Raw genomic sequence first — 72,089 nt, 5'->3', positions numbered from 1 at the left:
GTCTTTTAACCGTTCATTTTTAACCGTTCATTTTTTTAAAATCTTTGTTTTGTTAACCCGTTCATTTTTAGCCGTTTGTTTTTTAAATTGTTCGTTTTTAAAAACATTCATTTTAAAACTTTTTTCAAAATGTTCATTTTTCTAAAATTACATAAAATAATCTAAAAATAAATATATTGTTGATTACTTCCACTGAGAATACTAATATGAATCGTGCTCGTCTTCGAATGGGTCATGGTAATCGCATTCATACCGGTCATTGTGTACGTACTTGTCTTTGAATAGCCATTAGAAATATTAAGGGTGTTCACAATCCGGTTTTGACGGTTTTATGTCAAACTGTGAGTCAAACCGTTTGCAACGATTTGTTATTACAGAAAATCGAAACCTAACCGTTGAAATTTTAAACCGAACCATTAATAACAACTTGGTTCGGGTTTGGTATCAGGGTTTGGATGCTACTAAACACGTAAAGCATAAAAACAAGATAAATATTACATGCAACTTTTGGGATGGTAGTTTAGTAGTTGATATGATATTTTGCTGTAATTTGTCCCCAATCTAATAATGTCATTTTTGAACCCTAGCTAGAATGTTGACCACTTGAAAGCAAATAAGTAGTAATATAATTTTAGAACTAATACTCATATAAAATAGTTGAAAACAAAAACTAATAACAGTTAATAAGAAATGCTATAACAAAAACGAATGATTTTTTAAAATTGAAGGAATTTAAAAACGAACGATTTTAAACAAATGAATGGTTTAAAAAATGAACATTTAAAAGAAGAAGTTTAGTAAAAACAATAGGTTTAAAAAAAGAAGTTTAAAAATGGTCGAATGAACGAATTTTGAACAAACAAACGGTTTTAAACAAACGAACGCTTTAAATATATGATATGTTAAAAAAGATAGAACGGTTTAAGAAGTTTGAAAAACGAACAATATATAAAAGATGTTTATAAAAAAAAAAAAAAACACTTTTAGAAAAGTTGTGTTTATTTATATATTTAAAACGAGTTTTATTAAATAATAATCGTAAAAATAACAAAATAATAAAAACTAAATAACAATAAAAAAGTTTTAAAAAAGATAAAAACATTTTTTTAATATATAAATAAAAAAACTCACTTTACAAAAAAGGAAGAATGAGATTGTGGTTTTGGTTTTGTTAATTTGAGTTATTACATAAATAGCTCTTTAAATATTTCATAGTTTACATAAACAGCCCCTAAGATGTAATAATACTATAATACCCTTACACTTAACTAGAAAAAAAATAACATAAAGTTAGCGGCCCAAAACGTTACAAAATGTAACCTCAGTCCTCAGGGTCTTATAGGTTAAGACTTTTTAGGCGGAAATGGTTAAATTGACTAAACCTCAAGAGCCAAAATAGTAATTTACTCTAAAATTTATATAAATCGTCAAGATCGATTATTGAAGTTTGGAACAAACTCGTTTATTAAATGAACTCTGTTAGAGGGTTGAGCTTGTGTAAGCTCAGCTTGATTCAAGCTTCTAACAAGTCGATCTTGAGTGCTTACTAGCGGGTCAACTCATTTACACCCTTACTCTGAAAAATTGTTAGGCAGCCAGATTGACATCATATACACTCAAAATGAGAACAAAGTAAAAAACTGCAACTGTCAACAGTTAGCCTTGAGAAATCAAAGCTGAATGTTACATGATTAACCTGTGGGAAATCACATACAAAGATACAGCACAAACAAACCGGTTACTACTCATCGAGCCCATAATCCGCCCCAAAATACTTGTCGACTAGCTGATTAGCCATATTCCTAAGATCTTCGTTTTCGTGAAACTGAAACCGTTCCATGGCATCAATCCCGTCCTCTTTCTCAACCAACTTTGGTCCCTCGCCGTTAGGCAACCCTCTTAACACCTGCCGGTTAACAAAACCAAAAGTATGTTTTATTTAAACTTACTCAAAACAGTTTTTTTTTTTTTGTCATTTTTCACAATTTTATAAAAAAGAGTGAAATACACGGATGGTCCTTGTGGTTTACCAATATTTTGGATTTGGTCCCTAGCTTTCTAAAAGTACACAGATGGTCCTTGTGGTTTGCACTTTGTAACACACTTAGTCCCTAACTTGGACATGTTTATAGAAAACGATCGAACCAATGTCTATATGGTGGCCACCCGTCTATTAGACTTTTTTTCACTTGAAACTATTTTATAGGTCACTTGAAACTATTTTAACTAAAATGTATTTAAACACATAAAAATCTCTCTCTAAATTGAGTTCAAATTATTTTTGTAATAATATGGTCATTTTAACGGTTTTGCCCCAATAGTTTAAAAATAGTCATTTTCCTCCCTGATTTTTCTAACTTATCGTCGTTTTGCTCCCCGTCTCTAACTCCATCCAAAAAATCCATTAACTAGAAGGGTATTTTTGTAATTTTATAGATAAAAGCAAGGGTATGTAAGTCTTTTCACCTAAATAAACCTATAACTTGTTTATTTACATGTATATAAGTTATTCTTTTCTGATCCCCCATGTTTCCAACCACTCTTTATACCGGCCACCACCATCCACCACCACCTGCAACTACCACAGTACCACCTGCCGACCACGACTACCGCGACTTTTAACTAAACGTTTTAATTGAGTTAGAGCCGGGGAGTAAACTACCGAAATACCCCTACTTTTAATTGAATGTTTTAACTGAGTTAAGAGCCTGGGAGCAAACTGGCGACAAACTCGAAAGATCAGGGAGGAAAATGGCTATTTTTAAACTATTGGAGCAAAACCGTTAAAATGACCAAACCATAGGGAGCAAAACGAAAGTTAACTCAAAAAAAAAAATTATAAAATAAATACTAAAACTTACCAGCTCCATGAATTGAAGTCCAAGTCGTGCGGCTTCAATATCAGCAGATCTAACCAAATCAACAAAACCACGAAGGCATCCGCTTCTAACAAATGAAACCAAGTGATCAAATATTAAACTCGATCTTCCGGAACCTTCTGCTGGAGCAACACATAGGTTACCAACAACATAAGCCACTTCTTTTTTAATGTCAAATGGTGCTGTCATCAGAAGCTGTATTAATAACGGCATGGCTTCACTTTTGTATATTAATTGCTTGTGGCCAACAGAACCAGCGGCTATATTTGAAAGCACCCATGCAGCTTCCTACAAAACCGAAGTTTAATAAAAACAATAGGTAAAAGGCTCGTCCTTGAGATTTGATCAGTTTCGCGACTTTCGTCCAAAGGGTTGTTTTTTTATTTTGTATATGGATCCAAAAGATTTGAAATCTTGCCATTTTCATCTGGCTTGCTAACTCCATCCATTTTTCTACGTTAAGTCAGGGGTATTTTCGTCATTTTTGTTAACTTACAGGGAAATTCGGTATTTTGAATAGTTGTACATTATGCTAAATGTTTGTACATAAAGTGAAAAGACCGAATTGCCCTTTAAGTTAGCAAAAAAGACGGAAATATCACTGACTTGACTGAGAAAAATGGATGGAGTTAACGAGGCGGATGAAAATGGCAAGATTTCAAACCTTTTGGATCCAGATGCGAAAAAACAAATCTTTGGACGAAAGTCGCAAAACTAGCCAAACCTCGGGGGACGAAAATGACATTATACTCAAAAAGAAAAGTATGATTAAGGTGAATGTGAGTGTGAATGTGAGAGGGAGTACCTTCTTCAAGACACGATGCTCGCTTTTTAGACACTTAGTTAACGCCAGTATAATATTATCTGCGAATTTTACAAAATGTTGAACGCTTTAGTGCAAAATTCCACTACACCGGTAAATTGAAGAAAACCAAAAATATAGTAAGCTAGTAACTAACCTGTTATTTCATGTCCAGGAACAAGAACCGCGTTAGTTGTGTAGGTATCACCTGCTATAAGATTACCTAAACTCCGTAGCACCTGCACGTAAATATGTGCGTGTATTATTAAGAAATTATAACACTAAGTATGCATGAAGCATGTATTAAGAAATTATAACACTAAGTATGCATGAAAATGAAAAGATGGCTTCGTCAATTATAGTTATTTGAAGTTCAAATTAACCGCGCTTTTAATGTAATATAAAGAGTGATAATATTTACAGGAGGGGTGTGAATTTCTGACACGAACCTAACACGAAATTCGCATATTTAGGTTTAGTCTAAATGGGTTCGGGTCAGTTTCAAGTTGAGCCCGCTAACCCGTTTAGCTATACGGGTCGGGTTGGCGGGTTGACACGTTTAACCCATTTATATTATATTGTAGAGTAAACTTCCGTTTTACTCCCTGTGGTTTGGTCGTATTAACGGTTTTGCCCCAATCCTTTAAAAATAGCCATTTTACTCTTTGATCTATTTAACTTATCTCCATTTCACTCCCAGTCCCTAACTCTGTCTAAACTGTTTGTTAAAGAGAAGGGTATTATGGTAATTCTATAAAGAGTTAATTGCTCGGATGGTCCCTGTGGTTTCACGTTTTTTCACATTTAGTCCCCACCTTTTGAAAATAGCATGTATGCTCCCTATAGTTTGTTATTTTGTTACTCGGATAGTCCCCCAACATTTACTCTGGGGACTATCCGAGTAACAAAATGACAAACCATAGGGAACATACATGTTATTTCCAAACTTACTGACATCTACTCAGGGACTATCCGAGTAACAAAATGACACACCATAGGGAGTATACCTGCTATTTTCAAAAGGTGGGGACTAAACATGAAAAAACTTGAAACCACAGGGACCATCCGAGCAAATAACTCTTCTATAAATATGTATTTAAATTGATTTTTAAAATCCATTTGTTTTGTCTTTTTATTGATATAAAAATAAAAAATATAAACATGTATAACAAAATCAATCAGATCCCTTTTTTCCTCACTTCATCACCCACTTTCTCTCTCTATATCTCCTTCTCTCTCTACCTTCTGTAACACAACTAGACACCGCCACCACCAGCCCCCGCCATCACCACCCCCTCACCACCACCACCCAAAAGCTCCCACCACCGCCGCTGCCGCCATTACCACCCCCCTCACACCACCAACAACCTCACCGGCCACCTCCTGCCGACACCAACCACCCACCACCACCGGCGACTCTCTTGCTCACTGCCTCTCTCTCATTGTCCCTCTCCCTACCGTAAAATGACTAACAGTAACAGTAACACAGCCACCACCCAACAACCATCGTCTCCGTCGGCGGCGGACACCCCCATCATTACCCAGCTAGTTCCAGGTAAATAGTTCTGAAACTACTTATTCTGTTGCTCCTATTACTATGATTGAACCTCCTAGATTTTCTGTTGATGTTTCTTACCCAACCCAACCCGACCCGATTAAGTTCCTGCATTTTCAGACCATAACCCAACCTTCAGACCATAACCCCCAAACAAACAACCTGTTTATCCCCAAACTTTTACACACGCATGTGAGTTCAATTGCAAACCCTAACAATCGGAAATCGGAGCCCTAATCTCACTATCTCAGACCATTGCAAACCTAGATGTTGTGGAACGACGACCCTAAATCTAAGCCCTACACACCCATACGGTGGCCGGATCGGGTTGAGATGGTTGGTGAGACTGTAAATCGAAGCAATAGAGGCTAGGGGGAGTGGTGGTGGTGATGTCGGGTGAGGAGGTGGTGAATGGTGGTGGTGATGTCGGGCGCCCCGGTGGTGATGTCGGGCGGTGGCGCCGGGGTGGTGTCAGGTGGTAGGTGGTGGTGTAGAAGAGAGAGAGGGAGATCTTGCAGAGAGAGTAAATATTGTATTTGTTATTTGTGTGGTATATATATTAATACTTTACATTTGAATATAATTACCAAAGTACCCTTATTTTATACTTGAAGTTACCAAAATACCCTTTCAGTTAACATACAAAATGGATGGAGTTAAGGCCGTGGAGCAAACCGGCGACAAAACCAAAAGATCAGGGAGTAAAATGGCTATTTTTAAAGGATTGGGGCAAAACCGTTAAAACGACCAAACCACAGGGAGCAAAACGGAAGTTTACTCTATATTGTATTTTCGTATTATGTTTTATGTCATAAATTAAATTATTTGTGTATTTTATGCCATAATTATAACTTAAAAAGAGAACTTAACATAATATTTTATAATTTAAATGTAATTGTATTATATACATTTGTGTTTTTTTTGTAATAAATTTTAATTTTAATACATTAATTTGCGAAAAAAAATAAAAAATAAAAAAATTCGGGATGAACAGGTCGTTTTCGGGTCAACCCGCGAATATTCAGGTCGTGTTGTATGACACAATTTTCGGGTTCGGGTCTTGTTTAGGTTCGTCTAAAATTTTCGGATACGGGTCGGGTTGAACCTGCCAACCTATGAAGACGACCCATTTAGCACCCCTAATTTACAGGTGTCAAAATGGACAGGTGAGTCAGTGTGGGTGATGGGTAAGAAATGGTCATTTTTGAGTGCGGGTGGTTGACCCGCAAACACCACTTTTGTTATGGTGTACAGATCACCTACCTTTTTTCTAGAAGACCGAATACATACTCATTCCATAACTGTAGACTTAAAAAAAACATGTGTAAAATTGCCCAAAAAATGTATATTTTTGTTACCGGGATGAGTAATTGCAGACTATTTGAGGTGGTCAATCGTTCAACTAGTAATTGAAGAAGATCGGTCTTCACAAGCACACTAGTAGCCACCGATGAAAGAGCTGAGAGATACACGACAACCCATGCTATTTCAGTCGCTATTTCCTCGTCCCTATTCATAAATAACACACAAACGCCACAAATCAGAAGAAAACAAGTGTTTTCATAAACGTGTTAATAAATTACAAAAGACTAAAAAATTATTCTATCATTATGATGTATCAACAACTTACGATTTCCTCAAATGTCGTAGTATAGCCTCTACTACACCATCGATTTTTATGAGTTCTGTTGCAGCCTTCGGGTCCGGGCCCTACATCCACAAAACACCATTAAACATTACAGGTTGACAGCATTTCTGCAGGCTTGTAGAACATAAAACTGAGTTTGATGTGGCAAGTTCAACCGTTTACTTATGAAGGGGTCGATTTGGGTTATATTAGGTCAGATGGGTAAAATATAGAAACAGAATAAAAGGAAAGTGTTCAAATGGGTCGAATTAGTTGAAAGCCGCCCTATGCAATCTCCAACATCATTTTATTTGAGAAGATACATTATTATAGAAAAGTATAATTCTTGTAATCATGTTTGACGCTAACTTCTCATAAAAAAAGATGAGTAAAATGCCATTTTCGTCCCTGAGGTTTGGCCAGTTTTGCGACTATTGTCCAAAGGTTTGTTTTTTCGCATCTTTATCCAAGAAGTTTGAAATCTTGTCATTTTCATCCGGCTCGTTAACTTCATCCATTTTTCTCCGTCAAGTCAGGACTATTTTCGTCTTTTTTGTAAACTTGGTCTTTTGAATACTTGTGCATTATGCTAAATATTTGTACATAAAATGAAAAAGACCGAATTTCCCTTTAAGTTAACAAAAAGACGAAAAATACCCTTGACTTAACAGAGAAAAATGAATGGAGTTAACGAGCTGGATGAAAATGGCAAGATTTCAAACCTTTTGGATCTTGATGCGAAAAAACAAACCTTTGGACAAAAGTCGCAAAATTGACCAAACCTCGAGGACAAAAATGGCATTTTACTCTAAAAAAAAATATTTTTTTTTTTTTGCAATTTTGGACATAAAGTAGGTCGGGTCAACATAACCCGCACAAAAACTTTATTAATTTCGACCTGTTACCCGACCAGCCTATCTAGCCACTTTCAAATTGAGTTGATGAAAAATCCAAGTAAATGAGTGACGAAAAACCTTAATCAGGTTTGACAAAGCCCAGCCAGCGGTTCGAACTGTTGAACCCTTGTTTGGAAACATCATTTTTGCAAGAGGAAGTAAGGCTCCTTGAGAAATAAGAATATGTCTCAAATCTTCGCCTTCACCAGCTACATTTCCTAATGCCCACGCACACTGCTCAGCAACCATCATCGAACTCTTCTCTAGAGATTAATTGCATAAAAAATGTTAAATATTGAAGTAACGTCATACAAAAACAATAAACAAATGTCTTATTCGAAGAAATACATTCACGTGGGACAGCATAGCATCTTCATGTTAGTTATTATCCTACTCATCGTCATATTTGATACACTGATTGTTTACTGTTAGTACATAATGTGTCTTTTGTTTTGAAAGTGTCAATGTCTTGTAAGTAGGGCTGCAAACAAACCGAACGAACACGAACAAGACCTTGTTCGTGTTCGTTTGTTAAGAAATATACGTGTTCGCGAACCGTTCACGAACACTTATCGAACGAGATTTTACGTTCGTGTTCGTTTGTTAAGGAAATGAACTTGTTCGTGTTCATTTGTGTTTGTTTGTTAATTTTAGGCAACGAACGTTGACGAACACAAATGAGCACAAACTAATGTTCATGAACACAAATGGAAACAAACGAACACAAACAATCGTTCATGAACAGAATATATAATACACTGACACTTGTTAGATATTTAATTTGTCGGAATTTCGAAGTATTTAAATAACTATAAAAACTAAAAACACTAATGAACTATCGAACACAAACGAACACATTACTGAATGTTCACGAACATAAACGAACGAACATGACCTCTGTTCATGTTTGTTCGTTTAACTAAACGAACGGAATTTCTTGTTTGTGTTCGTTTGTTTAATAAACGAACGAACATAAACGAACTTCCCGCCGAACGGTTCACGAACTGTTCGCCAAACGTTTGGTTTGTTTGCAGCCCTACAGCCCTACTTGTAAGTTAGGACAGAATTTCTGAATATTTGTTTTTGTTAAGTGATTTGTAACCACGCATGAGTCATGCGTGGAGGTGCTTAACGTATGAGTCATACGTCCGCATGCCTCGTGCTTATGTCTGTGTTAGAACAGATGGGTCATACATTGTGTGTGTTAAACGTATGAGACATACCCTATAAATAGCAAATAGGTATGTCACACGTGAGTTGTGGAGTTCATCATTGTTATCTGATCCAGAGCGTATGTCTCTGTGCATGTAAAAACATTAGGAAACCCTGTCCGTTTTGATTCTTGAATAGAAATCAATGTTTCTTTACATCTGTTTTGCATAATCACAAGCTGTAACAATGGGTTCCGCACTCTGTTATAGTTAAGAGTAAAAGTTCGGTGTTTTACAAGTTTAACAACTTAAAACAAGATCGTAACAGGGATTTCATTTACAAAAAGTTTTCAACTTTTGACAAAAAGTGTTTCGGTTAATCGGCTTTCAGGTCAACCCAACTAGATACCATTTTGACGCGTTACCGAACCAGACTAACCTCCGATATGAGCAATGAGTAAGGGTAATGCTGGCAACAATGCTCTTGTTTCTTCGGGTTTTCCAGCAGCTATGTTTGTAAGACACCAAGCCGCCTCAAGCAACTGCATTGTGAACCAAAAACGAAAACAAAAGTCACACCTTTTTATAATGTAAACAAACACCACTTAGATGTACCTCATTGCTCCTTTTTAACCTACTAGAAGGGTGCCCGCGTGATGCGGGCGGGAAACACAAATATTGTCAGGGTGTGTATTGTTCGGTTGATTCGGTTATTATCCTCAACCGAAACCGAAACTGAAGTCATCGTTAGTCTATTTTATTAACCAATCGGTTTTCGGTTTATTCAGTTAGATTGACGGTTTTTCGTCCGTTTTCGGTTCGGTTAACGATTCAGTTATTACTCACCCTTAGACACTATTAATCATGTAACCTATCAAATTTTAATTAAAAACATATAGCAATACTATACTCACACTATGTAGTTAATGCGGGAAAATATCGGATATCGGTCAAGGACCGATATTTGAAATATAGGTTATCTCGGTGAGATATTGGTAATTTTAATATAATGCAGAATTTATATATATAGCAATTTAACACCAATAATTCAGTGATATATCGGTTATATCGGTCAAATATCGGTGATATATCGGTTATATCGGTCAATATCGCCGATAATATAGGTACCGATATTTGACACCGGTATTTTACTAAGGGACCGATATGACCGATATAACCGATATATCACCGATATTAACTGCATAGTACTCACATTAAAGAGAATAAAATACTTGTTTTATAGTGTAATTTTAAAAAAACAAATATTAACGTACAAAAAATTATAACCGTTTAAAAATCGTGGGAGAGTTAGTTTTTTATAAGGGGTAACTACTAACTAATTATAAATTATCTATACTTTTGTTAAAGATGAGGGAATTAAAGTGTAATTAAGATGAGGGGATCAAAGTGCAATTAGTGTTTGAAAGACTAGTTTACCCTCATTTTAGGTTGTACCTTATGCATTAAAGCAAAAAAACCGTTCTTAACTTTTCAGTATCTTAAAATGCCCTCGTTTATAAATTATATATAGTATAGATATAGATATATCATATCTAAGCTAAATAAAAAGGTACGATTTGACAGATAATAAGGTCACATTTACCTGTTCATCTTGTGAGCCAAACGACAGACACTGTGCAAGTAAAGGTATTGCTCCAGATGCAATGGCGATTTCAATAGGAGGAAACTCGGATCTCGACAATAAACGCCTGAGTTCGCGAAGAGCATTCACCTTCTTTTGGACCGCACCTTTCCCCCTAAATATAATTAAAATACGGAGTATACACATTAATCGACTAAACCTAAGATAAAAATTTTTAATGAATGAACATACTGAAAGGTGATTGCCGTCTTCAGTTCTTCAACAGCAGAGGATGTTTGAGCCTCTAAAATGGATGGTTCTTCTTCAATCATCATGTCACTATCAACCGGAACATCCACATCACTACTAACTCCCACTCTACACAATCGTTTAGTTCGAAACAAAGCTTCTCTTCTTTCTTTACCCACCGAAACCGCATTCTGCCTTCTCCTTTGCGCAGCAGCATTCCCAACTACAATGTCAAATACCGAAATTAACATGGTTGTACAAATCGCCAGCCACTAGTCGAGCGGTGGGGTATCAGGATTAATATAGATTAATCGGATTGGAATTTTAAGTCATTTTTCATTTTTCAAACTTATTAATCTGATTGGATTAATAAGTATAAATTTTCAAATGCTTCAAAGATTTTGACTGATTCTGACCGATTTTAGGTCTGACTATGTGAATTTTAATCTGTATACTATTACCTATTAATCTGGAATTTTACAACACTGCAAATTAACAATTTCAACATAAAAAACACACTGAGGCATTTCATCAAACACCTTATCTGCATCTCCAATCACAGTTCACATTCTCTAACTCATCTATCAACTAGCCCTTAATCAAAATTACCAAATAGTTCACAAACATTTAGCTTAACTTGTAAACAAAAAAAAAGTTCCAAATTATCCCCTAATTGATTTCTAATTTCTTCACCCAAAACCCATGTAAAATCTTTAAACTTGAATACAGAATACAAGTTAATTGAGGTGATATAAGGGTTTAAATGCAAAAGAACAGCGTGTAATTGTTTCATCTTACGGAAAAAGAGAGTTGTGAAGGTGTAATTTACTTAATTTGTTCAAGAAACACACTGAGGCATTTCATCAAACATCTTATGTGCATCTCCAATCACAGTCAATCGAGGCGATACAAGGGTTTAAACGCAAAAGAAGAGCGTGTAATTGTTTCGTCTTACGGAAAAAGAGAGTTGTGAAGGTGTAATTTTGTTCGAGAAACATACTTTATAGGATAAAGTTAATACGAAAATTGATAAAAGAGAGGTGAAATCAGCATGTGAAGAAGATGAAGGATACCTGGATTCTTGATGGGGTCTCTTCTTGGTGTTGGTGTTGCTGTGGTTTCATCTGCCATTTTGTTTTCACTTCAGATTCTTGAAACAACGTCCTCTCCAACAAAACCCCTGCTCCGTAGTGTTTTTTTTCCTTTCTAGTTTTCAAATAGACGATTCAGAGAGGTTTTCATGGGCGATAACACTTTCAACTTTCAACTTTCAATTTATTGGCTGATAATATTCCTTAACTAACTTAACCCTAACCCAGTTAGTAGTTAGTTTTTGCTGATATGGCCATTTTTGTTGACGTGGCATATGACATGGCAGTTGATGGGGCTTTTTTGATGACGTGACAACTAATGTGGCGCCTGATATGGCAATTTTGATGTCGTGGCAGCTGACATCAACTAACTGTGTTAGGGTTCGGTTAGTTAGGGAGTGTTATCAGCCGATAAGTTGAAAGTTGGGAGTGCTGGTGTACAAATCGAAAGTTGGGAGTGTTATCGGCCAATTGGTGAAATTTTGAGTTATTTAAATCCAATATCTCTTCTTTTAACTTAACTTGTACAATTAGAGGGGTTTTTTTTTAACTTGGCTTATAGCCCATGTCATTATAGGCTATTAGGATTTTAGGGTTGGGATAAGGTTTTGGAAAGATTTTGGATTTGATTCTCACAATGGGGTTTTTCTCGGATTTATTGGGTTTGCTCTGAATTGGAGTAAATGCATTAGTGTGGAGTGAAGCATCCCTTAAAGCCCTTATCTAGACGGAGGGTTCTGTAACACCTCGTAAAATCATGTCCAATAATGTATTGACACGTGTCCCTATTCCTAATTATGCTTAATGTTGGCTAGGATGGACTATTTTTGCCAAAAGTGAAAAGTATGAATGTGGAGGGACTAAAAGTGTCAACATGCTGAAACTAGGCCTCTGAATGACCTTATACGGTGTCTGTATTCTTAAACGAGCCACTTATTGGACGAAAGGATCCGTTTGTGAAATTGTTTGAAAGTTTGTAAGCTGGAGGGTTAAAAACGTCAACATGTTAATTTATACCTCTTAGTGACCTTTTAACAAACCGGGAGCTTTATGATGTTCGGTCATACTCTCGGGTGTGCCTAATATTGGCCATAACGGGCTTTTTACACTAAAATTAACATTACATGCAAGTATGGAAGTTATGCGGCCAAAAGTGTCAATGTGTGAAAGTGATGATTGCTGACCAGATTCCACCGTAAGCTACACCCTGTACTGTAGCTTACGGTAGGACCTACGCCCAGCTCCTTTATTTGCATGTTCCCCACACAAACAGCCAAACGCATTCCATTCAAAACCATGGGCTCCCAAACTACTATGCCACGTTGGGGGACATATGTAAGCTCCTTGTAACTCCCTCTAACACCTGTAGCCACCTCCAATATCCTTCCTCAACTATAAATAGGTGCTTAATCATTCATACCAACTTGCACTTAATGGAGCCTCCTCTTGAGTTCATTTTCGTGCTAGGACCACTTGTAAGTGCTCCTACCTCCTGCATTTTCATTTTTGTAGGCTTTTAAAGCTAAAAGTCAAGCATTTTTTATAAATGTTTTGACTTTTGGTTTAGACCGTAATGGTCCAGCCATTGTTCGAGGCGAACATGGCTACGTGATCGCAATTAGGTAGGTGTTAATCCCTCAAAAGGGCACCTCCTAAGAATCACGTTTGCTTGGTCAATTGACGGGTCAACATATTATTGTTTTAAAAAGTCAACTGGGCAGATTTTATAAATATTGTAATCTGAATTTATATGTGTTCTAAAATAGGTTTTAATACTTAAATAACTTGGTAATAATTATTAGAACATGTGTAGCCATGTTCGGCTCGTCAATTCCAGTCTTAGGGTCGGTTCACAACCGAAAGTCGCAAAGTTTGACTTCTGCTTTGAATTTCATTAGAAATGTTGAAACTTAATAACCTATATGGTTTAATGATACCATGGTTTGTTAAGTCATCAAATTCGATGATTAACTATCATATTGCAACTAAGCAATTGATTATTTTGGTTTTTAGTACCAAAGCTTTTGAAATGGCAAATTCAGATGAAGCGAACAGTCGTCGCAACAATAATACCGATGATGCTGCAAATATTAATATAAATGCCGATGGAGATGATCTCCAAGCTCGAATTGATGCAACAATCGGCAAAGCCATGGATACTATCATGGAAAAATTTAGAGAGTCGAGTGCTACTCGCTCAAAGTCCCATTCAAAGCCACATTCATCAGCTCACAAAAAGAGTTATGTTCACTCCTCGACTGCAAAAAGTGAACCAAAGAAGCTTGTGCTTCAAGATAAGTCTCGTTCTTCTACGAACGATTGTACGTATAAATACATCGTCTCTTGCAAGCCCAGAGACTTTAATGTTGAAAAAGGGGCGATCGATGCCATGAGATGGCTCGATGAGATGGAGACAGTGGTTGATATCAGTGGCTGTGCTGATAAAGATACTGTGAAGTTTGGGTCACAGTCATTCAAGGGCGAGGCCCTTATGTGGTGGAAAGCAATGATACAATCCACGGGGAAGATTCCCCTCTACAACCGAATGATGTAAGAGATTAGCCAAACATGGCCTTTGATTGACAATAACTCTTACGATCAGTCTTGGATCCCGAGACTACTACACATACTCTAAAGATGGACAATGTGGTGGATGATGGTGCTGGAGTGGTGGTGAAGTGAGAGGGAGGCTGCCAAGGGATGGGTTGGAAGTGAACCAAGCCCCTATATTTATAGCTGAAATCAGTCTCTTCACATGGCCCCATGCCCAGGAGGCACATCCCCGTGTCCTTTTTTCTCTATCTTCATTTAATGCCCAGTTTCAGATCGTATACGTACACAGTCCCGTGTGACAGTAGGTACATACCCGTGGTTAGCTTTGTGGGGTCCATTGGGAAATTCTGCATATATGGGAGTTGACCACGGGCCCGTGTCCGTGGGACACGACCATGTCTTTGGTCTGCTTTGTTTTGTCTTGTCTTGATCTACATGGCCTTGAACACATTCTGTAGTGGGGCACGGCCCCGTGTCTGGATGGCACGACCCCGTGCTTGTCTTCTAGATTGTTGTTTTGGTCTTGGGGTGTAGCTTGGAGGGTAGGCATAATGCGTCAATTCCTCTTTCTTGTATTTGTGTTGGTTTTTGCCGTTAATTCGTTCCTTTTGTACGTTTAACCTCATTTAGTCCTGAAAATCAAAAGCATACAAAGAAACACACTTTTTCCAACATTAGTACATAAAAGAGTTGATTTCATGCCTTATTTGATATAATTTATATGTTGCATTTTGTGCATACCAGACACATATGCATGTAAATGGTTATATGAAAGTGTATACACGTGTTGTAGTTGAATGAATCTATACAAATGATACGTGTTTATATGAAGATGTGGGTTTTCAATATGTTGAGATTTTGTGTTGCTAATCGTGTTCTATTGAGAATGAAATGGAATACAGGTATGAGAACGTTGGGCTATTGGGGAATTGATGTCGGATTGGAGCAAATGAATTTGAGAGGATAAATGAATGAAATATAATTATGTAGTTAGAATGCCATATGGTCTTTAAATATATGTATTAAATTATGTATAATGTTACTAATTACTAATGGGTTGGTTGTATATGGTGGTCGCAGGATTGCACAGATTCTCTATCACCATTAAGGACAAGCGGGTGTAGATCGAGCCAAAGAGCAAAGATTGTACGAAAAGGGTGATTACGTAGTTTGTATTTACATATTATATTTGACACGTTAATTAAGAATTAATGTTGTAATTCTTTTAGAGAAAACATTTGTCATTTTATAAATGGACTTTCAAGTATGTCAAAACATTTATAAAGAAATAAAGTTTATGGCTCGTATTTTTTCACTGCGACTTTTCGGATAAAATGCGTTTGCGTCTTACAACACGGTTTGGTTCGGTTATTAACATTAACCGTAACCGAAGTCATCGGTTAATCGGTTTGGTTAATTTGTCGGTTTTTGGTTTGGTACGGTTAATTTTGATTAATAACCAAATCAAACATATATTTACTCAAGGCTCGAAGTCGTCAAAAGAGCTACGCTGACAAAGGACGCAAACCTATGGAATTCAACGTTGGTGACCATGTCCTTCTCAAGGTGTCTCCTTGGAAAGGAGTGGTTCGTTTTGGTAAAAAGGGAAAACTTGCCCCTCGCTATGTTGGTCCTTTCAAGATACTCGAAAGGATTGGTAAAGTGGCTTATCGACTCGATTTACCTCAAGAGCTCAAAAACGTTCATCCAACGTTCCACGTCTCTAACCTAAAGAAATGTCTCGCTGATGAAGGACTTCAAGTTCCTCTCGAAGATCTTCAAATCAACGATACTATGCATTTCGTGGAGAAACCTGTAGAAATCGTGGATCAGCAGGTCAAGTTACTAAGGCGCAGTAAGATTCCCATCGTCAAGGTTAGATGGGAAGGAAAACGTGGCGCCGAGTTTACTTGGGAACTCAAAAAGGATATGAAGTCAAAGTATCCTCATCTTTTCCCTGCGTCTTCCTAAATTTCGGGACGAAATTTCCTAAAGGAGGGGAGCCTGTAATGCCCGGCTCTTTTGTACTTTCCATTTATAGAAGGTTTTGATCGTATTTCTATTTTTGGAAACTTTGTATTCTTGTAATCGTTCCCTTCTTTGTAATCATTGTCAAACCGAGACTTGGATCATTAATGAAGCTTGTATTTTGTTACATTTATGTTATACGCATTCTATATATGCTCGTATGTTCGACTTCGTGAATCAATCACTGTTTAAACGTGATTCTTGGAAACTATGTGTGAAACTTGCAATTAATCTAAACTTATGCATTGAACGTATTTTGAACGAGAACGACACTTGATTTGATACTTATACGATTGATTATACTTAGTTTATACTCCTCATACTAAATCATAACCTAATCCATGCTTTTGTGACAAGAATGGCCCTTAAAACACCTTAAAAGCATCAATTACACAACTTCAGGGGCCAAATTGTAAAAAATGAAACTTACCCAGAACCACAAATGGCTCACGGCCCGCGTGAACTTAGCCTGAAACCTCAGGCGGGCCGCGTGGGGATGCCAGATCGGGAAAAAAACACAACAGCTGATTATCTACGCGAATTAGCACGAAATCATAAGTTCTAACACTCCCCAATCACCATTAAGCCACCTCTAAACACCTCCAATCATACTCAAACTCTTCCACTATAAATATACACCTTCTCCAAGCATTTATACACTTTCAACACTCACAAATCACTCCAAATTCACTCTCAATTCAGCTGTAAATCTGCATTTTCGGACAGATTCATACTCTTGCACAAAAGTGAGTATAACTTGCTCATTTCTTAACGAAATCACTCGATTCTTCTTCCTACTTGCTTGGATAATCATGGGGTTTGATTCCTTGACTTCTCCTTGGAGAAATCAGACCTGGAATTGCTCCGAAATTGTCTACAAACTTTCTGTTTTGTTTCAAGTTCTTCAAAAGTTTGTTTAAACTCATCCAACTTGTGTCTAACACATCTCAAGCCTATGTCCTAATGCTTACAACCTCTCTTATGGTTGGTAAATCTTAAAAACAAGGTTGAGACACTATAAATCAGAGGTTAAAACCTCAAATACTTTCTGTTTTATTAGGGTATTTCACCCACAAGTCATGTTCAAGCTTGGTTCTTGATGAGAAGTGATTATGGAACAACTTGGGTTGTTCCAACATAAAATCCTCACATGATTTGATGATTTCTCTTTAGTTAGATTGTTTGTATTATTGTACTAAACCTAGTTCGTGACCCTCCTTGGTTGTCTTTACATCAAGTGAAGTGGTGAACATTCAAGGGGTCCCTAAATGGGAGCATGTTCTTCCTACCCCATACATGACATTCATGAATGACTCGAGGTACCTAAACGAAGATCCTAATCTTCTACCTCCTACTTGAAATATTGAACTTAATAATATGTAATACTTAAATATATATACACACACATTCGAACCTTTAATATTAGACTTGTGTTTATATGTTAAAGTAGTAGAATGACATCTAAGACTTAACACTCCAAGTATGATTCTAATGGGCTTACTACCCATGAAATACAATATAACCCTAGTGGTTACGTAGTGTCATATAAGAGTATAAGTCAAGGATGATTATTTTGATATCCTACCTTATGCTATGTTAAACTCCAAATTATAATCTTCCGTATATGCCAAACTCACACACCTACGTTTCCTCGTGTAGAAGGACAAGGTGCTCCAAACTAATTCATCCACCAAACTTGCTCTCGGAACTTCAAGTCAAGACTTGTAAACCGTGAGTATACTCGAACCCATTTTACTTTTAAACACTTTGGGTGCAACATGTATTCTATATTAAACGCACGTAACACTTGAAACTTATTTGAAACATGCTCTATCCTTTTAAACATGAAACATGAAACTTGTGATACTTGAGACTATTTTGTGCTATGTGAACGTTTAATCCTTGTGTGTAGTTCCGCCTTAACAATGGTAGCGCTATAGGGGTAATGCACCTCCCCGTTAGTCTTTGGGGCATTGTTAGGAGGAGACATATTAACCTCCCGTGAAACTTTGGGTTAGGTACTTTAACGCATTGGAAACTTGGGCTATCACTTGGACTGCGTAAACTAGCATGGCTGAAACTATTTAATTATGTTCATGTTGGATATGAGTTTTTATTCTATTATGCTATGTAAACAAACTTGTATACTCGCTCTTTGCTCTTGCATTGAAACTCTATTTTAATACATGTTGCAGGTTGATTATTGAAGTATGGATGATTGATGAAACAAGTTTAGGATGGACTAGATACACACCTAAATTTATCTATCTTTTTTTTTTGTTATGTTGTTATTTCCTTTGAATTTGTATGACATTTAGTTTTGAAATGAAAATTGAATTTAATTAAATATTGTCACATAGTGTTATGACGTCTCTAGCAATCTTTACACACTTCGTCTCATCCCGATGTTTCCGCCATCGGTTGGGGTGTGACAATGATACAATCCACGGGGAAGATTCCCCTTTACAACCGAATGATGTAAGAGATTAGCTAAACATGGCCTTTGATTAACAATAACTCTTACGATCAGTCTTGGATCCCGAGACTACTACACACACTCTAAAGATGGACAATGTGGTGGATGATGGTGCTGGAGTGGTGGTGAAGTGAGAGGGAGGCTGCCAAAGGATGGGTTGGAAATGAACCAAGCCCCTATATTTATAGCTGAAATCAGTCTCTTCACACGGCCCCATGCCCAGGAGGCACATCCCCGTGTCCTTTTTTCTCTATCTTCATTTAATGCCCAGTTTCAGATCGTATACGTACACGGTCCCGTGTGACAGTAGGTACATACCCGTGGTCAGCTTTGTGGGGTCCATTGGGAGATTCTGCATATATGAGAGTTGACCACGGGCCCGTGTCCGTGGGACACGGCCATGTCTTTGGTCTGCTTTGTTTTGTCTTGTCTTGATCTGCATGGCCTTGAACACATTCTGTAGTGGGGCACGGCCCCGTGTCTGGATGGCACGACCCCGTGCTTGTCTTCTAGATTGTTGTTTTGGTCTTGGGGTGTAGCTTGGAGGGTAAGCATAGTGCGTCAATTCCTCTTTCTTGTATTTGTGTTGGTTTTTGTCGTTAATTCGTTCCTTTTGTATGTTTAACCTCATTTAGTCCTGAAAATCAAAAGTATACAAAGAAAAACACTTTTTCCAACATTAGTACCTAAAAGAGTTGATTTCATGCCTTGTTTGATATAATTTATATGTTGCATTTTGTGCATATCAGACACATATGCATGTAAATGGTTATATGAAAGTGTATACACGTGTTGTAGTTGAATGAATCTATACAGATGATACGTGTTTATGTGAAGATGTGGGTTTTCAATATGTTGAGATTTCGTGTTGCTAATCGTGTTCTATTGAGAATGAAATGGAATGCAGGTATGAGAACGTTGGGCTATTTGGGAATTGATGTCGGATTGGAGCAAATGAATTTGAGAGGATAAATGAATGAAATATAATTATGTAGTTAGAATGCCATATGGTCTTTAAATATATGTATTAAATTATGTATAATGTTACCAATTACTAATGGGTTGGTTGTATATGGTGGCCGCAGGATTGCACAGATTCTCTTATCACCATTAAGGACAAGCGGGTGTAGATCGAGCCAAAGAGCAAAGATTGTACGAAAAGGGTGATTACGTAGTTTGTATTTACATATTATATTTGACACATTAATTAAGAATTAATGTTGTAAGTCTTTTAGAGAAAACATTTGTCATTTTATAAATGGACGTTCAAGTATGTCAAAACATTTATAAAGAAATAAATTTTATGGCTCGTATTTTTCCACTACGACTTTTCGGATAAAATGTGTTTGCGCCTTACAACACGGTTTGGTTCGGTTATTAACATTAACCGTAACCGAAGTCATCGGTTAATCGGTTTGGTTAATTTGTCGGTTTTTTGTTCGGTACGGTTAATTTCGATTAATAACCAAATCAAACAAGGGCTATACAAATGATACGTGTTTATGTGAAGATGTGGGTTTTCAATATGTTGAGATTTCGTGTTGCTAATCGTGTTCTATTGAGAATGAAATGGAATGCAGGTATGAGAACGTTGGGCTATTGGGGAATTGATGTCGGATTGGAGCAAATGAATTTGAGAGGATAAATGAATGAAATATAATTATGTAGTTAGAATGCCATATGGTCTTTAAATATATGTATTAAATTATGTATAATGTTACCAATTACTAATGGGTTGGTTGTATATGGTGGCCACAGGATTGCACAAATTCTCTTATCACCATTAAGGATAAGCGGGTGTAGATCGAGCCAAAGAGCAAAGATTGTACGAAAAAGGGTGATTACGTAGTTTGTATTTACATATTATATTTGACACGTTAATTAAGAATTAATGTTGTAATTCTTTTAGTGAAAACATTTGTCATTTTATAAATGGACGTTCAAGTATGTCAAAACATTTATAAAGAAATAAATTTTATGGCTCGTATTTTTCCACTACGACTTTTCGGATAAAATGTGTTTGCGTCTTACAACACGGTTTGGTTCGGTTATTAACATTAACCGTAACCGAAGTCATCGGTTAATCGGTTTGGTTAATTTGTCGGTTTTTTGTTCGGTACGGTTAATTTCGATTAATAACCAAATCAAACAAGGGCTATTCAAATGATACGTGTTTATGTGAATATGTGGGTTTTCAATATGTTGAGATTTCGTGTTGCTAATCGTGTTCTATTGAGAATGAAGTGGAATGCAGGTATGAGAACGTTGGGCTATTGGGGAATTGATGTCGGATTGGAGCAAATGAATTTGAGAGGATAAATGAATGAAATATAATTATGTAGTTAGAATGCCATATGGTCTTTAAATATATGTATTAAATTATGTATAATGTTACCAATTACTAATGGGTTGGTTGTATATGGTGGCCGCAGGATTGCACAGATTCTCTTATCACCATTAAGGACAAGCGGGTGTAGATCGAGCCAAAGAGCAAAGATTGTACGAAAAGGGTGATTACGTAGTTTGTATTTACATATTATATTTGACACGTTAATTAAGAATTAATGTTGTAATTCTTTTAGAGAAAACATTTGTCATTTTATAAATGGACGTTCGAGTATGTCAAAACATTTATAAAGAAATAAATTTTATGGCTCGTATTTTTCCACTGCGACTTTTCGGATAAAATGTGTTTGCGTCTTACAACACGGTTTGGTTCGGTTATTAACATTAACCGTAACCGAAGTCATCGGTTAATCGGTTTGGTTAATTTGTCGGTTTTTTGTTCGGTACGGTTAATTTCGATTAATAACCAAATCAAACAAGGGCTATAATTTTCTGCTTAGAAATACATGCAGTGGAGGTATAAAACTATAAATACATGAAACAGATATGTAAATAAATGAAATGGAGGCATAAATACATGAAATAGATGTATAAATAAATGAAATAGAGGTATCCATACATGAAATAGATGTATAAATACATGAAATAAAAGTTATAAAATCTAAAAATATATGAAAATATAAATGGTTCGGTTCGGTTAACTAATGATACAAAACGAGTTGATGCCAACCCGTACGTTGCAGCGGGATGTTGATTACGATGTCTTTTACATGAGATACAAAATTTCTTAACTTTATACAAAATATTCTTTCTACAACACCACCAGACTAAAGCATTTTATAAAAGTTGCCGCCGTTATAAAAAACTAAATTTTGTGAGATACGCATGTTCCAATCTAGTTTTTAGTTATTATTCACAACCTATTTCGAAGAAATTTTATATTGAGATAGATAAAAATAAGACAAGTCATATCATCACACTCACATTTTGTTAAAAAAATAAAGAAGTTAAAACAAATAACAGAATAGATCACCAAGGTTTGAACAAAATCAAGACACTTGAGAGCTGAGATGCTTCTCCCCTCCAACCTTTTGTGCGTCTTATAATCAAGCAAAATCAACAAAATTCTAAAAAAAAACATAAAAATCAAAATTTCATTTCATTCATAAACAAAGGTGATTTCTAAATTTCTACTGCAATTTACTATTTTACAATATCATGATCCTCAGTAAAATAGGAAAAAAGCGTATTAAAGTACATTTGTCATTGATATATTGTAAGTTCATACATAAATAACAACATTGTAATTGCATGTTGAAAGTATTTGGGCTTTCATTCATTTGGGTTGCTTATCTTGTGATATTGGGCTTACTGATAGGCCCAGTTGTTACTAATAGATTCGCTGGTTGTTAGTTTGTTATTCAGGTTGTTGGGCTGGATATTTTGGAGGTGGTTATGTGTAATTTCAGGGACTGATATTGTAAAAGCTGTTGATCTAATGGTGCAAGATGGAACTTAGTTTTGAGCTGCATATAAAAGGAGTTTCTCTCTCCTTGATCGTTCACTTTCACTCAGTTTCACTTTTTCACTTTGTTAGATCTAGGGTTTGTTCATAAACGATCTTGGTTGTATCTTCTGTATTCTCTCATCTGTTTGAGAGATTCTGTACTGCTGCTGTAGATGATCATCAGTGGATGATCATCAGTACTGGTTGTATCGTTCCTCTTTGTATTGATCTTACGATTGTAAGATCTAGGGTTTGGGGGGTACTTTTTTGGTTTGGGTTAAATAAGATTTTGTCGCCTTGTTTTGTCGCTATTTTGCGTTGTTCTTGTTGTTTCTGTTGTTGTATCATCATAATACCACTGTTTTAACATGGTATCAGAGCTTAAAAGCTCCTGTTGATGATCTGTTTTGTTTATCCGCTGTGGCTTGATCTTGTGTTTCTGATTGTTTCTTTGTTGTTTTTTGTTTAGGGTTTCTGTGCTCGGAAACTTTTGCTGATATCAGATCTAGTTAGATCTGGTTATTCTTGGTGTTGTTGATCGAAACCCTAGCTTAGGGTTGGTGGTTGTTAACAGATCTGTATAGATCTGTTCACTCTCTGGTGGTTTTTTGTATCTTCTTCTGTCAAGACTTCTGTGTTGGTCTCTAGATCCTTAGAAGATCTAGGGCAAACTGACCAGAAGGGTTATCTTGTGGTTTTCTTGCATCAGATCCAGTAGTTCTTGAAAACTACAGATCTGGTGTTCTTTGAAGGTTTTATTGCACCCACTGTAAGATTGTTCTATCTCTCTCTTTTATTTCTGTTGATTGGTTTAGTTGAAGTCGGGGTAGTGAGGACCGGCACATATACTTGTTCTTTGATTGTTATTGGTTGTCTAGGGTATAGAGGCTCCTGAGTAAAGGCTTGTCCAGGCACCTTTGAGTGATGAACCTGGAATCTGGTCCCTGACTCAGTTTCGCCTTTGTGTGTTTGATTGTTGGTTCTTTGTGTTTATCTGCTGTTGTTTGTTTGAGTGATTGTTGGTTCTTTGTGTGGTTCTTGTTGTTTACCTTCTATTGTTTGTTTGATTTTTTGGTGTTTTGTTGATTAATTGTCATTATGCCTCCTGAATCTGCTCCTAGTACTTCTCAGACATTGATTGGTAAACTGGATATAGGAGATCCTTTGTACTTGCATCCTAGTGATTCCAGTAGTTTAACCATTGTTAGTATTAAACTCAAAGGTACTGAGAATTATGCTGTATGGTCTAGTGCTATGAAATTAGCTTTAGAAGCTAAAAATAAGTATGGGTTTATAGATGGTAAGGTGGAAAAGTCTAAGGATGATGAAATATTAGCAGCTCAGTGGGATAGATGTAATTCTGTTGTGCTTACTTGGTTATTGAATTCTGTTTCAGAAGAACTGTTTCTTGGTCAAGTTTTTTCTAAATTAGCTTCTGAAGTTTGGACTGATTTAAAAGAGTCTTTTGATAAAATTGATGGTTCTGTTGTCTATGATCTGTATAAAAAGATAAATTGTATAGCACAAAATGGTAGTACTGTTGCTGAATATTATAATAAGTTGACAACAATGTGGAAGCAGTTTGATGCAATGCTTCAACTGCCTTCATGTTCTTGTCAAGCTGCTAAGGATTACAATGATTTTTCTGCTCTTATAAAATTAATGCAGTTTCTCATGGGGCTTGATGATGTATATCAGCCTGTGAGAACTAATATTTTGACAAGAGAGTCATTTCCATCAGTTAAAGTTGCTTTCTCTATTGTTTCTAGAGAGGAGTCACATAGACTCTCAAGTAGTGGATCTAAAAGTCAAAGTGTCTCTTATGTGGCTAGGTCTAATCAAACAAATCAAAATACATCTAGAAAGAATTTTAGAGGATCTAATTCAAACTTAAAGTGTACTCATTGTAACATGATAGGTCATACAATTGATAGGAGTTTTGAAATAATTGGTTATCCTCCTAATATGAAAAGAAGAGGTAATGTGTCTTTTGGTAAAAATAATGGTAATAATACTAGTAAGTCTAGTATGTCTTCTGGTCCTTCTAGTTCTACTGTGTCTGCTTTGCCTTTTACTCCAGAACAGATTGCAAAGCTAATGAGTTTAGTTGGTGAAAAGCCTGATGGGGTTCAGGAGAAGTCCAATATGGGAGGTATGTCTGCTTGTGTGTCTGGTTTTCTAAGTTGTTCTAGCAGTGTGTGTTTTGATCATGACTATAATTGGGTTGTTGATTCAGGTGCTAATCAACACATGATTAAAAGTGATAAGGACATGTTTAATTGTATAGATGTGTCTGAGTGTGGGTTAAAAGTTGGTCATCCTAATGGAACTAGTGTTAGTGTGTTAAAAATAGGAGATCTTAGGCTGATTAACAATGTTATTATAAAAGATGTCTTTTATGTTCCTGGGTATAGTGTCAATTTATTATCTGTTCACAAATTAGCAAAAGATAATAAAATAGTTGTTTTGTTTAATGAAGATAACTGTATGTTACAGGATTTGAGGTCAAAGAAAATTCTGGTGATTGGTAGGCAAGAGAATGGGTTATATTTTGTTGGTAGAAATGGTAATTTTGCTAACCTGTGTTTCAATAGTTATGTTAGATCTGATCTTTGGCATAGTAGGTTAGGTCATCCTTCTGACCAAGTTTTGGCTGTGTTAAAAGATAGTTTGGATGTTAAAAATGTTGAACATAATCCTTGTGAGGTTTGTCACAGGTCCAAACAAGTTAGAGTCCCTTTTCCTTTGAGTGAACATAAGTCAAAGGAATTAGGGGATCTAATACATTTGGACTTGTGGGGACCTTATAAGGTGTCTAGCTATGAAGGTTACAAATATTTTCTAACTGTTGTTGATGACTTTACTAGAACTGTTTGGTGTTATATGCTTAAAAGTAAAGTTGAAGTTTTTGAAAACTTAAAGTATTTTTATGAGCTTGTGTTAACACAGTTTAAAAAGAAAGTAAAGGTGTTTAGAAGTGATAATGGTACAGAATTTTTAAATAATCAAATGAATATATTCTGTAAACAGAAAGGTATTATTCATCAGACTTCATGTTCATATACTCCACAGCAAAATGGAGTAGTTGAACGTAAGCACAGGCATCTTTTAAATACAGCCAGAACTTTAATGTTTCAGAGTGGCCTACCTTTGAGATTTTGGAGTGATTGTGTGCTAACTGCTGTATATATTATTAACAGGCTGCCATCCTCTGTGTTAAATGGAAAAAGTCCTTATGAGCTTATGTTTGGTTTTAGACCCTCACTATCTCATTTTAGAAATTTTGGGTGTCTTTGTTTCAGTACTATTTTGAATGAACCTGATAAATTTGCTTATCATGCTGATAAGTGTGTTTTGATAGGATATTCTAATGTAAAAAAAGGTTACAAACTTTGGAGTATAGATGAGAAAAAGTTTTTTTTCTCTAGAGATGTCAAGTTTTATGAACATGTGTATCCTTTTAAATCTAAACAGATTAATGATGATGTTAATGTTGATAATAGTTTAAACTTGATCAATTTTTTTGATAAAAATGAAACAAATTCACCTGAGTTTTCTTTAACTCCCGATGATGAAGAGGGTACTACTGATTCTCATGACACAGTCAGTGATGATCAGCAGCCAGGTCCCTCTACATCTGCCACTCCTGGTCTAAGTAGTGCAGGTCATAACTTAGGAACTAGTGTAGAAGGTAGTAGTAGGAGGGAGTCTGGCAGGGCAGAGGACACTGTTGTGTCAACAGATGAGATCAACCCATCTGAGGGAAATCTAGAAGGTCTTAGAAGATCTTCTAGAAATATTTCTGTTCCAAAAAGGTTTCAAGACTTTGTTCTAAATAGTTGTGTTAAATATGATATAAATAAAGTTGTGAGCTATGCATGTTTGACTGCTGATAATGTTGCTTATATTAGTAGTCTGAATAAGATATCTGAACCAAGTAACTATAGTGAGGCTTCCAAAGATCCTAGGTGGATCGAAGCCATGAATCTTGAGATGGAAGCATTGATGCGTAATCAAACTTGGGATCTTGTTGATTTGCCTAGTGGTAGAAAGCCTATAGGTTGTAAGTGGGTCTATAGGGTTAAATACAAAGCTAATGGTGAGGTTGAGCGATATAAAGCTAGGCTCGTAGCAAAAGGATATAATCAAAGAGAAGGTTTAGATTTTGGAGAAACCTTCTCTCCTGTTGTGAAAATGGTTACTGTAAGGTGTGTTTTAAGTTTAGCTGTCCAAAACAGCTGGACTTTGTATCAGTTGGATGTGAACAATGCATTTTTATATGGGTCAATTTCTGAGGATGTGTATATGATACCTCCAGAAGGTTACTATAATAAAAGCGAAACTAAAGTATGTAAATTGGTTAAGTCGTTGTATGGGCTGAAACAGGCCCCTAGAAAATGGAATGAAAAACTGACTAGTGTGTTGCTTGAGTTGGGTTTTGTTCAAAGCTCATGTGATCATTCTTTATATGTGTTAACTAGGTCAAATGTGATTGTTGTGTTACTTGTGTATGTGGACGATATTGTTATAACAGGTAACAGTAAGTCTGAGATTGATAAAATTAAAAATTTGCTCAATAACAGTTTTAAGATTAAGGATTTAGGTATCCTTAAGTATTTCCTTGGTCTAGAAGTTGTTTATGATAATTTTGGGTTGTGTTTGAATCAGCGTAAATATTGTTTGGAATTATTAGCTGAGTTTGGGTATCTTGGTTGTAAACCAGTGAATACCCCAATTGAACCAAGCCATATTGTCAATAAACAAACTGATAGTGATAAAACTGAACTTGTAAATATTACCAATTATCAAAAATTAATTGGTAAGTTAATTTATTTGTCGTTGACACGTCCAGATATTAGTTATGCCGTGCAGTATTTGAGTCAGTTTATGCATAAACCCTTAGCTGCTCATCTTAGAATTGCTTTGAGACTGCTTCGTTATGTTAAACTTAATCCTGGAAAAGGATTAGTGTTTAAAAAGGGTGATAGCTTTGACCTAACATGCTTTGCTGACTCTGATTGGGCAAAGTGTTTGGAAACTCGTAAGTCAGTAACTGGTTACTGTGTTTTTTTGGGTAAAAATCTTGTGTCGTGGAAAAGTAAAAAACAGTCCACTGTGTCAAGATCAACTGGAGAGGCTGAATACCGTGCTATGTGCTCAGCAACGTGTGAACTTGTGTGGATTGTGAATGTGCTGAGTGAGTTAAATGTGCAATGTAAATTGCCAATTCAGGTTTTTTGTGATAGTAATGCAGCAATGTCTATAGCTGCTAATCCCGTGTTTCATGAACGTACAAAGCATTTTGAAATTGATTTGTATTTTTTAAGAGAAAAAGTGTCAAATGGGTTCATAGTTACTAAAAGAGTTGAGACTGAAAATCAACTAGCTGACATCTTTACAAAGGGCTTAAGTGTTACCCAACACAAAGACTTTTGTGGTCAGTTGGGAATGTTGGATTTATTTAAACCCAATTGAATGAAGGGGGAGTGTTGAAAGTATTTGGGCTTTCATTCATTTGGGTTGCTTATCTTGTGATATTGGGCTTACTGATAGGCCCAGTTGTTACTAATAGATTCGCTGGTTGTTAGTTTGTTATTCAGGTTGTTGGGCTGGATATTTTGGAGGTGGTTATGTGTAATTTCAGGGACTGATATTGTAAAAGCTGTTGATCTAATGGTGCAAGATGGAACTTAGTTTTGAGCTGCATATAAAAGGAGTTTCTCTCTCCTTGATCGTTCACTTTCACTCAGTTTCACTTTTTCACTTTGTTAGATCTAGGGTTTGTTCATAAACGATCTTGGTTGTATCTTCTGTATTCTCTCATCTGTTTGAGAGATTCTGTACTGCTGCTGTAGATGATCATCAGTGGATGATCATCAGTACTGGTTGTATCGTTCCTCTTTGTATTGATCTTACGATTGTAAGATCTAGGGTTTGGGGGGTACTTTTTTGGTTTGGGTTAAATAAGATTTTGTCGCCTTGTTTTGTCGCTATTTTGCGTTGTTCTTGTTGTTTCTGTTGTTGTATCATCATAATACCACTGTTTTAACATTGCATTTTATAATATAACAGAATGAATTCATATGAATATCATTTCGTTTAGATCAAAAACAATTTTCAAGATATCTACAATGTAACAGAATGAATTCATACGAATATCATTTTTGTTTAGATAAAAACAATTTTCTAGATATCAAGTGCAACTTAGAGCAATATCTTAGTCGTTTAAATAGCAAAATAAAAAAAAAATCAATTTAAAGCAGATCTATACCAGACCAGACCAGACCAGATTTATATAAAATCATTTTTCATATCAAACACAATTTCTAGCAACATCATCGCCGTTTAAACAGTGCAATACAAAAAAAAAAATCAACACACATTAGTAAATGTATTTAACAATTCATCCGAAAAATCATTTCGTTCAGATTAAAAGAAGTTTTCTATGTATATCAACGCATATTAAGCATTTAAACAGAATAATAAAGAAGTTTTTTATACATATCAACGCATATTAAGCATTTAAACAGAATAATAATAATACAAATCTTAGCGATTCACTGAGGAAATAGAAAAATCGTATTAAAAAAACAAAACAGATTAAGTCGATTGAAAAGAATGCGAAATATTAACTTTGATAGCATAACCGAAGGATTGTTCTTCATTAACGATGGGAGACTGAGGGCAATTAGAAAGGGATATATGGGCAGGAGGGAAATTGGAGAGTAGGAATCCGTGGTACCGGTTTGTAATATGAGAATAATCATAATGCGGAAATTATCTATGTAGCTTGTTTAATTAATTGATTAATTTAATTTCATGGGGCATGTATTTTGGATGGTTGGGTCGTCAACTCGTCATGATTTGAGTTATTTTAATGGCATTATATTTATCAATTATAAATACAAACTAATGTTCTTGTTGACTTAGATCATGCCGTTTAAATAATGGCATGTATGGATTGGATCCATTTAGAAAGCCGTGTTTATTTAGTAATTAAAGTCACACCCCCTTCGTATTAGAAACCGGCCTTCATTTTGTAATTATATTTTCTTTTGATAACTATTCTAACGACTTTGTGTAATCCAAGTTGGTAATTATCTTTGTATATAATATAATATAATGAAAAGGTGGCAAATGATATGGGAGGAGAAGTGTCGGTTAATTGAGTTTGAGTGGTATCATTTGAGGCACTTATGTATAAAATGAAAGGGTGTGAGTAAAATGAACTAAATGGTTTGAATTTTAAACAAATAAGACATAACTAACCAAAATTGCTAATTGTATAAGCGTATAATATAACCGAAAACCGACTTTCCGTCAATTCAGTTTCAGTTTGGTTTCAATTAACGACGCCCAAACACCCTTTGATTGGTTCATGTGTGAACAACAATATCCCACTACCACTTACCAAAACACCCCTCAAGTTAGTTAACATATGTCTAAACTAAAATAAAATATCCTCAACCAACAAACCAACCACCCACCAATTCCCCATCCCCATCACCATCACCATCACCATTCACCACTAGTCAAAAACCTAAATCCCCAATCCCAAAACAACAAACCCTAACCACCAATGTCAACCCAATTACGAGCCATAACCCTAACCCACGTTCGCTACCAAACCGGAGACCACATCGGCCACTTCTTAGCCTGGATCTCCTTAATCCCCGTCTTCATCAGCCTCGGCGGTTTCGTCTCCCACTTCATCTTCCGCCGTGAACTCCAAGGCATCTTCTTCGCATTCGGCCTCTTAATCGCCCAATTCATCAGCGACTCCATCAAACTTTTCGTCCAACAAGCCCGACCCGATACCTGCATCATGCTCGAGATGTGCGACTCCCACGGCTGGCCCTCCAGCCATTCAAACTACATGTTCTTTTTCGCTACTTATTTCACATTGTTAACCTATCAAAGATATGATATGATATTAAAAAGACAAATGTCTTTTGCCTGTTTTGTTGTCTGGCCTTTAGCTGTTTTGACCATGTGGTCTCGTGTTTACTTGGGGTACCATACCGTCGGTCAAGTGTGTGCGGGTGCGAGTCTAGGGATGTTTTTAGGTTTTGTGTGGTTTTGGGTGGTGAATGCGAAGATTAAGAAGCGGTTTTTGGCGATTGAGGAGAGTTCGATTGGGCGGTGGTTTTATATTAAGGATACTTCGCATATACCGAATTTGTTGGAGTTTGAGTATGAGAACGCTAGAGCGGCGAGGAGGCATCCGTCTTATAAGCGGTCCGAGTGAATGGAGAATGGTTAGTTTAACTTTAGATGTGTATGGTCATATTGTTTTATTGATGTCATAAGGGTTATCGATTGTTTGTTGCGACTTGAAAACCGGAATAAGATAGTTAGGTGACGGGGTTCAAACAAGCGATCCGTTTTGTGATAATTTAAGTTTTATTTTAGATTGTTGATTTTATTATTTATCTTAATTATTAAGTCTAGATGTTGGTTATGTTGACCGAAATTAATATTTCGGCTATAGTATTTTATTTCAGATAAGAGTGTAGTCGAGTTTCAGTTACTTTAGAATAGCTTATAAATAAAGGTTCGTTTGTAATGTGTATGACATCGTTTGATATTAATAAATTTTCTCTCTAAACGTTTGCTAGAACGTATCTTAAGGTTTTATCGCATCTGTTCCGCGTCATTAGGTGTGCTTTGAAATGTGGATCGATCGTCATTTTGAAGTTGTTTTATCAACTTTAGCAGATGTATTCCGACATGCTGCCTGCAGGCTGCAGCTCAATGTAACCTGTCAAGAACCTAAGGGGCACTGTATCGGCTACGCTACCTTTTTCTTCCTCCTTACTGGAGTTCTTGTCGGAGAAGTGACCAGAATCTTCACTCGCCGTATTCAGAATCTCCCTCCGACCTGAAATCTGTCTCCATACCTGCATCCAAGAGTTCTTGACATATGCAACAATCGATGCATGGTCTGATTGTGACGATTGACGAACATAGTAGTCCTGACAAGTCCCCCCCCCCCCCCCCCCCCCCCCCCTCCCTCTTAGTTCTTAAAAGTAATATAATTGGACTCATGGACCAGTTGAAATGGACAGATGGAATTTGATGTGTCAACATTTAAGTTGTTAGGGTGTTCACTCACCTCCCTTTCGCCTTTCTTTTTCATATATTGTTCACTTTTTAAAAGCTTTTGGCACTTAGTTAAGAGTCACTTTGATCATGATTAGGGGTGTAAACAAGCCCAGAGGCTCGAGAGTTACTTTTATCGGCTTGGTTAAAAGCTTGAATGAGCCGAGGTTTAACGAGCCCGAGCCTGAAAGAGAGCTCCTTTAGTTATCAAGCCCGAACTACAAAGCTCGTTTAGGCTCCGAGCCCAAACAAAATTTTAGGTTTTTTTTTTATATAATAATATAATACTAATAATGATGACATTGGCGAGCCGAGCTTTGGCACGTTTAAACGATAATGAAGCGAGTTCGAGCCGGGATTTTTAGCCCGTTTGAAGTTCTCAAATTAGCTCGAGCCGAACTCGAGCTTTGAGTTTTACATGTGAGCCGAGCTCAAGCTCAAATAAGTAGACTCAAACCGAACCGAACCAAACTCGAGCTTCATAAAAACATGACGAACTGGGCTTGAGCGTACCCAGGCTCGAGCTTAGCCTGCCTCGTTTACACCCAACATCATGAACCAAAAGTTATTGTACGGCCAATTGATCATTATCTTTGCTAAATTTAAATTAATTTTTCTTAATTATTTCAAGCATCACTTACTACCATTTCAAAACCAAATATCATAAGCACTTAATGGAAAAATGTCCAATACATCAATTATAGTCAATACCCAATGCTTCTCATTATTGTCCTTTACATCAATTATATTACACAATAAATAAACAAATCAATCAATAATAAATAATATGTCTACATTAACTCAATCCTATATAACCCGACCCGGATCAACCGGGTCAAACCAAGTCCAACCCACCTTCATTGTAGCTATGCTCCGATGAGGAGGTTGAAATAGCAACTAATCCATTCAAATCAGACACACTATCTTGCAAATTCAATAGCAAATGTGAAGTGCTATAGCTTATAGTTGGTTTAGCCCTTGTAACCACAGGCACATTAGCCTCACCCACAAGCATCTGAACCACGGTCCGCATGGTGGGTCGAACCGTCGGGTCAGGGTGCGAACACGCCAACCCGATTAACAACACTTTTCGCATCTCCGCCTCGTCGTACTCCCCACACAACCTTGGGTCCGCCGCGGTCAACAACCGCTCTTCCTTATGCAATCCCCATACCCACTCTACCAAGTTACTATTCTCCCTTGTTTTTGCCGCGGTCGCTTCCTTTTCGATTGGGCGCCGCCCCGTAGCCACCTCTAACACCACCGCACCAAAGCTAAAAACGTCGGTTTTCTCACTCGCTCGGCCCGTTAACAAATATTCGGGCGCTAAGTACCCCATCGTCCCTGCGGCCACCGTGGCATCCGGTGACTTGTCATGCTCGATTCTTCGGGCCAACCCGAAATCACCTAATTTTGCATTGAACCCTTCATCTAACATAATGTTACTAGTCTTCACATCTCTATGAATAACTTGATTCTCACATTCTTGATGCAAATAAGCCAAAGCCGACGCCACACCCATCAAGATCTTGCTACGGTGAACCCACGACAGCACGATTCGCGACTCGAAAAGCGCTTTATCAAGTGACCCATTTGCCATCAAGTCATAAACCAACAATATTTCCCCTTTCTCATGACACCAACCTTGTAACCTCACAAGATTCCGGTGTCGAAGAGTTCCGATTATCGACAACTCCGATAGAAACTCGGACATCCCTTGACCGCCGCTATGACTACACTTCTTCACGGCGACAATCTCGCCGGAATCCGATAACACCCCCCTGTAAACAGTCCCAAATGCCCCATGCCCGATTACCCGGGTCGGGTCAAAACTTTTAGTAGCTTGTTTAAGCTCTTTGTATGAGAATTCTTTAGGGGCTTTTATAACTTCACTAGCAAAAGGTTGTGGTTTTTTGGATTTTTTATATTTTTTAGAATAAACCCATAATAAAAAGATTGTACACAACACTAAAATAAATGCACTTGCAGTCACCACCCCCACAACCACCCCTGCCCCTTGTTCACATAATTTGTTATTACATTTACTCTTCTTTTGTGTAGAACGGTGACTCGGAACCGGGTTTGACTCGGTCGGGGCCATGGTCGGTGATGACGTTGGCGAGTCGACCGAGTCAGCCGCCGGGTTGGTGAAAGTGGCAGTGGGAGGTGGTGGGTGTGGTGGATTATCATCAAAAGATGAGGTGAAAGTCCACCACTCCACCGAGTGGACCTCGGTGGAGCCCTGAGTCGACCCGGTGAGTCCGACAAACATGAACTCGTTCAAGTAATTGTTCAAATCCAATCTAACCGACAAAACCGGTGAGCTCGGTTTCACATTCGAGTATGAAACCGAGACATTGAGTTGCTGAGTTGACCCGTTGAACTCGACCCACGAGTTCACCGAGTCACCGCTTCTCAAATCGACATTAACCGAGTCCAAATCGACAACTTCCTTCGACTCCATCGACCCCAAATCCACACCCAAATGATTCCCATTAACATCCTTAAACTCAACATCCATCAAAGTATCAAACTCAACCGCAATCGAACCGGGCGGGATCCCCAAATACCCGCCCGGTTTCCCAACCGCCTCATCCTCTGGCGAGATCACAAACGCCAACCCGCCACCAATCGAGTCTGGATTCAAATTCGATATCGAAAACGTAAAGAACGTACTAAAACTCGCTAACGTTCTCGATCCCAATCTCCTGAACCGGACCGGGTTCTTGTACAGAACCCCTCCGGCTCCGGAGTTTGGGACGGCGAGATCACGGGTTAGCATAATACTGGTGTTGACCAAATGAGCATCTCCTAACAGGTTTAACGTGCTTAGATTAAGCGACTGAAAGTTGAATGAGATTGTGCTGGCTAACCCATAGCCGGTAAAGTAAATAAGCAAAACAATGTATGGTAGAAATAAACCGGTTTTTAGACCGGAAAATGATGAAGGCATGGTTATTGAAAGAATTGTGGAAATCCCATTGAAGATTTTGGTGTAAATTTGGAAGTTTGGAAGATGAGAGAGAAGGGTATAATAAGGGGGACAAGGTGGTGGAGACTTGTCAGACTTAACGGTCATATTTTTTTTGGTGTGAAGAAGGATTCTATATCTATAATTCTATATTATGAAAATGTGACTTTACTTGTCGTATTGTCATGTAACAATATAATAGTATATTCGATAACGTTAATATTGGTGTAATAATGTATTAGTATTTATGTATGTTTGTAATGTAATAAAATAGGAAATATGATTTTGCTTCAAACGGATACATAATATGATGATATATTGTTACACGCCTACATATTATGATATTTTATTAGGCAAATAATAAAATTATACTTTAGTCCAAATAGCGTTTTTCTTGTTATTTTAGTCCAAATAATTTTGTTTTTTGCCATTTTAGTCCCTGACTTTTATCATTTTCATCCAACCCACTAACTTCATTAAAAAAAATTAGTTAACTTAAGTGAATTTTGGCTAAACCATATTTTTCTTTCTTTTTTGCAGGTGCGATGGTATGGTGTTGTGCCAGTTTACGAAGATGATGGCGGTTGTTGTTGGTTTTACGATGATGGCTGCGGTGTTGGTTGATGATGTGGGTGAGGGGAAAAGTGGCCGGTGGTGGTGGAAATGGTGGGCGGTGATGGTGGTGGTGGTGGGGTGGGTGGGTGGTGACGGTGCAGGCAGGTGGTGGCAATGTTAGAAGGTTGTGATGTGATGGGTGGTGGGAGGTGGTGGTGGTGGTCGATGAAAATGACAAAAGTCAGGGATTAAAATGGCAGAAAAGAAAACTTTTTGAACTAAAATAACAAGAAAAAAACTATTTGAACTAAAGTGACAATTTTAGTCAAATGTTGGGGACTAAAATAACAATTTACTCTTAAACCATGCGTAGTGGGCAAGATTCATCCGTGGGCGTTTTGCGTCATGTGGCAGCCCAGTCAGCAATGGGGCATTATGGGGTATTTTCTAAAATGGGTGTAGTAGGGATTGTGAGGCACTATGTTTGTATTAAAATAAAAAAAAAACTTTAAAAAATCTTATTGGCCAAAAAAATGGAAACTCAAATATGATTGGAAAGATCTCCCCCACCGGCGTGATTTATAAAACTCCCCAACAAAAAAATGCCAAACACGCCCATGCCGTAGTAGCTAGGGGGCGAGATTGAGCATGAAAAACGCCCCTTTAGGCAACCACTACTGGTGGTCTTAAGCAAATGTGATTTAAGTTTAGACATGGTCAAAGAATGATAAACTAAGTTGGACCACTTGACGGTTTATGTTCGGTTGGTTATTTTTTTATTGTTTTTCTTGTGGATTTAACTGTTACCCGGTTCCGAGTTCCAAATAGGACCGAACCATTAAACTGACAAATCGAACATGGACCTTTTGGATTTCTAACTGGGCAAACCGGTTGCCTTACTTTGGTTTGGATAATGTCTAGCATTAGAAACATGCTAGTTTCATCTTTTCAGATTACAAATATTTACATCGGTATTTTACAACTAAGCGCATTTTTAATAAACTTCTAACGCTTTTAATGTAACAAAATTAGGTTGAAGGAACTTTCTTATATTCTTTTTTCTCAAATAAGAAATTATTGTATTCTTACTCATATGTGCCGGAAATGAAATTGTATTAATGATCGCATAAGCATTTGAATACACTAATGGAAAACCCACGCGTTGCGGCGGAGTCGACAATTTACATCATTATACTCGTCTATTAGTTTATAAATTGTACAAGCCAAAAAACCTATTATCCAACGCTTTCATGCATTAAAAAAACATAAAAACACCCAAAATACATAAGGCGCGCTCCTCAGACCTCAAAAAACCAATAAAACACGTTTTTTGCGCTTTGTGGAAAAAGAGCGCCTCAGGTGCTTTTTAAAACCGTATTGCATAACTCCCAAATGTTGGCTTAAGTGCCAACTTTAATTGGCTGGGATAGGATCAATTTCAACCATTAGGATCAACACTGGCTATTGATAAAATGATAGACTCACTGTGGTCTATGTTATACAAATAACATTCAACAAACAATTACAAGTCTAAACTTTCAACAACCAACTTCCGCTACGATATTTCTATTTTCCATGATAAATTAATGTTCGAGTTAGAGTTCATCGTCTTTTTCTAGGAATGACTTTTTTTTACAAAATTCTAGGAATTAATATACCTCAATCCCTTTCTCCTTGTACCAATCAGGTGTCTGCCTCTCACCTCCTAAGCCCACACAAGTGTGAAAGCCCTAATAGAATATAAACGGTGAAAAAAAAATACAGATGACGTATTTGCATACTGTAAATAGATGCAACCTAAAGCGGATACACATCTCCAATTGTATTGACGCGATCATATGCAACACAAAAGCAATAACAGTCCTGCAACCTAAAGGAATGTGAACATCTAAAGAAAACAAACTATATAATAGGGAATTACCTTGCTTATCATGTTCCAATGGCCAACTTGAGCCTAACAGTCCTGTTCACGATCTGTTTCATAATATTTAGGCTATAAAAAGTTAGAAAAGGTGCACAGAAATCTAACATGCCATAGCATTATCAAGTATGATTACCAAAAAAAACTACCAGCCTAGAGGTGTAAAATTCTAACATGACATGTGCAGGTTTATGTTTAGTCTAAATGGGTCCGCGTCCGTTTCAGGTCCAAAACGTTCAGCTAAGTGGTTCGTGTTAGGATCAATCTATTGGGTTATACATAGGTTGACCCATTTATTTGTATAAACTTTAAAAGTTTTGCATTTATATCAACCCAAGAAATTCGTATCGTGTTCAGGTTCATGTGTCAATCAAAGTTTTCACGTCTGTGTCATATTCAGGTTTAAGCCGGGTTCGACCTTGCGGACATGGCCCACTTAACAATCCTACACTGGCCTCATTCATTTAAAAAAAATATTTATTAAGTTGTACGCATAAAATTACACTTAACCGTTTGTCGTGTCACCTTTTTAGGCTCATTTGTAATATGGACCCATTGACCCATTTGAGAAAAACTTAACCCACATCGACCCCTTTATTCCCAAACCGGTTGAAACTGCCACCTCTAATAGAGACATATCAACCTCTGCTAATAAACACAAACACTATTATAGCAAATAACTTCTGCTGATAAAACAACCTCTGCTAATAAACACAAAGACTGTTACAGTAAATAATCTCTGCTGATAAAACAACCTCTGCTAATACAAAAGTATCACAAGGCTAACATCTGCTGTTGAAACAAAGGTCTACAAAACATAACATCTGCTGATCATTCCACAGTATAAATTGCTAACATCTGCTGTGACTTAACAGTGATACACTTCAACAGAGGATTTCAAACATCTGTTTACACACGCCTCATGATGAACATCTGCTAATAAATACCGCTCCGGTTCAAGAAAAGCTCTGTCAAAGAGAACCTCTCCTATGGACTAACAGATGATGCAGTTCAACAGAGAATGTTTAAGAGCAGTGCTTTAACAGACCACGATCAACAGATGATAATATAATAACAATAAGTGCTTTGGTTGAGCAGTGCTGTTACTGAGCAGTGGTTTTCCTTTGGTTGATCAGGCCTTAGGTACATAAGTGCTTCCTCTTTAACATCATTCATACACCAATGCAAGCATCTGAATAAACAATAAACAATCTATACAAATCAAAGACAAAATCAAAAGCTACAAACATATCAAACAAATTTCATAAAATCATTTTATAACCTTGATCACATTCGGAAGCTTGGCCAACGAACTCAGGACTTCAACACCAAATAACAAATCCAGCAAGATCTATCTGAAGAACATTTAGCATACAAACTCTCATCTGTCATGATAAAAAGAAAAAAATCAAAAAATATCATAATCAAAAGCTACAAACATATCAAACAAATTTCATAAAATCATTTTATAACCTTGATCACATTCGGAAGCTTGGCCAACGAACTCAAGACTTCAACACCAAATAACAAATCCAGCAAGATCCACCTGAAGAACATTTAGCATACAAACTTTCAGTTCATGATAAAAAGAAAAAATCAAAAAATATCATAATCAAAAGTATCATAAGGCTAACATCTCCTGTTGAAACAAAGGTCTACAAGACATAACATCTGCTGATCATTCCACATTATAAATTGCTAACATCTGCTGTGACTTAACAGTGATACACTTCAACAGAGGATTTCAAACATCTGTTTACACACGCCTCATGATGCACATCTGCTAATAAATACCGCTCCGGTTCAAGAAAAGGTCTGCCAAAGAGAACCTTTCATATGGACTAACAGATGATGCAGTTCAACAGAGAATGTTTAAGAGCAGTGCTTTAACAGACCACGAACCACAGATGATAATATAATAACAATAAGTGCTTTGGTTGAGCAGTGCTGTTACTGAGCAGTGGTTTTCCTTTGGTTGATCACGCCTTAGGTACATGAGTGCTTCCTCTTTAACAACATTCATACACCAATGCAAGCATCTGAATAAACAATAAACAATCTATACAAATCAAAGACAAAATCAAAAGCTACAAACATATCAAACAAATTTCATAAAATCATTTTATAACCTTGATCACATTCGGAAGCTTGGCCAACGAACTCAGGACTTCAACACCAAATAACAAATCCAGCAAGATCTACCTGAAGAACATTTAGCATACAAACTTTTAGTTCATGATAAAAAGAAAAAATCAGAAAATATCATAATCAAAAGCTACAAACATATCAATCAAACTTCATAGAATCATGATTTATTTTAAACACACACAGACATTACCTCTTCATCAATAAAGTTGAGATCCATTTTATAACCTTGATCACATTCGGAAGCTCGACCAACGAACCCAAGACTTCAACACCAAATAACAAATCCAACAAGATCTACCTGAAGAACATTTAGCATACAAACTTTCAGTTCATGATAAAAGAAAAAAATCAAAAAATATCAAAAAATATCTATTTTTAAACTACCATTGAAATCGATGATAAATGCAACGCCTCTCTCGTCTTCATCCTCTTCTCTATATCTACAGTTTTAGAAATAGAGAGTTGAGAGAGAGTAGATAGAGAGATTGAAATGGGTTTTTGAAATTATCATCGACTTTAAATTTGGGTTTGAATTTATATTTGAGGGAGAGAAGAATTGAAGCTCTGATGATATTAAATACAAATTATATATCCCTATGAAGTTTTAAATTTCAAATTACCCTCACATTTGAATGAGCATCAGTCGTTTGAAATTTCAATGAACATCAGCGGTTTCATAATTGAATGTGAACCACACCTTTTAAATTAAAAGTCGGGGCAGTAGTTTGGATGGCAGATCTTTGAAATTATGATGTCACTATGCTTCCTCTATCGCTGCCACCTCATCGCAGATGATATAAGAAAAGCCTTGTTGGACATGCTCTCAAGCTGACACATCAGCTTTTCTTATATCACTTAGATTTCTCATTTTATAGAAAGTATAGATAGATTACTTTAAATATGTAATGTAATTAATATTATTAACTTATAGCAAAATAGATGAACATTAATAATAGAAACTAAATATTAAAACATACATAATTAAACTTGATCGAATCAATTTAGTAATAAAAATAGAAATATAGTTTTAAAAGTTTGGAGTCTTAGCAGATCTAATATTTCTTCTTTCATCTTTCTTTTTAATCGATATTTTTTATGACAGTCAACACGCCAAGGAGAAAGTTTTCTAGGAATCAAACGACCACTTTTTGCCCCCACGCTCGTAGTTCGCCTTACGGAGTCCCGTTGTGGCTGTCCACACGGCCACTATGGCAGGGCCACGCCCCCTTTAGTGTTGTGTAACACACAAAATGAAAACGATTTTAATTGGCATGGATGTATTTTATCAAATATAATTATTTATCTCATGATTGCAATTGATCTAGCAATTTGGGGTGTTCAAAAAACTCGTGGCTCCTCGCTCGAAGAAAGCTCGGCTCGAAATTGGCTCGGTTGTTAACGAGCCAGCTCGGCTCGGCTCGTGAGCTGGCTCGACAAGGTTTACATCCATCATTTTTTTTTGTCCCACATCGCTTAGAGCTCGTGAGCTAGCTCGACTCGTTTACAACCCTACTAGCAATTATCATTGTCATCTTCCAAAGTTAATTCATGATAAACAATGAAATGATTTAAAATGGTATGGATTATATTTTATCAAAGTGAAATTCTTTGCCGGTTTCATGGAAGAAGAACGCAAATGTTGTTTTTCTTTGAATTTCATCCCCCCCCCCCCCCTATTTGAAGTTCGCCTTACGGAGTTGTCCCGCGCCCACAACAAAAGCCCCATTGTGACTGTCCACACGGCCACTATGGTAGGGCCACGCCCCCTTTAGCGTTGTGTAACACACAACCTAAGTAATGAAAACGATTTTAAACGGTATGGATATATTTTATCAAATATAATTATTTATCTCATGATGGCAATTGATCTAGCAATTAGGGGTGTTCAAAAAACTCGTGGCTCGCAGCTCGCTCGAAAAAAGCTCGAAGAAAGCTCGGCTCGAAATTGGCTCGGTTGTTAACGAGCCAGCTCGGCTCGTTTACAACCCTACTAGCAATTATCATTGTCATTTTCCAAAGTTAATTCATGATAAACAATGAAACGATTTAAAATGGTATGGTTATATTTGATCAAAGTGAAATTCTTTGCCGGTTTCAAGATATATGGTTTATAAATCAAATAAATAATTTATTATTCTTATTAAGTTAATATCCTAACATAATTAATAACTCAACTTCATTAATTTCAATTCTACATCATTGATTAATGACCCAATATTATTACAAAGTCAAATATGAAATTACATTCTTGTCCATCTAATTATTATTATTATTATCTATATGAATATATAAAGTGGTGATGAACAGTAGGTATAATAATAATAAGCATAATTTTTAAAGTATTTGATTTTTTTTTCTTTTGTCATTATTTTATTTATTATTATTTTTGTTTTTTTAGTAATACATAGTAATAGTAATTGATCATTCTTAGGTGTTTATATTTTTATTAGTAGTATTTTTTTACCGTTCAGTTTGCTCATTTGGAGTCTTGGCAATAACATACGTTTATTAACTTAAAAAAGTTTCAAAACCTGCGTCTATATTTATTTTCTTATTTAACATTCCAAGTTATTTACCCGTGTATTGTGATGGTACATTATTGTGGGTATTAGATCGGTATCGGTTTGGTTCATTAAAGTACATGTACGATTCATGTGGGTTGTGATGGTACGCTATTGTGGGCATTGGATCCGTACCAGTTTGGTTCGTTTCATTACAGGTACGATTGATGCACTCGGTATATCAATAAACACGTGTTTTACCTCGACCAAAAAAGATAAAACAAACACCGGTACCAATACCGATGTTGTACAAACGGTATCAGTCGGTTCAAATTTTCACGGTACTGGTACCGATACAAATTCATTTATCGTCATAGACAAAATTATATAAATGATAAACTTTTGTAACCGGAAACCATAAAAATGAATACAAGCATCAGTACAAATGTTTTTTTAGTATGGTAGCTAACCATACGATGTCATTTTATTGAAAGAAAAAAACGATAAAAATAAAAATAAATACCAGTTGTGAACCGATGTTGTTCATTCGGTTTTGATTCGGTTCACTGCGGTAGCGGCACGATATTTGTTATCAGATAAGAAACTATAAAAATGAATACATACCAACACCGATGTTGTTTGGTTCGGTACGAGATGGTGGCAATACGATCTTAGCATATTGAAAGCGAAAAAAATAAAAAAAATACATGCACAGATAGAGATGTTCAGTCGTTTACATTTCGGTTTTGTACGATAGTGACACAATGGCCGTTTTCAATAAAGTTTATATGTCAATGTTGAAAAAAATAAACATAGAACGCGAACCAACCAAACCGATATCAACTGAACAACATCGGTACCGATATCAATGTTCGTTTTTATTGTTTTCGATCACTGTAGGGTTTTCTCTTTTGATTACTATAGTGAGTGTCGGTATCGTAACGAACCCAACAAATACCAACCGAATTCCCGCCGCAAAGTGCGGAGGAAAATCACTAGTATGTATTATATAGTAAGTATAGATAAGTATAGATAGTATAGATATAGATATATTACTCTTGTTAGCTGACGTTAGATGTCATATCATGAACACGTCTATTTCTGTAATGAACGAACATAAAAAAAGTATCATTCGGTAATTGTTTATTAACCGTTTGTGAACACATTATTTCGTTAACGAACGAACATGAACATCACTGTGTTCGTGTTCGTTCGCAACCCTCGAGAGATTTGAGCGGGAAAAAAATAGTGAGGTGGGATATGCTGATAACACGTGTTCAACTTTGTATTTATTTATTTACTAGATAGAAGATAGATAGATTACTAGTATGTTATTTATTTTCTATATTTTAACTATTTTACTAGAAAATTGGTTTTTATTACCATAAATAAATGATTAATTTATAAGAACTATTATCCATGACTTTTATATTAAACTAGTTTTTGCCCCGCCCGTGTTGCGGGACACTAATTTGAATATTTCTTCCTCGTAACATGTATGTCTGTGTTTCGATTACGGGTACATACTACTCATAATATGAGCTTAAAAAATTACATCGAGTCAACCAATTAAAACAAGAATTAACATATTTTTGCTTAAAAAAACGATGGAAATACTATAATTTTACTGAGGGAAAAATTGTATTTTTTCAGGACAAATGAGGGTGTGTCAGGCAGGCAGCCGTCTGACACGAATAAAAATTACACCCAGTCAACCAATTAAAACAAAACACTATCATAGTTTTGTCAAAAAAAGAAAAACTAAAATGATCGCATGACCATAATTTTACACCGGGGGTAAAATCATAATTTGACGAGGAAACGGACCTCCCTCACATTCTTGGCCGCCGCCCATTTTAACCAATGGCAGAGAAACGTTATTCTCTGACATGGTTTTTTAACCAATGGTAGGGAAACACTATTCCCTGACATGGTTTTTGTTGTTAAAACTATGGTAAAACTGTAAATTTAAACTGATGACAGAATTGTAATTTAGCTAGGAGGGAAAAAACAAAACTAGTAGCAAAAGTGTAAATCTAAACGGGGTAAAATTGTATTTTGGTAGACCTGCCTGATATTATTGGCCGTCACCCATTCTAACCCATGACAGGGAAACACTATTCTCTGACATGGTTTTTGTTGTTAGAGGGAAAGTGAATGCATTAATGAATATATAATAGAGGGTTAGGATATAACAGGAAGTTTATTTTGGTAGGAAGCCTAAGAAGTAATCTTGACCATCAATTTATTTAATCAAATGCTAAGATTTAATGAGTAAAATTGAAGGGAAAAAAGAAGGTGCGTGAGTTTGTTTAAGGGCATTCTAGTCAATCCAAGGCAATAGTTTCTCTCTCATCCAACTCCCCTCCATTTTTTAAACGTTAATAACTCTTTCATACGACATTATTTTTTTTTATAAAATTACACAAAAAAAAAAACGAGCGTTTTTTATCTTTAAAACGAGTATACTATTGCTATATTTTCGATTTTTTTTTGAAAACTTAGTTGCGTAAAACGGAATGGAAAAAACCTAGTTGCGTAAAACGCAATGGAAAAAAAAACATAAAAATGACAATTTTCTAAAACGCAATGCACAAAAAACACAAAGAAATGTCTTATTTCTAAAACGCAATAGCCTAAAAACACAAAAGAAAGTATAGTTTCTAAAACGCAATGGACTGAAAACACATAAAAATGTGTTTTACCTAAAACGCAATGCACCAAAAACACAAACAAATGTCTTATTCCTAAAACGCAATGGCCAGAAAACACTTAAAATGTCTGTTTTCCAAAACGCAATGGACTGAAAACACATAAAAATGTGTTTTACCTAAAACGCAATGCACCAAAAACACAAAAAATGTCTTATTTATAAAACGCAATGGCCATAAAACTCTTAAAAATGTCTCATTTCTATAACGCGATGGCCTAAAAAAACAAAAGAAAGTGTTCTCCTCTAAAACGCAATGGACTGAAAACACCTAAAAATGTATTTTACCTAAAACGCAATGCACCAAAAACATAAACAAATGTCTTATTTCTAAAACGCAATGGCCAGAAAACATTTAAAATGTCTGTTTTCTAAAACGCAATGGACTGAAAACACATAAAAATGTGTTTTACCTAAAACGCAATGCACAAAAAACACAAAGAAATGTCTTATTTATAAAACGCAATAGTCAGAAAACACTTAAAAATGTCTCATTTCTAAAACGCAATGGCCTAAAAAAACAAAAGAAAGTGTTCTCCTCTAAACCGCAATGGACTAAAAACACCTAAAAATATGTTTTACCTAAAACGCAATGACTAAAAACACTTCAAACAATATGTTTTTCTAAAACGCAATGGCCAGAAAATACATAAAAATGTTTTAGTTCTAAAATGCAATGACATAAAAACACCAAATGAAGTGTTCTCTCTAAAACGCATTAAACCACGACAATTTACAGAAAATTAAAAACTGTAAATTTACAGAGGCAAAAACTGTCTACGAATACAGTTTTCCAGAGGAAAATTTACAAAAAATTAAATTTTCTCATGCATTTTTATTAAAGCAATTTAATCGAAAAAAAATTTCTAGCCGCCCCTTGGACCCTGCTACTAGGGGCGCTGCCCCCGGACCCCCGCCAAGATCGTAAAACGCAATGACTAAATCAAAAACCCAGATCGTAAAAATGAAATTAAAGAATTTCTTACATGGATCGAAGCCGATTTCTTTAACGATTGACGAAATTTGAATAATAGAAGCTACTTGGAATATTGTAATATTTGAGTCATCAAATAACCAAGAGATCTCAATCTAGACTAGTACATTTCAATCATGGCAAATGTTTGGAGATTTCACACTTAACAGCCTGATTCTCATACGTGACTCAATCAAAGACATCGAGTGATTATCTTTAAAATCACGGGAAAAAAATGAGATTTTGAATGAAATTAAACTGGGTTTTCTTAAAAAAAAAAAAAAGCTGAAGAACACGTTGATCGGGTGTTTGAATAATTGATTGATAACGAAAATCGCACTATAATATAGTGATTATTGAGATAGTAACTGAAGAAAAGGTTGAAGATGGTGAGTTTTGAAAACGGTGGGTTTTGAAGTTACCGGGGAGAAGAAGGAAGAAAAAAGGATTGGATTGACTAAAATACCCTTTCTCTTTATTTTAAATTTTGTCACATGTCCTAATTCTATTGCTTCCTATCCTTTCTAGCCAAAATAAACTTCCTATTTAATCTTCACCCGTATAATAGAATCTAGGGTAAATTACTTTTTTAGTCCCTGTGTTTTATGAGTTTTAACCACTTGAGTCCAAAAGCAAAAAAGTTTAACGACCTGAGTCCCTATAAGCATTTTCTTTAACCATTTGAGTCCAAATTTCTAACATTGTTAGAATTTTTTGGTTAAATATTGTTAAATAACCAAAATACCCTTATTATTAAAAAAAGTAAATAAATACACCTGCACACACAAATCACTTCCCCTCTTACCCTCCATCTTCACCATCGATGAACCCTAACCCCCAAATTGATTTCAGATCTACCACCATCCCTGTCCCACCACTAAGTGGGTGTTTGGCATTCCTTCTCAAAACTAACTTATTAACTTATATAAGTCAAAAGTGAGAAGTTAGAAATTCTAACTTCTCAAAAATGACTTCTCAAGGCATAAAATTCTTCAAAATAAGCTAACCCAAACACTCAACAAATAACTTATTAACTTTTATAAGTCAATAAGTCATAAGTTGCTCCAAAATAAGCTAACCCAAACACCCCCTAACCACAGCCTCCCACTACCATCGTCGGATTATCAAGTTTGGTCTCTGCATATGCTCTGTAATGAGTGCGTGATACACACTTGGTCCATTTGAAGCTCTATAAGGAACAAAGTAAGTTACTAACCAAATACAAAGCAAATTATAACAACTGTTTTTTGTTGCAGTAGCTAGTAACCCACACCACTTAACCCAACTTCATGCCCTAATTTACAAACACAATCTCCACCAAGACCCCTTCATCATTCCCAAATTACTCAAGTCTTACTCCCTCCGCCGTCAAAGTCTTCCACCAAGTCAACGACCCCAACGTCCATCTATTCAACACTATGATCAGAGCACGTATTCACAATAATCAGCATGCACACACGTTTGATTGATTCGTCCTGCAGGTGTGGTCGGAACTCAAACTTACTATGGTCGAAATCGAACCCTAGCCGCTGACCGAAACGTTGGAGCTCAGAACGGCCTCCGCCCATGTCTGCCGCCGCTGACAACCATCTCTTATCCCTCTCTCGCTCCCGATCTGGTGTGGTGGTGTTGATGGAGGTGCAGTGGTGATGATCGTAATGGTGGAGGTGTAGCGGTGGTAGGTGTTGTGGTGGTGATGGTGTAATGGTGGTGGTGACTGTGGAGGTGAAGTGGCGATGGTGGTGTTAATGGTGGAGGTGTGGTGGTGGGATGGAGGTGATTTAGGTTTATAGAGATAGAGAAGGAAAGATGGGAGAGACAGAGAGAAATGTAGAGACATGGTGTTTATAAGAGAGAAGGAGAAATAGAAAATTAAAAATAAATTAGTTTTTATTTATTTTTTAATTATAGGGGTAATTTGGTCATTTAACAACATTTAACCAAAAAATTCTAACAGTGTTAGAAATTTGGACTCAAATGGTTAAAGAAAATGCTTATAGGGACTCAGGTCGTTAAACTTTTTGTTTTTGGACTCAACTAGTTAAAACACATAAAACACATGACTCAAAAAGTAATTTACCCTAGAATCTAATTATAAATAAAAGTAAAAAAGCCAACGGTAACCATAATTTCATTAGATAAATAGGCATATATTGCTTTGACTTTCTGTGGAGTTATTGATTTTGACTTTTATTCTGCAATTATCATGTTAGTCGCACTAGGTGTCATACTGTGTGCGTATGTGTCACAATAACAGGTATCAAGAACAGAAATACATGAACAAATCTGAAATACAATGACTTATAACGAACAAACTCTCACAATACTCCTCACAAACAGATTATCAACATGATAATCTGTATAGACAATACACAGGAATCAAAGAAAAGAGAATTGGTGTTATTCTCTTACAAACCCTAAATCGCCTGAGAGAGAGAGAGTATACTGATGAACAAAGATGTAAAGTGATGTCAAGTAAGTCTTCACAATCCTCGAGATGCCTTTTGTACACATCCAGATGCAACGAACAAGAGTAATCTCCGGAACCTTCTAAACATCAGGCTATAGTCCAATAAGCAAGCCCATCTCCAAATATGTAGCCCAGGTCCAGATATACAAGCCAAGCCCATCTCCAAATATGTAGCCCAGGATACATGAAACAAAAGAAAACAAAAATTAAATTAAATAGAATTGCAAAAGAGAAAAAATGTACAAGTGATGTATGATGTATTATTTTTTACACCCCCCCACAATTCTATTAGTTAAACAGATCAAAAAGTTTCAATTTCTTACAAAGAACTTGATGTATCTTGACTAACACTCCTTTAGTAAATATGTCTGCAACTTGATTAGCGGACTCAATACCAACACATTTCAAAACACCTTTCGAAATTAAATCTCTTAAGAAAAATAAATCCAGTTCAAAATGTTTGGTCCTATCGTGAAAAACTGGATTTGCTGCTATAGACATAGCAGCATTATTATCACAATACAAGTTGATAGGTATATCAATATTAATTTGTAACTCTCCCAACAAATTTTTCAACCAAATTAACTCACATGCAGCAGCACACATCGACCTGTATTCAGCCTCAGCTGAAGACCTTGACACTGTACTTTGTTTCTTACTTTTCCAAGATACTAAACAATTACCCAAGAAAATACAAAAACCTGTAACTGACTTTCGAGTAACTAGACACTTGGCCCAGTCAGAATCAGCAAAACCGTACAGATTAAACGAACTACTCTTACTAAACAAAATACCTTTCCCTGGGGCAGATTTAAGATATCTCAATAAGTGAAAAGCAAGTTTCAAATGTCCTTCAGTAGGACTGTGCATAAACTGACTAAGAACATGTACTGCATATGAGATATCAGGTCGAGTATGGGACAAATAGATTAATTTACCTACCAACTGTTGATAACCAGTAATATTTTTTAAAGGACCAGAATTAATGTTAAGCAAATTATTAACCACATGACTTTGATCAATTGGTATATTAACAGGCTTACAACCTAACATACCGTATTCCGACAAAAGATCAGTACAATATTTCCTTTGTGATATACATATACCATCATCACAAGACAATACTTCTATGCCTAAAAAATATTGCAACACACCAAGATCTTTGATCAAAAATTTCGTTTTTAAACTTTGCTTAATATTTTCTATCTCAGTCAATGAATGAATTACCTGTAACAACAATATCATCTACATATACAAGTAAAACAACAAAGATACCATTTTTACTTTTAATAAACAACGAATTATCACACTTGCTTTGTATAAAGTCAATGCTAAGTAAAACACTAACCAATTTTTCATTCCACATTCTAGGAGCTTGCTTAAGTCCATACAAGGACTTATTAAGTTTACACACTTTGGACAAATCATTAGACTGATAACCTTCGGGTAATGACATATAAACTTCTTCATTTAGATCACCATATAAAAAAGCATTATTAACGTCTAATTGATACAAGTTCCAATTGTTTTGAACAGCCAATGCGATAATACATCTAACAGTTACCAGTTTAACCACAGGAGAGAAAGTTTCTTCATAATCAATTCCCTCCTTTTGGCTAAACCCTTTAGCAACAAGCCTTGCCTTAAATCTTTCTATTTCTCCATTAGATTTATACTTAATTTTATAAATCCATTTACAGCCTACAATACTTCTATTTTTAGGTCTGTCAACAATATCCCAAGTGTGATTTCTATGCAAAGCTTGAATTTCATCATTCATTGCAGAAACCCAATTGGGATCTCTAACAGCCTCGTTAAAGTTCTTGGGTTCAACAGCTTTAGAAAGAACAGAGGCAAAACATTTATTATCACATGTAAGTTTAGAAAAATTAACAACTCGTTCAATCCCATACTTAACTTTCCCTTCTAGAACAAAATCATTTAAATTCTTTGGTAAACTAGAAGTCCTAGTGGACCTCCTAGGAACAATAAGTGTCTCAGAGCCCATTGTGTCACCCTCAGAAGGAACTCGGACTTCATCTGTGATACTCACCGGTTCTGCCCTATCAGACGACTCTCGAACCTCATCAGACTGCTGAGTACTAGTCTCAACATTAGAGGTATCAAGACTCGCTGATTGCTGAACTCCTGGTGTTCTCACATCAGTCTCACCTTGACCCCTTCTTTCATCATAGGGATCCTCCACAGTTTGAAAAAGTTTGGGCTCTGAATTTTCATAAGCGTCAAAAAAATTGAGAGCATTAATGTCTTTAATAGGATTTGAATTATAATTGTTAAAAACAGATTGTTCCTTAAAAGGAAAGATTGTTTCATAAAACTTCACATCCCTTGAAAAAATAATAGACCTTGAATCAAGACTAAACAGTTTATACCCTTTTTTTTCAAGTGAATATCCTATAAAAACACATTTTTCTGCTCTACTATTCAATTTATCAGATTCATTTAAAACAGTATGAAAACACAAGCACCCAAACACTTTAAGATGATTCAAGAAGGGTTTAAACTTATAAACTAATTCATACGGTGTCTTTCCAGCAAGTACGGAGGATGGAGTCCTATTAATAAGATAGGCAGCAGTTAAAACACATTCATGCCAAAACCTAACAGGCAAATTACTTTGGAATAGTAAAGCTCTAGTAACATTCAACAAATGCCTATGCTTTCTTTCAACAATTCCATTTTGTTGAGGGGTATAGGCACACGAAGTTTGATGAACTATTCCCAACTGACTACAAAACTGACTCATTTGATTGTTTACAAACTCCGAACCGTTATCGCTTCTAAAACATTTCACTGTTTGTTTAAATTGAGTTTTGAGAATGTTAACAAAATGTCTTATATTAACAAAAACTTCAGTTTTATCTTTCATAAGACAAACCCAGACAGCTCGGGAATAGTCATCAACAATGGTCAAGAAATACTTGTGACCTTCTCTACTAGCAACCCTATAAGGACCCCATACATCTAAGTGAACCAGTTCTCCCAACTGATAACTCTTGTGTTCACTCAAAGGAAAGGGTTCCCTATGCTGCTTAGCCCTATGACATACATCACAAGGGCCATGATCAACCTCAGTTGAAATGTTTAAAGTATCTTTAAACATTTTAATAGCTTGATCAGCAGGGTGTCCTAATCTAGAGTGCCACAATTTATACACAGAAGCATTAAAGATAGACAGATTAGACACAACAGCATTACCACACATATATAAACCTTGAAGTTGGTTACCAATCACCAGGATTTTCCCTGTTAACAAGTCCTGTACATAACACTTATGTTCATCAAATCCAACAAACAACTTATTGTCCCTGGCTAACTTATGTACAGAAATTAGGTTAACACTATATTCAGGGACGAAAAAAACATCATGTAAAATCACACCATCGGCCAATTTAAAAGTCCCAATTTTAGTTACATACGCATTTGTACCATTAGGATGCTTTACTTGAATTTTAAGACTAGAAACATCAATGCAATTAGTTAAATTTGTTGCCGAATTTACCATGTGATTATTAGCCCCTGAATCTATTATCCAACCCAAATTTTTACTCATATCACAGCCAAAAGAAAAAACAGGACTGCTAAACACAGTTGAGCAAAATAACCCACCTGAAACATTACAGCTCTGTGATGATTCAGGTATTCTGTCATTAATCAAACTCAGCAATTTAGTCAACTGATCAGAAGTCAAAGAAGTGATAGGAACACTTGACTCTTCAATTTTAGAATTATTAGCAGAGCTATTCTTCTTTCCCTGATTCCCTCTTGGTGGTTTCAACCAAGAAGGATACCCAATTATCTCAAAACACTTCTCTATTGTATGCCCAACCTTATTACAGTGAGTACATTTTAGATTTTGATTTAAAACTCTATTAGTTTTCTTAAACTCAACAGGTGAACTAACTTTAGAAACAAAAGACATGTTTGGATTTTTCTTATTACCACAACTATAGTTTCTATGAGATTCCTCTCTAGAAACTATAGCAAAAGCCTCTTTAACAGTTGGTAACGAATCTTTCATCAAAAGATTAGTTCTAACTCCTTGATACACATTATCCAACCCCATTAAAAACTGCATTAATTTTATCATATGATTAAAATCATTGAACTCCTTAGCAGCATTACACGAACAGGAAGGCAATTGCAAAATCTGATCTAACTGACCCCACATAACATTCAACTTATGATAGTAATCAGATACACTAGATCCATTTTGACTAAAAGAGTTAATTTTCTGATACAAATCAAAGACGACAGACCCATCAACCTTGTTATAAGTTTCCTTCAAATCTAACCAAACATCACTAGCCAATTTAGAAAAGACATTACCCATATATAACTCTTCACTAATTGAATTCAAGATCCAAGTTAAAACTATGGAGTTACACCTATCCCATTGCCTAGCAAGAATCTCATTTGATTCAGATTTAACACAACTTTTGTCAATAAATCCCCATTTATTTTTTACTTGTAAAGCAAGTTGCATAGCATTAGACCAAATTGTGTAATTCTCAGACCCTTTAAGTTTAATAGAAACAATAGTCAAGTTACTAGAATCAGACGGATGCAAGTATAATGGGTCACTTGCATCAAGCTTACTCACAAGAGTCTCAGGTGGTGGATCATTAGGACCAGAACCACCACTTGTGACAACAGGACCATCAACCATTGTAAGACACAATCAACTAACCAGAGAGTTGCAACAATAACACAAAAGAATCACAACAATCACAAATCCTAAAAAAGGGCGAAACCTTGACAGGGACCAGATCAGAGGGTCATCACTCAAGGTGCCTCTGCAAGCCTTATCAAGGGAGCCGACTAGACAAACACAAAAAATCAACAGCAACCCTAAAGAATCACAAGTAAAAACAGATAGCAACAAAAAACAGGAAACAAATAACAAAGCAAGAATCAAGCCACAAACAGATTGCAAATAACAAAAAACAGGAAACAAATAACAAAGCAAGATCAAGTCACAAACAGATAGCAACTAAAATGCAACAGGATGTACCCTTCCTGTGTCCCAATCAACACCGACCCGACTAGTCCGGCAACAAAATGCCTAATGCAAGAACAGAAATAAACGAGGAACTAAATCAAGGAACGAACTCACAGGGGGTGCGTATAAATCCAGCAAATCAGACTTGCAGCCTTCACTTAGGGCTACAAGAACTGATTAGAAGACCAACAGCTACAAAGACTCGGTCAGTTTGCTTTATAACCTTCTAGGGTTACAAAGACCAACACGAGTTACTGCAACAGAATCACAAACCCTAGATGAGGGTTCCAATCCTTCACTATACACGCACTTCAGAACCGGCGATAACAGATTGCACAAGGACACACGAACCGGTAGACAATATGAACTACCAACCTCCTTAGATCTTCGTGAAACTCCTCAGATCTAGACAGATCTGATACAACCCAAACCCTAACAAAAGAGATCTTCAAGAAAACTGCTCAAACCTTACAGATCTGAGAACGGCAACAGATATACAACACCAGTCTTGAACGGATCTCCAAGAACCTTGAACGGATCTCCAAGAAAACAGATCAACACGCAGCGGAACAAAGATCAGAATCCCAAGAGCTTTTAAAGCTCTGATACCATGTCACAATAACAGGTATCAAGAACAGAAATACATGAACAAATCTGAAATACAATGACTTATAACGAACAAACTCTCACAATACTCCTCACAAACAGATTATCAACATGATAATCTGTATAGACAATACACAGGAATCAAAGAAAAGAGAATTGGTGTTATTCTCTTACAAACCCTAAATCGCCTGAGAGAGAGAGAGAGAGTATACTGATGAACAAAGATGTAAAGTGATGTCAAGTAAGTCTTCACAATCCTCGAGATGCCTTTTGTACACATCCAGATGCAACGAACAAGAGTAATCTCCGGAACCTTCTAAACATCAGGCTATAGTCCAATAAGCAAGCCCATCTCCAAATATGTAGCCCAGGTCCAGATATACAAGCCAAGCCCATCTCCAAATATGTAGCCCAGGATACATGAAACAAAAGAAAACAAAAATTAAATTAAATAGAATTGCAAAAGAGAAAAAATGTACAAGTGATGTATGATGTATTATTTTTTACAGTATGTATGTTTTCATATGAAGAAAAGGTCTTATTAATATTATACTAGTACCGATACCTGTGTGTAAATATGAGTGTAGTGGTGAAGCTTGAGATTTCCGAGTTTCCGATTGAGGGGTCGAAAACATATATATCAAAAAATTTCTACAAAACGGGGGGTCGAAAACGTATATGCCCAAAAACTTCTATACGAAAATTACATACTCTCCACTACTGAACGAAAAATTCGGAGGGTCTGCCGCCCCCTCCCGCCCCCACTGTGATGCGCCAATGCACAGGTGGTTTTTAAAATTCATATATACCACAATTTAATAAAAAATATAGATAGGTGTATAAATATTGTAATTTTTAGTTTAGTTTATTATTTAATTAATATTAAATTAATCATGAGTTATGAGTTATTCTATATATAGTCATACTGTGGAGATAAAGATGAATGCATTTATTTGGTTAAAAAATAAGACAAAATTGTTCACATTATTAGAATGCTGAATTTTGTTAACAAGATCTGTTGTTAAAGAAAATATTACACTGCTGGTTAGATGATTAAAATTACGGGTGGTAAAGTGGGCAAGTTAGGTGGGTTTGGGTAATAGGTCAAGATGGGTTTGGGTTAGAATGGGTTCGGGTTTGGATTAGGATGAGATGAAAAAATTAATAATAAATATTAAAAATTTAGGAAAAAATATATAAAAATTAAAAAATAAAAAATTTAGAAAAAATTAAAAAATAATAAAAATATATAAATATTCAAAAATTAAAAATTTATGAAAATTTGTAATGTATACACAGGCAGTGTTGTATTTTTGCTCTAATGTGAATAACCAACTTCCTAATTCATGACCTGCTAATGAGTAACACTTGGATTAAATTGAGGCAACCGTTGTACTCATTTCTTCAAAGCAGACTCTATCCATGGAAACTCATTTCTTCAAAGCAGACTCTATCCATGGAAACAAACAAGGTTAAAACAGGGCCCTTTTTAAATGCTCAACTTGGTTTCAGGTGAGATGAGAACATGTTCTAATCAAAATAGGTTCGGGTTGAAATGTGTCGTTTTAGAAAGAGCCTCACTGAGCCGATCCAGCAGTTAATTATTAATCATTAACCATTCCATAAAATCCAAATAGCAGTCATGGTAGCAAATAAAAATGATATAAACACCATCTTATCTTCACTGATGAAAAAGATTAATAATTAATATCGATTACATTTATAAGAATTCAGATACTCATTAACAAATTTAGACACTTGATTCTTCCTATGCAGAAACTTATGCCAAAGTTCACAAGATCTTCAGGCCAACAACAAGAACAGAAACTAGAATAAGTCAAGTTTCAAGATTTTGCATAACAAGTTTGGATTCACATGTTAAACCATATATTGTAACACCCAAAAAATAATTATAGAAAGTGGTTAGTAATAGTATGCAATTTGGGCTTAAATTAATAAAGTAGGTTTTTTTTTAAATAAATAGATTTGGGCTCAAGATAAAGTTAGTTAGGGAATGCACATGGATTATGAAGTATAAAAGGAAAGAGATGAAACCCTAGCCCTCATAATTGTCATCTTCACCAAATTCTAGAAAGAGAAAGCTAGAGAGAGGAAATTAAAGAAAATGGATTCAAGATCACGGAATTGGATTTAGAAGCTTGGAATCAATCGCTAGACGTTTGAGGATCATCATAGCATCATCATGCTTGAAATCCTGGTAACAATCGCAGTAAATCTTTGATTTTGGGGTTTTTCGAAAAAAAAACTTGGGCTTTTAGCATAAATATCGGATTTTTACGTATCACTGAAGCTAAAAAGCTTAGATCTTGCTTCATGGAAGTCAAACAAACGATTTAAACATAAAAAGTTGTGATTTCAGGTCGAAAACATTACTGCATGTTAGAATCTCTGTTTGGGCGACTTTACCATGTTTTTCCCAGCGACTTTGTTCATGCATGGTGACGTTCAGGCTGGGTTGAAGATGAAGTGCACCGATCCTGAGGCCGCCAATGATTGGCGACTTTTCCATGGAGGACCTTGGCTTCAACGACTTTATTCGCTAGGGTGTGAAAGTCCTAAAACGAGTTAGGAAATAGTGATGGCGGCTTGTTCTCCAGAATATTATAAAGTAATGAGTTTTCGCGGTTTTATGTAGACCGTGTGATGATTTTTCTAGCATAAACACCGTAGTACTAAGTTGTTAACGGTAAACAAGTGAGTTTCTCGACCCTTCCTACCACAGAAATAAACTCCCTCTTCCGCAATATAATAACTCCAAAGCATATCGAACAAATTTCTGGTCCCAAGTTTCCGGCCTTTCCATAGCCTCCCGCAGCTCCTCGCGCTATGTAACACTTTAAACATCCCCGAGGGCCAGCAAACTCAAAATCCACACTTATCTCGTTGTTTGTTATTAGATCCAGAAAAGCCCGAAAGAATGCTCCTTTTGTGGTGGTTCATGTTGACATGCCGCAAACACGTGAATTCCATGTTGACCCAATTCAATCTTTTGCGAGTATACATCGCCTGATGGTAGCATGCTTCTACAAACCATGTGTGGTATGTCAAAGTAAACAATACATCCCGGCTGTGGTAGATTGAACTTAAACACCTTGACGGGTCTTCAACGAACTACGGATTAGCAGTGGAGGCGCAAGTTATCGCTTTTGAAGAACAACGCATCCATAATTAGCGGCGTGGTGACGTGTGGATCAAAGTCACTATTTAAAGATAGCTTCTATAACGTCTCAACATTCATGTAACAAAACCAAAGATGCGATGCAAGTTGGCTGACAACAGCACGCCGAACATATCTTTGACTTTGACTATACTTAGCCTTTGCCGATTTACATAGAAAGTTGTAAACAACATCTTCTGTTCTAACCTCTAGAACATCGCTGCTAATAATTGCCTCACTGATATTCAGGGGAAAACCAACAAGACTCCTCTCAAATCTGCCATATTAAAAAAAAAAAATGTAATACATATTCACAATTCATAAGAAAATCGTATAGTAGTTATGCGGAGTCTTACCTTTCCAAGTCTCTGTACTTGGAAATAAAGTAACCTTTCATCTCAACTTGTAATGGCCGTGTTTGAATAGTTCCTATATACTCAATGACATAGTTCGTTAATGACTGTACATCTTCTTCAGTTTGTAGATATGATTCGAGTTGCAGGATCTGTAATGCACGGTCCTCTCTCATACCTCTCCTCAATTGGCCACAACAAAACTTCATATAATCTTTAACATCGTACTTATATGTCAGAGTTAGAAGACTAAACAATTGTTTAGCTGTAAGAGCCATCAATATCCAACTGTCACCGATCATGTGGTCCACCAGTACCAAAAAATGACTCGGCCTTTGTTGAAACCAAAATTAAAATACAAAAGCAAGGGTTAATAAAAGGTAAAATCTTTTTTTTGAAGTGTCCACCAGAATTCCCATGCACTACAAGTTGTTTTTACGTGAGCCCCTGTAATAATAAATTGCCTTACATGCTCACCCTAGCGTTCTTTCGTTCAAAGCAGACGGTCAGTCAGAGAGGGGACACTACTGTCTACTTACCGTTAACATAGAAGGGACCTTCGTGATGGTCCACGCACCAACGTCCGTTGTCATGACTCGCGAAATGGCACGACGTTAGACGAAATAGAAATAGAGAGAACCCGCGACAGTAACAGCTGGAGGGGCACCTTCAGGGTGAGTACTTCATCTTCATTGTATGGATAAGAGTATCATCGATCATGATTAGTATGAGCCAAAGGGACCTCCTCCCACTAATAGAGTTGTTGTCCAAGGCTACCACATCCGCCTTGTCGTCACTACCGTAGTCAGGCATCTCTGCATTCTAAGGAAAAACAACCATCTTCTATGGAATCAAGCTTAAGGTCTCACTTAGGAACCACGCCCACCATAAGCTCTACAATAAATGCAAGGTCAATATTTTCAACATGCGAGTCAATAATGATAGTAGAATTCGAAGTCGAAGGTGTTTCGTTCTTGGCCAAATATTCCGTACAACACATATATAAATAAATTATATAATTATAATCACATAAAATCCCATCTAACCAGGATTTCTATCTTGTATAAGCTGAACTTATAAACTGTTTATAACATGTAGTCTGATAATGTAATGTGTCTATAACACAAATGACTTGTTACGAAAATAAGGTTTAGATGAATGAAGGCTTTGCATTCTATATCTCGCTCGAGGGCGAGATATACGAATCAAACCCTCCAAAATGGGTGACATCGACTCCCAACTCTTGTTCTTTTCTTGTCTCCTTGTGCAAAGTCCACTACTTTCCTGAAATACATGTAAGTTGAAAAGTCAACAAAATTTGGTGAATTCGTATGTTTTAGTTGTATCAAATGAATCTTTAAAGTGTGAGATGAATTTGTATAAGATCCGGTATGTAAACGTCAGCCGTTGATCATTAATGTTTTTCAAGGACACTAATATGTGTGCCGACATAGGAAGCAATCCAACCCTTGACGATTTTTGTGTCGATTACCCTCGACTGGGACACAAAAGCACTTTTCTGTGTGGGTCCCATGGACCAAGAGTGGGGCTCGCCAAAACCCGATAGATCTACCCCTTCTCTTCCTCGGTCTGTATGTGATTAATGGTGCTTAAGTTCCACCATATTCGCACATGATCTAAGTGTTTCATCCCCTAGCTTATCATACCATTGTACACGTATCTCCCCCGATAGTTGTAAAATTGAAAAGTGTTTAAAAGGAAAAGGGGGCATGAACTCATTGAATGCGCCTGTGCGTAAGCTGCTAGAAATCAAATGTGTTTTCCTCGTTTGTGACACAACCTACAAGTGTCCTAAAATCGTTAGACGCTTAGGTCTATGTATAATCCACGTACAAGTCTTCCGTCTTGAATTTGTATTAGAACTCCTAAAATAGTTAGACACTGAACTATGTTTTAGATGGATAAATTTCTAAGTTGTTAATATATATTTCACAAAATATATATTTTTGTATATTCGTGAGTTGTATGAACGGGCCTAGCCCTCTTGTGACTCAGTGTCTCGCACGAGTGTTATGTACATGTCCACGACATGTGTAAGGCCGAGCCCCTTGTAGTCGGGTCTCACACGTTTGTCTCGTTGACGACGTTAGTGGATATATTATATATTCTTAAAATATATTTCCTTGTTTAATGTGATCTTTGATCACCTTCTAAGACTGTCTCCAACGCTGGAATAAAATGGAGATCCTTTGCTGCCTTTAATATCTTAAGATGATGTGGCTGGGTGACATGGATGAGAGAGAGGGGAGAACATCCGAAGCCAATGGCTGAGAGAGAAGAGAAGAAAATGGTGGTTGTGAGAGGGGAGGTGGGACCTACTAGTCTTGAGCCTATTGCGGAAGAGGGAGGAAAGGGCTGGGCAACTGAGGTGGCACTGGGCAGAGGTTAAGGGCGGAGGGGAAGGGCTTTATGCAATGGAGACAGTCTAAGTGTATGTGTATATATATTTTCAAATAAATATATATATAATCCAAGTTCGATAAGTGTTAAAAATAATATATTTTTAACTTGTTCTTGTATGTCTATACTTATACTATTTTATGTGTTCTTGTCTTTGTGTACCTTTGACTAAGTCAAAGTAGATGTATGATTTTGTTAAATAGTATTTCTAATATTAATTTAGTATAAATATACTTGTATGAATACTTTGAATATCTTGTATCTTCACTAAGAACCACTGGGTCTTGGCTCAGTGGCCACCGACACCCATTTAGTGTCTCTTGAGGCCTCCCATTACGTGGAGGTCGTGGGTTCGAATCCTGGGTACTCCAGGCTCTTCAATCCAATCAAGTTGGCAAGCGTATTTACCGCCAGGGATCGTTGTCGGGTTATGAACTGGGAAGGGAGACCCCTTCCGCGGCTAAGGATACCGTGCACCTATCTCTTTTTTTTTTTTTTGTATCTTCTCTAAGTGTATACTTAGACAAGTATACATTCATTTAGGTATAAATACCTATGTATTTTGTATTTAGTGACTTAAATCATTCCTTATGATTTTTATGTCTTTCTGGAATTATATTTCTTGTAATAATATATTTTAAGGTTCCTTAAAAATAATGCATTTTAAGATCGGTTTGTAATATATATATTTTTCATACTTATTAAAAATATATATTTTTGTCACTTGTTAAGTATTTATGTTTTTGTTACTTGTCCAATTTTTATATAACCATTTCTGAACCTTGTTAATATATATATATATATATATATATATATATATATATATATATATCTTTCTCTTAATACATATATGTTTAGATAATTTGTCCAAATGTCCACATGTCCAACATTTTTCATGGGAATATATATTTATCCATATCTATATTTGTCTTGGCTTTTTAGTTCATATGCCCATGTATGGGTAAGTATATGTATATTTATTCTTTGTAACTTTTGATTTTGATGTGCATTTCTTGTGGGTATTTAGTTAAATATAAATCCATATATTTACACTGAATATATAATATAATACACATAAGTATACACATAAGCAAGTATTGTGTGGTGACAACTAAATATATATATTTATTTTAATCTTGAGTAAACTGCCATTTTGGTATACGTGGTTTGGTCACTTTTGCCACTTTAGTCTAAAACTCAAACTTTTTGCATTTGGGTCCCTGTGGTTTCAGTTTTATTGCCATTTTGGTCCAAAAATGAAATCAGATCATATTTGTCTTATAAAATCCTGCAATTTTGTCATTTTCCTTAGGGGTAAATCAGGTCATATTTGTCTTATAAAATATGGTATTTATTTATAAAAGAGAAATGATCATTTTGCCCCTGCGGAAAATGACAAAATAGCAGGATTTTATAAGGCAGATATGACCTGATTTTATTTTTGGACCAAAATGGCAATAAAACTGAAACCACATGGACCCAGATGCAAAAAGTTTGAGTTTTGGATTAAAGTGACAAAATTGACCAAACCACAGGGACCAAAATGACAGTTTACTCTTTAATATTTAAGAAAATTCTATTCTCTTAACTTATATTTTTGTATAAAAACTTAGGAAAAATTATGTTTAATGTCTTTAAACATCTTAACTTGTAAAAATATTGTTAAAAATATATTTTTCTAATACTTTAATTTCTACAAAAATTTTGCCATAGTTTCCCCTAGATTTAAAGGTTTTCCCATGTTTACAACATGCTTAGAAATTGATTTTCCAACTCAACAAGATCATCCAACATTTCAATAAGACTTTATATTTAGTAAAATTCCAACAATGAACTTATGAACTTGTAAACAACATCAAACTTTTAGATCTACAACTTCGTCATGTTCATTATCATTTTCAACAAGTTTATGTTAAACTTTAAAACATACTTTTTCAAGATCAAAACTTTTTAACAAGATCTTTATATATTTTTACTTGTTACATTTCCTAAAAATCATTCAAGTAACATTTTCAAATCCATAACATCTTTGTTGGTGGATCTTACTAGATCTAACATTTTTATGTTAGATCTATATTTTTAACATAATATTAACAAGATCTCTTTGTCCATAACAACATCACTAGATCTAACACAAAATCAACTTCAACAACAAGTATGTAAGTTAGATTTTTTAGTGTTTAGTTATGTTTTTACCATGTATTTTTAAGTGTACTTCAGGATGGTTACTTGCACTATTATAAACTTTATAAAATAAAAAGCTTAAAATGTGGTAGGGTGAACTTACTACTAGCACAAGGCTAGGAAAGGACACTAGATGCAAAGAAAAAAAATGAAGATTTAGATTCAAGTCTTGGATAAAAGCAAATGGCGGTGGATAAAAGGCTTCCTTCACTTGTAAACACCTTTGTTCTTCATGCACATCATCTTGTATGTATATCATAGAAATTATTGTTGAAGCTTTAAAAATGGAGGTGATTTGGTAGGTGGTTGGCCGAAAATGGAGGCGAAGATGGAGATGTTTGGTGTGTGTTTTGGTTGGTATAAGAGGTGAAGATGATAAGGTTGGTGAATGTTATATGATGTTCAAAATGGACTTCATCCATTCTATACATTTCATTTTATAATTTGCTAGAAGTCGACACATGGACATCATCCATTTTATAAACTACATTGCATAAAATGCTAGAAGTCCACACATGTGGTGTGTGGGGCCCACTTGAGGGGAGGGTAAAGTGTAACATTTTCATAACATGTGATGGTTAATCTTTAGGTATTTAGGGGATTAGTGGAAGTCTTGCACAATTAAGATGCTAATGGCGTTTATGATATTAAATGACCTCTAACTAGTCCACTAGACTAGCATATCATGTTTGGATAGCAAAAATGCCATTTGTTTGGTCATCGGGTCCTTAACGGACAATATGTGAAGCGTGCACGGTAATACCGGGAATGATGTCTTTGATATTTGGTTGATATCCTCGAGTTTGTTTAAGATGATTATCATCATTTACAAGCTTTGTTTATGCTAAAAATGTTGGCTTTTATGTTGCGGACAAGTTGTAGGTGTTAAATTACAACTCGGATCGGACAATTACTAATTTAGGCATATTTCCGGAAAGTTAAGGTGTCATTGCAAATGATGCCTCTAATTAAGGTTTTTTTTTTTTTTTTTTTTTTTTTTTTTTTTTATAAATTTGTGATGATATGCTTTGATATAATTCGTTAGTCGTTTCAGGAAGTTTTTGAACTCTCCTAGCATGAATAGTGTGTTCAGATAAATAGTGTTTTTCAGCATTGTTCGCCAACGTATTAGGACATAGTTGTTTGTTTTCGCGACATGGCGAATCAACAATATGAATTGTAATGTTTTAACATGTCCTATCATTGCTAGACTTTGTACGACTCAATCAGTCAAAAATTAAGTCAAAAGAACGTAATTAAATTGTGTAAATAGTGATTAAATTGTACGAAATTATCATGAAATTGTGCCGGTTGTCACATATTGTATGGACCTATACGTTTGTTTTAGTTGTTGTATTTTATATAGTAAGAGATTTTTTTTTTTTTTTACTAAAGTGGCACTCAGATCACAACAAATCTATATCATGGTATACTTGGAGTAGCTATTTTACAAGGCATTATAGTACTTAGCCATTCAAGAGCAACTCATGTAAGTTTTACACCAATAATGTATAAAAACAACCTCTAGATATAGAGTTCAAAATAAACTAAAATGGAGAGGAAAGAATGTTTTTTAATGAACCTTGGAAGAGTATGGAGGCAATTTGAGATAATTAACACAGATCCTCTCCAATTTTGAGGATTTTTCTTCTAACAATAAATACATAATAACATATATATTTACAGCATAATAATAACAATAAGTTTACTCCTGTTTAATGGGTTCTGATTTGCATATGGAACACAAGTTCTTCATTGACAACCATTTTTTTATGAATCCAACATGGAAATCATGTTTGCAACCTTTTAACATCCCTACATCATCCATGTTTGCATACTCTTCCTGCAATTAATTGAAAAAAAAATATTTTCAATCAATTCTGCATTCAAAACAGTCAAAAAGTAGAAAAATGCATATCAAATGTAGCATTGGTTAAGCGTTATAGAAAAAAGATAACCCAAACCAACCGATTCATAAGTAAACGAGTTGAAATTGCCACAGAACCAAAAAGACGGAATCTCACCAAACAGATCACACATGTTCCTTCCTCTTGTAGCTGATCAGAAGAACAGTATATCGACTCTCTTAAACACTTTGAAATCTGATTCTCCGACAGACCAGTACTAACACTTCCTATCCTTTCCCCATGTGCCAGAAGCTCCTGTTTGTTTTTTTTTATTATGACAAATGGATAGAACATGTAAAAATGAAAATTTTGAAGAAACCCTATGAACTTTAATTTTGCATGATAAAATCCCGTAACTTTTAGAACTTAACTATAAAGTCCTGAATTTTACGATTAACATAAAAGGTCCTTTTTCCATTGGTTATATACCTGAACCTTTCAAAGTTTATCCATGTTCGTTTTGCATGATTAAGCATCCAAACGTTACTAAAAGGACCTTTTGCTAAGTTTTAGAATTTTAGGGATAAATATTAAAGCACCAACTATATGCAAACATGACTCTGGCCTAACTAGTGAAAAGCACCAACAACCTCACATACTTACATATAGCCTTACAGTTCCTAGACCAAAGATAGCATCGATTAATGCCTAAAGTCCATTTAAAAGTTGCAAGATTCAACACCTATCACATAACCATTATTAACAAACTTAAAAACTGAAGTTTAAATTGAGAGTGAATAAAATAATTAATTAACAGTTAACAATCGGATAGTGAATCAATTAACAATTGACAGTGAATCAACTAAACACTTAAAAACACACTTAGAGATCTAAAAATAGAAATCTAAAACTAGCCATTTAGCTAAGGCTTGCTTGAGGGAAAGGAATAATGGTGGAGACTGGAGTTGTCGCATAGTGGTTGGAGTGGTGTAATGTGTAAAGGAGGGCGGTAGTCTCGACTTGATTGAACAAGTGACGAAGGACTCGCGGAGGTTTTAAGCCCTAATTTCTGTGAGCGGAGTGATTGATGAAATCTGATCGGAGTGATGACCGAGTGGCTGTGAGTGGAGTGATTGATGAAATCTGATCGGATTGGATTTTTGGAGAATTTTGGGGGATATTGTTGGAGAGTTGGAATGGAGTCTGTGGAGAGATTTTGGGGGAAATGTGGGTTTTGCTTGAATCGTGACTTTACAAAGTCAAAAATGTGGGGCTCGTTTTTGGGCTAGGAGAAATAAGCCCATGTTGTTTGAGCCCAAATTAAGTCGGATATAGGAGTAGAGGCAAACCAAAACTGACTTGGGAGGAGAAGATTCGACAACATTTAAGGGACCTGCATCTCTCTGATGGCATCAGTTATAGGAGTTCGTGGAGACGTCGGATAAATGTTAAAGACTTCTAGGATAGACCATTGGTTTTGCCTGTTTGAAGATTTTGTTAGTCCTTGTAGGATTTACCATGTTTTTTCTTTCTTATTTGTCGTGGTGGTCGTATAGTGCACTATATACCATGTTTTTTCTTTCTTATTTGTCGTCGGGCTCATGTTGACATGCCGCAAACACGTGAGTTACATGTTGACCCAATTCAATTTTTTGCGAGTATACATCGCCTGGCCTGATGGTAGCATGCTTCTACAAACCGTGTGTGGTTTGTCAAAGTAAACAGTACATCCCGGCTGTGGCAGGTTGAACTTAAACACCTTGACGGGGGTCTATACTTATCAACGAAATGCGGATTAACAGTGGAGGCGCATGAGCTATAGCTTTTGAAGAACAGTGCATCCATAACTAGCGGCGTGGTGACGTGTGGATGAAAGTCACTATTTAAAGAGAGCTTCTTTAACGTCTCAACACTCATGTAGCAAGAACTGAAGACGCGATGCAAGTTGGCTGACAACAGCACGCCGTACATGTCTTTGACTTTGACTATACTTAGACTTTTGCCCATTTACAGTGAAAGTTGTAAACAACATCTTCTATTCTAACCTCTAGAACATCGTTGCTAATAATTGCCTCAATGATATTCAGGGGAAAACCAACAAGACTCTCAAATCTGCCATATTCAAAAAAAGAAATGTTATACATATTCACAATTCAAAAGAAAATCGTATAGTAGTTATGGGGAGTCAAGTCTCTATACTTCGAAATAAAGTAACGTTTCGTCTCAACTTGCAATTGGCCGTGTTTGAATAGTTCCTATATACTCAATGACATAGTGATTGCACATCTTCTTCAGTTTGTAGATATGATTCGAGTTGCACGATCCTCTTTCATACATCTCCTCAATTGGTCACAACAAAACTTCATACAATATTTAACATCGTACTTATATGTCAGAGTTAGAAGACTAAACAATTGTTCAGCTGTAAGAGCCATCAACATCCAATTGTTCAGTTGTAAGAGCCATCAACATCCAATTGTTACCGATCATGTAGCAAAAATGACTCGGCCTCTGTTGAAACCAAAATTAAAATACAAAAACAAGGGTTAATAAAAGGTAAAATCTTTTTTTGAAGAGTCGTCTATGTGAATGTGGAGAAGATGATTGTGAGAACGGTGGTTTTGTTTTGTGGTAGAGAGAGAGGGAGAACATTTATTTATTCAAAAATAAGAATAGAAAAGCTTTTTTGGAAACCATTGAAAATAAAAGCTAGGTTGGAAGGACGTTTGTTTTGAAAATCTGCAACATTTAATATTTTTTTTGAACGGCTAATCAAAAGTATTCTATTCAATTCAATAAAAGCAGCTAGCAAACTACTAGCATTTTTTTTGAACGGTCAACAAAATTTTATTTATACACAAAATTACCTAGCAAGATGCCAGGCAAACAGAATACATCCACCAGTTGGTTACAACACGTTACAAAAATGCAAAACATGCCTAACCAAACATGCAGACCAAAACAACTTGTACAACCAGTACAACCAGTGAGTTGGTTACTAGCATACAACCAGTATGTACAACAGTGAGAACCAAACTCACTACTACACCAGACAACATAACATAAATATGTTATCTGAATCGTGCTTCCAATTCGTTAACTCTGAATTTCACAAATTGTAGAGTGAAATCCGAAATTAAAATCTATTCCACAAATTAGAAGAAATTTCTTATTCATACCCTAACAATTTCATAGTAAACTTGCAACAACTCACCACCAGTTTGAATTTCTGGACCATTCCGGAATAATCACTATACGTAGAACGCGATCACACCTCTCAGCAGTCAGCAGCATCCATGATTAAACTCAATTCGTGCTTGAAACAACCAATTCGTATTTGAAATGAAACCCTCTTTCTTTAGCGTGTTTTGATTTGAGTGGAGTATTTGATTTTGATGAACCGTTGTTGCCCTGGTTTTGTTTATTTAGAGGGGATTGCATCATATTTACCAAACACCTCCTCAATAATAAAAACAATTTCATTATTGCATCTTCCTATTTGCATTTTTTACAAACACCCGCCTCAATGATGAAAACAATTTCATTCGAAGGTCTATCTATTTGGACACAAGATCTAATTCAAAATCTCGCTGCCTCTATAGTATGAGGCGTATAGGGTTAACATTAAACACTAGAATTGACATTGTTTGTTCTAGTATGATGGTTGGTATTATTAACGCATCATATAGGTGTTTTAATTTTTTATTTTTTTGTTCAATATTTAATTATTTTCAAAAATAGATTTTATTTGTAAAGAAACAGGTTATAATATTTTGCACAAAACGTATTGTTTTCATATAAAAAAAAGTAGTTAAAATTTTTATGCAAAACAAATAAATTTAGGCTACATTTAATGTCTTGAACCTTAAATATTTATTGTTTTAAACATTTTAAGTATTACATTACATTATTTATTGTCTTAAACATTTTACATAGTGATATAACCTTTTTATATTGAATAATAATAATTGTTCAATAAATATTGTCATGCCGATGGTAGTGGTCGGGGCTCGCCACCGGCAGTGCGTCCCCGTATCGACCTTGCCCTGACCATATCATTGATCAAGTTCTCAAGCCGGTCACTTAGACGATCAAGCCTCTGAAACGCGGCCTATGCGGCCGGAGGCGTATCTCCAAAACAATAAACATTGTATAAAATTTTCAACAACAACAACAACCATACCCAGTATAATCCCACATATAGCGAAGCTATTGATAGGGTCTGGGGAGGGTAGGATGTAGGCACACCTTACCTCTATCCCAGGGGATAGAGAGGCTGCTTCCAGTGAGACACCCGGCTCCAAAAACCATAACCAAGACATAAGCTTCTAAAAAAACATATATAAGCACGCCACTACTACAAAAGATAGAAATAAAAATAATAATAAACGGATAAATAAGTGCTTGTTAGTAAAACTACGACACCGAGAATAGGTGAAAACCTATATATATATATATATATATATATATATATATATATATATAGGACAAAGATCCGTTAGGAACCACCCTTTATTGCGAGAACCGCGAGAACCAGTGTGAACACAAACAGTAATTTCTAAAAAAATCTAAAAAACACCCAAATTTTTTTTTTAAAATTTTTTTTGTAATACCCCGAAAACGGGTTTGATAATCAAACTTCGTTAATACTGAAAGACGGGTAAAGTACCGTTAGTGGCAAAATTTACCCGGTAAATATTAGGATTTAAATAATTAATCCTAATATTAAATAAAAAGTGAACAAAAGCTTTTAAGGAAAACAAAGTATATAGAGAAGGCCCGAGCTAACGGGACTTAAAATATAACGGGCTACGACTACCCCGAACTCACTAAGTTAAACTAGCAAAGTTTAACCTAGTTAACAAAACAAAGTATTGTTGAAAATAAGTAGGTTGTAGCCTACTTACTAGTTAACAAAACTTGAAGGGCCAAAGGTGGAATAATCTAAAAGATTATTTACTAAAATCAAAAACAAAACACACACACACCTAGTGTGTTCGTGAACGACCAGGGGAAGGCTCCAAGGAGAGCCAAAACCCTAACTCCAACAAATCAACAAATTGAAGCTCAAATCAAGACCCAAATCGATGCATGAACACATATAAATGATCACCTAGTCGTGGGGATCACAAGGTATGTCGAATTTTAAGATTTGGTGATACTTTGAGATTATGATGAACAATCATAATCGAAATTCTGGAATGAATATTGAATCTATGAGTGCTATTGTGTTGAAATCTTTGTTTAGAAACAAACCCTAGTTGAAAACTTGGAGAATTAGTGTTAAAACTAGGGATTTGATAATTAACCTATTATGTGCTAAGTGGGTTTTGATTATGTAGTGAAGATGATGGTTTACACATGTTTAAAATCATCATAGTTGCTAGTAGAAACAAGATACTTGAACAATTTGCAAGTTTGAGTGTTGAACATACATGACTTGAGATGGGTTTTTATGATATGATGATGTTAGTGTCAAACTTGTGATTAGAATCATCATATTAGTTAGTAAGACAAAGTATTTGAACAATTTAGGTGTTTGGGTACATAAATCATATTTACCATGAAATGGGTTTTTATATGATATAAAAGAATTGATGTTAAGATCGTGATATAGATGCTTGAAATCATGTTACCTAGTAGTTAGTGTGTAAAAATTTGATTTCGTTAAGCATTCGGATGAAATGCCTAAGTGAAATTCAATAAACCAAATGTGCAATGAATAAGTTGATAAGTCGATTGACTTTAAAAAGTCAAACCGACCAAGTATATGATCAAATGATAAAACTCGATATAAGAAGCGTAGGATGGAATAGTTGTAAATGATTATGGCTAACCCAACCGTCTTACGAATTACAATGATAGTTTGACGCATGGCAAGCTAGGTGAAAGCTTGGGGAAGGAAGCGGGTCAAACGAATCAAGAACGAAGGAAAAGCATAATTCGGATGCAAAGTAAGTATATCTTACACTAGTCATATATATTATTTTTAGAGTACGTAAAGGACAAATATCTAATTGAGATATGGTGTTCCGGCGTGTAGTCGTACGGAACAAAATAATCAAATATGATAAGAAACCATAGTGATGGTTAGAAATGAGTTAAAACTGGTTATTCGATCATTTTATGACGAATGAAACATGTACTTTTAATGGTTATCAAATAAGGTAAAATTATAATAACCGATAAGGGCAAATTGGTAAATTGACAATATTTGACAAATTGGCGATGGTAATTGGTCATTTAGACCAAATGAGTCAAAAGGGTGAAATTATCACCCTTTGACAATATTGACTAATGGGTTGTCAAGTTATATGATTTTAGGAAATAAATAGCACATGGATACTTACATCGCTATCATTTAACGGCCACTAAGGAAAGGTATTGAAACGGGTCAATATATTGACCCGAGCCAGGTATGTGTAATGATACAACTCATCATGTAGAATTTGGAGTTCTACAAGAGTTAGACAAGGTTAAAATATAGATATTTGGTTACCTCTTAGGTAAACCGAATAAAGTGAGTTATGATTAAGGTATTTTAGAAACATATTGATTTCTAAACAAGAATATAGTTAAAAGGTCGTAAATTGGAATCAAACATGTACTAATAGTCCTTCGTCGTAAATGAAGGACTAAAATTGACTAAAACGCCCTTGTAAGTGAAATTGAGCAAACGAACCATAAAGGTTGTTTGGAAATAAGCGATAGGATGAAATAAATACTTTGAATAAGTATGAAAAGCAAAAGACGTAAAATATTGGTCAAAAGTCTCTATAAAGAGTTTTTGCCGTAAAATAATGATTTGAAGTGTGTAATTTGGAATATATAAATCACTACATTGAATCCACCACAAATATAGTTGTGGTGGGAGGTCATTTGATAAGAAATGTGGGCATATGTATTTAGAAGCGAATGAAAGAGATTGGTGCTTAAAATATGCATAAATACCCTTAACGGGTCAAAATGAGCATATGGGTGAAAATGGGTTTAAGGAGGTATATAAACCTGTAATTTGAAACCTATTATGTTAAACATTTTTGAACTTGATAGGTTTATGGGAAATAAAGGTCAAACAAACTCGTTTGTTCGATAAAAATAGAACGGGTCAAAAGTTGGTAAAAAGAGAGATAGCCGAAGACTTAAAAGTCTAAAATTTTGTAAAACCAGAGGTTGGATTTTAACTCCATAAGGTGGAGAATCAAATTACAATCACGTAGGAAGAAACGGTAGGTTAAACGGACAAGCGGTTTGAAAGATACGAAAGTTTTCGTGTCGTTAAACGGCAAAATGGAAAAGCTGGATGCAGGGACCACCGTAACTTACGGTGCCACCGTAAGTTACGGTGGAGCTGATATGATTACGATGGTTACATACTGAGTTACGATGGAAGGATAGACTTTCAGGGGCTACCGTAACTTACGGTGCCACCGTAAGTTACGGTGGACCCATAACAAAATATATTTTATTTAGTTTAAATTCCCGGATTTGTTTAGACACGTTTTAAACCCCGTATGACTAAAGCATTTCATGTTTATGAAATGTAGGTACCTTTGGATGCCGGAAGACGATCAAGCTCAGCGAAGAACCGAACACGATAAAGATACACGCTTCCGCACTTTGCCACGTTGTAAATTTTAAAACAACGAATTCGATCACGTTAGGTAGAATAACTTATGATTTGTAAAAGTTTTAATAAACCCGTATTTCTATAGCATGTGTAGTCTTAACTACACATCTAATTGTTGGTAATTACATACAAAATCGTTAATTAGTAACTAGGGTGTTACATTTTTACTATTTTTTTTTGGAAAAATCGCTATATCTTGTTAATAAAAAAAATAAAAAAAAATCAAAAAATAAAATAAAATCGAGTAACAGTTATCCATGCACATGTGCATATGTATCATTTCTTTGTCAAATTCCGTAATTCATTACAAATAATAGTCAATTGCACTTTCATTTACACTACCACGTGTAATACACTACTTTTTACGTTAACAATATTATAAATGCACATGTGCATCTATATGTATCAACATGAAATAAGGTGTTTTGGTACACTACTTTCTCTTTCATCTATCATTCCATCCATAATACACAAGCATGCACATGTGTATTTTTGTCATTTCTTTGACAAATTTCGTAATTCATTACACATATTAGACAATTGCACTTTCATTTACACTACCATATGTAATACACTACTTTTTACATTACCAATATTAGAAATGCACATGTGCATTTATATGTATCAACATGAAATAAGGTGTTTTGGTACACTACTTTGAATACACTTTCCCTTTCATCTATCATACCATCCATAATACACTACCATTACCTCCTACCATCCATAATACAATATCATTACGTCTTACCATCCA

At 35.8% G+C, this 72,089-nt stretch overlaps 3 protein-coding genes and 1 long non-coding RNA gene across 4 annotated transcripts; 1 reads left to right on the top strand and 3 right to left on the bottom strand.

Moving 5' to 3' along the window:
- Nucleotides 1-1,538: 1,538 nt before the first annotated feature.
- On the bottom strand, nt 1,539-11,971 carry LOC110891252 (importin subunit alpha-9). Its single transcript, XM_022138945.2, has 11 exons — nt 11,815-11,971; nt 10,745-10,964; nt 10,514-10,667; nt 9,350-9,452; nt 7,838-8,022; nt 6,867-6,946; nt 6,595-6,745; nt 3,839-3,920; nt 3,685-3,743; nt 2,862-3,167; nt 1,539-1,906 (listed from the first exon to the last, which is right to left on the bottom strand). Exons 1-11 carry the CDS (start codon nt 11,870-11,872, stop codon nt 1,742-1,744), a joined length of 1,563 nt encoding a protein of 520 aa, XP_021994637.1. The 5' UTR covers nt 11,873-11,971; the 3' UTR covers nt 1,539-1,741.
- Nucleotides 11,972-30,185: 18,214 nt separating this feature from the next.
- LOC110891251 (lipid phosphate phosphatase gamma) lies at nt 30,186-31,359 on the top strand. The gene has a single exon (XM_022138944.2). It carries the CDS (start codon nt 30,322-30,324, stop codon nt 30,988-30,990), a length of 669 nt encoding a protein of 222 aa, XP_021994636.1. The 5' UTR covers nt 30,186-30,321; the 3' UTR covers nt 30,991-31,359.
- A 1,156-nt stretch (nt 31,360-32,515) lies between these two features.
- LOC110891250 (L-type lectin-domain containing receptor kinase VIII.1) lies at nt 32,516-34,863 on the bottom strand. Its single transcript, XM_022138943.2, has one exon. The coding sequence runs from the start codon at nt 34,795-34,797 to the stop codon at nt 32,680-32,682; it is 2,118 nt and encodes a 705-aa protein (XP_021994635.1). The 5' UTR covers nt 34,798-34,863; the 3' UTR covers nt 32,516-32,679.
- Nucleotides 34,864-63,411: 28,548 nt separating this feature from the next.
- Nucleotides 63,412-64,417, bottom strand: LOC118484299. The gene is made up of 2 exons (XR_004873257.1): nt 63,883-64,417; nt 63,412-63,701 (listed from the first exon to the last, which is right to left on the bottom strand). It is a non-coding gene; the product is annotated as an uncharacterized LOC118484299 (long non-coding RNA).
- Nucleotides 64,418-72,089: the final 7,672 nt, after the last annotated feature.

The sequence above is a fragment of the Helianthus annuus genome, chromosome 11 (assembly GCF_002127325.2).
Source record: "Helianthus annuus cultivar XRQ/B chromosome 11, HanXRQr2.0-SUNRISE, whole genome shotgun sequence".
Classification (NCBI taxonomy): domain Eukaryota; kingdom Viridiplantae; phylum Streptophyta; class Magnoliopsida; order Asterales; family Asteraceae; genus Helianthus; species Helianthus annuus.
The sequence above is the reverse complement of the archived record's forward strand: the minus strand, read 5'-3'. Positions and strand labels throughout refer to the sequence as shown.

Bases quoted from the DNA above. Each gene is read 5' to 3' on its own strand.
- LOC110891252 (XM_022138945.2), bottom strand. From the start codon at position 11,872: ATGGCAGATGAAACCACAGCAACACCAACACCAAGAAGAGACCCCATC. The intron at 10,668-10,744 runs GTATGTTCATTC...AATTATATTTAG, and splicing joins AAGACGGCAATCACCTTTCA to GGGGAAAGGTGCGGTCCAAA. The intron at 6,947-7,837 runs GTTTTTCGTCAC...TTGTGGATGTAG, and splicing joins CTTTGTCAAACCTGATTAAG to GGCCCGGACCCGAAGGCTGC.
- LOC110891250 (XM_022138943.2), bottom strand. From the start codon at position 34,797: ATGCCTTCATCATTTTCCGGTCTAAAAACCGGTTTATTTCTACCATAC.
- LOC110891251 (XM_022138944.2), top strand. From the start codon at position 30,322: ATGTCAACCCAATTACGAGCCATAACCCTAACCCACGTTCGCTACCAA.